At 50.1% G+C, this 71664-nt stretch overlaps 1 long non-coding RNA gene across 1 annotated transcript; it reads right to left on the bottom strand.

Annotated features, from left to right (window-relative positions):
• Positions 1-34418: 34418 nt before the first annotated feature.
• On the bottom strand, positions 34419-47058 carry LOC117203825 (uncharacterized). Its single transcript, XR_007475585.1, has 4 exons — positions 44026-47058; positions 42209-42383; positions 41472-41574; positions 34419-36652 (listed from the first exon to the last, which is right to left on the bottom strand). It is a non-coding gene; the product is annotated as an uncharacterized LOC117203825 (long non-coding RNA).
• Positions 47059-71664: the final 24606 nt, after the last annotated feature.

The following is a 71664-nucleotide window of genomic DNA, read 5'->3' as shown; positions in this document are numbered from 1 at the left end:
CCTTTTCTCTCCCCCGTAGCATCCCTGCCAAGCAATTAGCCTCGCGGCTGCCTGAGACTTGGCAGCGGGGAGGGGCGGGTCCCTGCAGGGCTGTGGTGGGGAGGCCTGAAGGGTCAGGAATGTTCTCTGGTTGTGTCTCCTCCAAAAGCAGCCGTGGCTTGTCTGGATTCCCTTTCTCCTTCCCTTTAGGGCAGGCACTGGGTTCCGGGCTATGGAATGGGGATCACGGGAGGCTCTCTGTGGTGATCCGGGATTCTGTGATGGACTGACTTGTGTGCCCCGCTAAATTCACATGTTGAAGTCCTAACCTCCAGGACCTCAGAATGTGACCATATCTGAAGGTAGAGTCTTTAAAGGAGTAATTAAGCTAAAACAAGTACAGTATACGAGGATGGGCGCTAATCCAACGTGACTGGTGTCCTTCTAAGAAGGAGAGATTAGGACCCACGTGCACAAAGAGCACGTGAAGACACGAGGGAAGACAGCCATCTCCAAGCAAGAAACCAACCCTGCCGACACCTTGACCTCAGCCTCTCCAGCCTCCAGAGCTGTGGGAAAGTACACCTGTCCTGTTTAAGCCCCCCAGTGTATGTGGCTTTGTTATGGCAGCCCGAGGGGGCTAGGACAGTGGACGGCCCACTGTAACGTGTTCTGGTTCTTCCACCGATGAGCCTTCTGATACTCCAGGGCCAGGGGAGAGGAAACCAGGCCTCCTGGCTCCGGCTCCAGGCTGTGCTCAAGAGACAGGGCTCACCCTGACACAGTGTGAGGCGCAGAGAGCTTTCTCTTCTACAATTTCCAGTAGCTCCGGCCTCTGGAGTGGGCTTCTAGAGGCAGGGACTTGGCCATGGCGTCCACCCAAGAGCTTGAAAGGGAGTCCGGGCCAGGAGCCTGTAGGCAGAGCCAGGAGCCCCGTGCCAGCTTCCCAGGGCAGGGGAGCCAACACGGAGTCAAGAGCTGGGCATCGGGGCAGCTGCAGGCTCGGGTCAGGAAGGATCTGCCAGCCTTGGGGGTCTGCCGTGCCCAGGTTAGACACATGTGGCCTGGCACAGGGTGGGTAGGCTGGTTTGTAGGTCTAGAGGACAGACAGACACCTAGAGACTTCTGGCCCACATGTCCTTCCTGCTTTCTCCTGGCTGCCTCCTCCTATCTGCCCCAGCCCTAAACAAGCCCCCTTAATCTCCTCCCTAAGAGCCTTCTGTGTCTCTGCTTTGCTCTCAGCATGGCTTTCCAGCCGGTGTCGAGTCTGGCCCCTACCTTACCCTCCAGGGTCATTTCACATACCCTTCCCTCCTGTCATGCTACAATTTTCACCATCCTTATCATAACATGTTCTTTCACACCTCATTTATCCAGCCATCCAAATATCTGCTCAGTCCCTGCCACGCAAGTACTGTGCAAGGCTCTGACAGCAATGCTAAGCTGACGTTTGTGGCCTCGCCCCTCATAAGGCTCACAGTCTAGCAGGGGGGCTAGACAGCCATCCCATCGAATGATTTACGTCTAAGATTTTAGACCGAGAAGCAGCATGGAGGGAAAGATCAGGGAGTGGTGAGCCTGCAGAACTATGGGGCTGACTGGGTGTGGAGATGGGCTCCGAGAGGAGGGGCTCTGTGAGCTGAAACCTGGACCTCGGGTGGGAGTCGACCAGGAGGAGCAACGGGAAGAGCGTTCTTGTCAAAGGCAACAGCACCGCGAAGTCCCCGAGGTGACAGGGAGCTGGAAGGAAGCCCGAGTGACGGGCACAGAGCGAGGGGAAGAGGGGCAGGGCTGAGGTTAGAGAGAGGCAGGGCTTGGTGCCGCACAGGGAGCTCCTAGAAGGTCAAGGCTTGGAGGCACACGTCCTCTTGTTCCTAGGATGCTATCTGGTTCAAGCTGGGAGCTAAGTATCTGAGAAATGCGTGAGGCTGTTACTAGTCAGCCTTTGCATGGGGAGGGCAGCTGGTGGAAGGTCTTCTATTGCACACGACCAGACCCGTCCCCTATACGCTACCTCCAAGGGGTGCCGTAAGGTCGTCGTCTGTCTCCCATGGGCTCCAGAATCCTTTCCCCCCACCTCTTCCAGCATTCGTGTTTTGATAGGTTTTCCTCCAGACGTACTGGGTGTGGGTCACTCAGAATTCTACAGGCCATCCCAGCCCAAGTAGTCACTTTGTTTCTCTGGCTCTGCTCGACATGTCAAATCATACACACAGACACATGTGCACATACAGACTCGCACACTACACGCTTCTTGGGGTCCCATAGTGTTGTCTGACGTGCTCACAAACCAGGCCAGTCTGATACCATCCAGTGTCTGTGGTGTTCTAATGCTGCCCTGGGTGAGACCTCCTCGGGGGTGGCAGTGCCTCATACCACCTCTGACACTTCCCGGTGCTAAAGGGTTGTTGAACCAGCCAGCACGAAGCTGTCACGTGGGTTTCTGCCTGGAGCAGAGAACGCGCTTGTTCTATATTCTAGATGACGGCGCCCGGTGTCCCTCTGTAGCTCTCTCCCCTTGGGGCTTAGTCTGCGGAACAGTTTACTGAAAGCAGGTGGTGCTGGGTCTCCAGGGTCCTGACCTTCTGGGGCTCACACGCTCACCGGGGCGCCTCCCTCCAGCCTTCATGCAAGCCAGCACGTGCCGATGTACCCCTGGGCTGGGCACCACCCGCCCAAGGTGACCAAGCGTGCTTAGAAATATCTGGATCCTCACACAGATATGACTCAAGTTCTGGCTTCACTCTAGTATGTAGGGTCATTTTTTTTTCATAGATCACCATCAGCGTGCATTCAATATTGAGTGGTCCCCCCCAACTCTACATGAAAAGCGTGTCCACGTTATCAGTCCTCGTAAGCATAATTCCTAACAGCTGAGAGTCCCTTCAATGGACTTCCCACTTTAACTAAGCACTCCCCTATTGCTGGACATTTAGTTTGTTTCCAGATTGTTGCTGTTATAAATGATGTGAATGGAACGTCTCCCTATATGTTGGTTGATTAGTATATATTTTCGGAAGAAGAATGACCAGGTTAGGAAGTTTGAAAGACTGATCCATGGAGATCAACTGTCATCCAACTGGCTTGTAAGGCGCTCACAGCTCCGCCCCCAGTTTACACGGGTAAGCGCCAGATCGTTAACTGGAATTGCTGGAGGGCCTACCTGGCTGGATGACTGCTGCTTAACAATGCCGGGAACGATTCTCGAAGCTCAGGGTTTTATAGAAAGAAAGAGCAATTGACCAAGGACTGAATACAGACCATAGAGTCACCTGTGTAGATTTTCTAACCAGGCATTTAAGCATAAATATGAATCAAAAATTATATAAAGCTACAGCTACTGTGGGGATCTTTTGTGTGTGTGTGTGTGTGTGTGTGTGTGTGTGGTACGTGGGCCTCTCACTGTTGTGGCCTCTCCCGTTGCGGAGCACAGGCTCCGGACGCGCAGGCTCAGCGGCCATGGCTCACGGGCCCAGCCGCTCTGCGGCATATGGGATCTTCCCGGACCGGGGCACGAACCCGTGTCCCCTGCATCGGCAGGCGGACTCTCAACCACTGCGCCACCAGGGAAGCCCTGTGGGGATCTTGTGTTAACGGCAATCTTGCTTCCCAGGTTGTGTGAGTGGGGAGGAAACCCCTTACTCAGCTAGGTTGTCTTCTGTCGTCTGGGGCGGGGGTTGTCCCCTACTTCTCTGTGCTTGCCAGGCCCCAGTTTGGACGGTCTCTACTGTTCCAGGCATTCACCTGCATCGGGGCTGGCAGAAGAGTTCTCACGCTAGAATGGTGCAAAACCCACATGTCAAGGGCAGGGCCTTCAACAGCCACATCTCCAAGGTTTTGCCTATTTTTGCTACTATTTTAACCTGCTGCAAGAGCGGAAGGTGTGACTTTCCTCCAATGTGGCACTTATGTCTCCTACATTTGCTGGTATAAAATGGCCATCTCTCTGTGCATTTTGGTGGTAGGTGGGGCTTACGAACCTTCTAGGCTTTTCACAGGAAAAGAAAATCTACTCCATATACATATACTCCTAATTTATACTTAGGCCATTTTCTAGGTTCCTTTAAGTAAGTATACCTGCCCTCTCACCCCATCCCATACGGAAGCCATGGTTGAAATTTCCACCTGTGTCCTTGTGTATGTTTGAAGAGGGATGTTTTAACTCTTTCATACAGCACGCTCACTATTTATTAAACTAAGGGGATAACTTCTGAGTTAAAGAGAGCACCCTTCCCGGGGGCTGTCGTTTTGAACGGGACAATTCTTATGATCATCTTTAAGAACAAAAAGCAAAGGGGACCTCCCTGGTGATCCAGTGGTTAGGCTCAGCCCTCCCAATGCAGGGGCCCAGGTTCGATTTCTGGTCAGGGAACTAGATCTGCAACTAAAAGATTGCCGCACTAAAAGATTCCCGCACGTGGCAACGAAGATCCCACGTGCCACAACTAAGACTTGGCCAGCCAAATAAATTTAAAAAAAAATTTTTTTTAAAGAACAAAAAAGCAAAGCTATAATGGGAGAGAATGACAGGCAGAGATAAGGGTCTAAATCACCCTATAGGGGCACCTCTCTTTGGGGCATTTTTTGGTCATCCTTGAAGGTGTTGGAAAAGATGATTTCCTATTTGGTGAGTCGTATCAGAGACCACAGCTACCTGTCAAAGACTCAGGAATAGGTGGGCATTTTATTAGTGACCATGTCTGGCTGGGGTCGGACTGCCTGAGCTCAAATCCAGACTCCTCTGAGTATGGCTGTGTGACTTTAGTAGATCACTTAACCTTTCTGGGCCTCAACTTGTCTCGCATATAGATCTGAGATAATAACAGTATTTACTTAATAATACTGTAAGAATTAAATGAGATAATTCATGTAAAGTGCCTAATGCAGTACCTGGCACATAGTGGGGGCCTAATCATTGCTTGCTGTCATTGTAATTCTCAGCTCGCATTTTCAAAATCCCCTCCCGGTGCTCCAGCAATAATTGCACACCACGTACAGTGTCTCACAGCTCCCGGGTGACTGTCATTCCATTAACCCTTTGAATTCTCACAATAACAGGGAAGGAAAGTTAATCTGCTTTTCTTGCTCTCAATATATCATCCTCATTGCTGAACTGTGAGCAATTCCACCTCCCTCTTTCCTTTACGGGGCTGCAGCGAGAATCCCACAAAAAGGTCTGTTAGAAAATGCTGTAATTGCCACCAGACCACACAAATGGAAGCTGTGTGACCATCTGCACTTGTATTCACAAAGCTAAATCTTTTATCTAACCACATAATAAGTTTCTCAGGCACACACTGCAGCCCTGTTTTGTCCACAGACTGGCACTTGAAGGCCGCGGGGCACACTGGAACAGGGAGGGGCACCGCAGTCACACAGACTTGGGTTTATTCCTCTGTGACTTTAGGCAAGTTACTAAATCTCTGAGACTCAGCTTTCTCGCTTTAAAATCAGGTGGTTCTGTCTGTCTCCCAAGCTGTAAAAATTCAGTGAAATAATTTAGATAAAACACCCATTTATTCAACAACATCGTGTCTCTGCATTACACACAACTGTAGGGCAGTAGGAATAGGTGCTGAGTAGAGACGAGAGCCCTTCCCTCTTGGACTGGTGGAAACAGACCCGAACCCTGTACAGTCGTGGTTCCAGTAACATAAAATTGGCCTCCAAACAGCTTCAACAAACCAGGTATTTAAACATCCTACATAATGTATCCCAAGACTGGACTATTCCAGGGTTGGCTAATTCACAGCTCCTGTGTAATCAAGGCTAATTCTTTCCACCTTTCTTCTCTGCTGTCCTCAGCATACTGACGTTTGTCTATAGGCCGGTGCCCTCATGGTCACAAGATAGCTGCAGAGGCTCCAGGCTGGCATCCTCACATGGCATTAAGAAAAGGCCAGGAAGGCAAAGCCTCCTCCTTGGCGTCCATGTTTTGTTTCTTCTTCTTGTGAAATTCACACAACAGAATTAACGATTTTGAATTGTACAAGTCAGTGGTATTTAGTACTTTCAACGTTGTCCGGTATCAAGTTCGAAAACGTGTTCACCATCCTAAAAGTGAACCCTTATATCCATTTTTAAGAAATGTTTCCTGGAAGCTCAAAGGACATGCCTGCAAGTCTCACCAAACCAAACTGAGTTCCGTGATCATTCTTAAACCAGGCCTTGGCAAGGAGAGTGGAATTATGATGCTTGGCCAATCAAAAGCCCCTCCAGTTCAGCAACCCCGGCAGCACAGGACCATGACCATGACCGTGAGATTCCTGAACAAGTGAATAAATGAATAAACTTGTCACAGGGTGGAGCACAGTAAGTAGATGCCCAGTGGGTGCTCCTTTCCTGTATTAATGACTGCTGGACTCATGGGCGGAGCACACCTCAGCCTTTCCAGCTTGCCAAAATAAAAACAAAACAAAACGAAACAAAAAAGCAATAGGTGTAGCCAATATGGCCCCTCCAAGGGAATGCCCGGTTAATTTTCGGTGCCTGGGGTAGGCATCTTTGCAATCCGGGAACAGCACACACTGTTTCAGAGACAGCAGAGGAATCGGCATCTGGAGCCTGGATGTCTTGCCAACCTCTCGTGAATTACCCAATTACACCGTTTTTCTGATCTTTTTCACTACCCCAAACTGACTGCTCTTCTATTCTTTTTTAAAGATGTTACTCAGGAACAGTAGACCATATTGTGCGTTTTTGAGATACCTGTTTGCAATCACATTGCCTTTTATGGAGCTATCTTGAAGCTTGTCTTCAGGAGCTACCTAGAAAGCCAGAACGGTATAGCTAACACCTGCACAGAACGTGCTCGTTGCTCCGTGCTGGAGGGTGCGCTTCCCTCTCCTCCTGGCGTTATGGTGACTTGTGAGGATGGCGGCACCCTTACCCATCTGATGGTGCCTCAGGTGTAGGGAACATCTTGCATCACCCACTTCGGCTCCCACCAGGATGAAGAGCTAACTAAACTGGCATTTTCCCTCCCTCCTGTCGTTCCTGGGGTGAGGCCACCCCTGGTTCCAGGTGACGGTGGGCCAGAGACGCCCATCACGGGCAAGCAAGGGTAGCGCCTTGGCCAGCAGGGGTTGGTGACACATCTCCCATCTCAGAGAACTGTCATTCCTTCATGTGACAAATACCGATGGAGGTCAGATATGGCTCACTGCTGTGCTAGGCAGCAGACATGCAACACTGCTGCGTGGACTCTGTCTCCTTGGAGCGTAAAGTCCATAGAATCAAATAATCTTTCAAATACATGATTACACACCATGGAAACTCTTCACGTTTGCAACATCTGACTGGCCCAGCCCATTACCAGGGAAAACCATCAGCAGTGATAATACCGTGGACAATTCCAAACACACACGGAGTCCAGACGGAGTGGAGAAAGTGGCAATTCACCTTATCTTTGGCCTTTTCACATCCCTTCGAGGCTGCCTCAATGGAAGTACAGACACTCCTTCTCAACTTATTTTGCATATTAATTTTTGCTAGTATCTGGTTTGCAAATTTTTCATAGCTGGGTGGATATGTAATAAAGTACATGCAGTAAACTGTTAGTTGTATAATCTAAGAGGTCAAACTTTCTTAAAGGGCAAGAGTAGATATTTTCCCACAACCCAGGTAGGGTCTCTTTTGTAACGACTCAGCTCTGCAGTTGTATCATGAAAGCAGCCATAGACAGTTCGTAAATGAATGGGACTGTTTCCCATAGTTTTATTTAGGGACGTGACAATCTGAATTTTCACGGGTCACAAAACGCCATTCTTTTGTTCTTTCCCTTCAGCCATTTTAAAAGCATAAAAATCGCTCTTAGCTCGGAGTCCATACGAAAAAACAGGAGACGGGCTGGATTTGGCCTGTGAGCCACAGTTCGCCCTTCCTTAATCTAGGTCCTGGGACATAAGTATTCTTTCAACTTGAGGGATATTTGAAATTTTCCACATAGAAAAGATAATTTCTCAATGTCTTAAGTCAATGGCTTGTCTTTTCATTGTGTTTCGGTGTTTTATTATTTTTTTAAAATGATCTTTGTTTTGTTGGCCGTACTGAAGACAGTTATTTGTAACTAGATTAGTCAACGTTTTTTTTGTGGATTGTGATTTTGTTCCTTGTTAAGGAATTTTTCCCTACCCCGACATCATATAGGTATTCTATATGATGATAGGTATCACAGAAGTATGTGATATAGATTAATCTGTGGTCGCCCATATTTTTTGTAAGCCAACTGGATATGCCTGTGTGTAATGAGAGCTTCCATGAGGCAGCTAAGTCCCCAGGTGCCCTTGGTTAATGGTCATCCATTCCTGATGACTGGGGGTGTTCTCGGTCACCTGCTGAGCTCCCCCTCATGGCAGGTCTGCTTCTGGCCATCCATAGCCCTTTGCCCATCCCTGAGACAGGTCTCTTTCCCTTCCCCCACCTTGTTTCCCCTCCCCCACCTTGTTTCCCCTCCCCCCACCTTTCCCACCTTCTCCTATGGTTCCCTGAGTAGTGACAACAGCCTTCCTGGCTCTGGGCAGTTGTCCCCGCAGTCCAGCTGAGATTTGTTTCGGGGAAGGCCCTGGCTACCCACACCTTTGCTGCAACATTGCTTGGACGCTTTGTGTCTGATGAAGCGTCTGTCTTCACTCCACTCTGCCTTACCTAGGACCCCTCCCCACTAGGGGCAAGAAGGAGAAAAAGAAAGGGCCCTGAAGTGGGAAAAGTGCCAGTCACTTCCCGGAAGGAAGCAAGCAGGGAGGTCCCACACCTCCTGCCGGCCTCCAGAAACCCTGGCGAAGGCCTGGCTTCCAACCTGCGTCTGCCTCTCCCCACCGAGGGCCCCGATGTCCTCCTCTGTGAGGGGGAGGGACAGGCCTGAGCTTCTTAGGGCCCACCAGCATCTGCCCCTGACTGACTGAAAATGTCCCCTTCCAGCCACCGAATTGACTCCACCGTCTCCCCAGGGTTTCTCAGACCCCACCCTCCCTCGTGAGCGCACAGAGCCGATATGACAGGCATCTCCGAGGTGATGGCCTTGTCTCTGCTTTTCTGGCCTCTCTGCCTTCCCCCTGTCCCCTTGAGTTCAAAGCCCCCTCCCTGCATCCTCCCCTCACTCCTTGATTCCTCCAGCAGCACCCACTTTTATTTTTCAACCTGCTCCCCCCATTAGAGAGCCTCAGGGGACACAGGCAGGCCCTGGCATTCAAGTGCCCTGTGACCTTGGGCAAGACCCTTTCCCTCTGTGGTTCTTGGTTTCTCTTCTGGTTAAAGAAGATTTTCACCCAGATGACGTAAGCTTCCAGGTCTCAGATGGTCCTCATTGCTCAGGTCCTACCTGAGCTTGTAGCCGCTCCCTTATATGGAACGCTTTTTACCTTCAGACAATCGGACTTCCTGCAATCATCAGATAGTGGGGAGGGGCCCAGGAGCTTCCATGGCCCCCCGAAGTAGCCTTGCCCAGCATCCTCCTAACATTGCTGTATTCCTTCTGGCTTTATCTCTAAATTAAAACAGGTGTCTCATCCCCCACAGACATTCTGGCAGAGGCCAGCTGTGGCACAATGAAGGCAGGCAGCCTCTCCTCAGCCACGGGGACCCCAGCTCTTTACTCTGTTCCCTTGGCCTTTCCATTTAATTTGGGAGTAGGGTCGCTGCCACCAACCCAGCTCTGAGTTAAGACTCATCAAAACTCTGCTTTTTTTTTTTTTTTTTTTGTGGTATGCGGGCCTCTCACTGTTGTGGTCTCTCCCGTTGCGGAGCACAGGTTCAGGACGCGCAGGCTCAGCGGCCATGGCTCACGGGCCCAGCCGCTCCGCGGCACGTGGGATCTTCCCAGACCGGGGCACGAACCCGTGTCCCCTGCATCGGCAGGCGGACTCTCAACCACTGCGCCACCAGGGAAGCCCTAAGGATGATTTTAAACAGGCTGAATTTGTCTTCCAAGGTCATCTATGGTCAATTCTCCTGTTGGGTAGAGGAAGGGGTTCAGAGTATGACTACACCAAGTTCGTTTGCCCTACGAGCAGCCAGCTGAATGCTGAACCACTGAGATATGAGGAGAGGAAGGGTTACTTGAAGAGACAGAAAAGCAAGAAGATAGAAGAGCAAATCTCAGACCCACCTCCCCCCAGGCAAGGGGTATTTATGGGACGAGGGAGCAGGACAGTCGGTCTTAGGCTTGGGGAATGTGGGGATCGCTGGGAAAGGTGACTAGAAATAAGAAAAAGGTGAGGTAATCGTAGTTCAGTGCAGGTGTAACTAAGCTACAGCCTTCTTCACCGGATGCGTGTTCAGAAGATGATGGTGAGCACGATCCGAGGGTGGAATTTTGGGTCCTCTGACGTCAAAAGGTCACCAAGTGGACACTCGCGCATACCCCGTTGGAGGGTCGGTGGTCCCACCCAATCTTAACCGGCTTGCTGTCAAACTGGACACAGCTGACTCCAAGTTCCTAAAAAAAATAACTTGGGCAAACCTCTTGTTTAGGCTACGTGCAGCTTGGAGGACATACAGGTTCTTGTAGTAACAGTTAAAGCGAGCTTGATTAGTCGAGGCAGGTTACAGGCGTAACGGATATAACTGATGATTCCCCAGGTTTCACGAATGTGGCTTCCTGTTGCGGGGCGTTTCTCATGCCTTTACCCCACGGTTGCATCGGTCAGCGCACGTAGGACGCCAGTGGCCCGGTCCAGGGGGTGTCATGTATCAGCGCCAGCCAGTACGAGACCCGGGAGGACAAGGAGGCCGGGGGTGAGTAGGGGACCACTTTGGGTACGTGTAAAGATGCTAAGAAGCCACGAAAGGCAATTGGGCAACAGGGAGACACAACGTGAACGGCAAAAACCGTGGAGTGTTTGAACCACAACCAGCTTGGAGCCTGGAAGCGAGATGTGGGAAAGTGGGGGTCAGGCCTGCTGGGGAAGACATCAGTCTGGGGGTCATGAGGCATGGGACCCCAGAGGCAGGCAGGGCCAGCCCTTGGGTAAAAAGTCCTTACTCTGTCCCAGCTCTAAGTTCTGGGCCGCTCCATGGCTCAGCGGACCCAGCTGAGTCTGTGTCTCAGAGGCAGCTCTTTCTCTAGCCCTCCAGTCCAAAGGCACTTCTGCAGGATTCATTCCTGGGGAGTCTAGCCCAGTCACTGCACTGCCCAGCTTTGACGTGAGCTTTCACAGACCAGTGGCATTCCGAAGGTAAATGTAACAGGAAGTTAGCATAAGGGGGCAGGCTGCTTGCTTTGCCAAGTAAGGGCATTTGAAAACTCAGTGATTCCCATGATTCCATAAAGTAAGGGGATTTTTTTTTTTTTTTTACCACCTGAACATTGGAAAGATACAATTCCGAAGTCAGCGTTGGCCACCCTTCTCTTGCACCCACATTCAATCTGCTAGCAGGTCCCAGCTGCTCTGCTCAGACAGGACCCAGTTCGATTAGGTGTTAAGAAAAAGAATGTCAGATTACAGATACAAAATTAGATATCAGAGTGAGAATTACTTAGAATGAGAAATCACAACCAATTACAGATCACATTTAGAAAGCTGACAGATACAAACATGACAAAATTCAGGGGAAAAACCCCACAGTACTTCATAGCTAACTGCCTGATATGCCTTAAAGATACGATTTCCTACATACTCTTCAATCCCCTCTTCACATGTCCACAGTTATGTTACTTTCTCTAGGGAGAATAAAAGGACAATTCTGTCTTCCCTTTGATATTGTCAACTGGATTTTTTATTACTGATCACTTAGAGAAATTTCTTCTAGTTTCCTAACTCATTGTTGGTAGGTCATTTAAATTTTCAGACTGTTGTCAAATTTGGGAAAACCTCTATCCAATTTCCTGCACAGATGAGCTGTCAATGTGTCGTGCGTTCGTAATTGTATACGCAGGATTATCAAGTATATTCCAGACGGGAAAGAACTTCCGTTTTGGCCAGACGTGATGAGAACCAGATTCTCTACTTCGAAGTGTACACAGCTGATGACAGGCAGAATTTTCCTTAGACTAGCTTCTGGCTCTATACATTCAAAACTTCTTTCTCCTCCACGATCCACAGACAGAATCTGGTTTTATCCAAAAGGTCCTACATCCTTATTTCTCTCACTTGGCGACAGGCTGCTGCGAAAGCACCTTCAGTGACTGGTTGGGAAACCTGGGTACCAGGTGGCATCGCTTAGATCCTGCTGGCTAATCTGGGCATGCTGGACCACCCCTCCGAGGCGATTCCCTTTCAACAAGGGAGAAAAAAAACACTTCCCTGTGGAATTCTGAGCCCAGGATAGACTGGTGGAGGGGAGAGTTCTCAGACAGAAGGATTCTGCCAGGGCCTGCCCACCAGCATCCTGGCCTGCCTATGCCTGCTGGCTCCAGCTAGAAACAGTCACAGTGATTGTCCCAAGAACAGAGACCCCTAATGAGGCAGCCATGTATCCACACCCTGATGCACCCCCTCCCCCTACCTCCCCACCCCCAAATTTTGGAGATTGATTCCTGGGCCTGTTCTCTTTGTCTAAAAAAGCAATAATAAGGCGTTCTCGCCTGGGGGGAAAGATGATTAAATTTCAAATTACTCTGCCTGCCAGATAAGATTGAAACCTCGGGATCTAGGCAGGCCGGAGACCCGCTCTGCACACAGGAAGCTCTCCCGGCAGCTTCTCTGCCACGTTGCGGGGTGACTGAAATGGAGAGGCGTGTTTAAAATGACATTAAGGGCCGCAAACATGGTAATTAGGGCATTTGTTATACTGTAAGGAGCTTTCCAGAACATGGAAATTATGAACATGGTGATTATGGTTATGAACTCGGTGAGGAAAATCAGATCCAACCCCCCCTCCCCCTGGCCCCCTTCCCCTCACATGAAAAGGCAGAGGGAGAATGGAGCAGGAACGGGTGGCCTTTCAGGGTCTCGGTGAGGGAGGAGTCGTGGAAAGTTATTAAACGCTTTAATAATGCCGAGAATTGCGGCTTCAGCTCGGGTTTGTGGAGGCTTTGATCAAATCCAGCTCATGGCAGGGCCTGCTTCCCCAGGGAGGCCCGTGGAGGAAAACCGCAGGCGGGCAGGGCGGGGAGCCCAGCCTCAGATTTCAAAGCTGCACTGAGGACGCCTGGTAAGCGGCCAGTGGGTCTCCTTTTCTTCCGAATGTTTTGCAGGCAGCACCCAGTGTCTCTTTGCTATTCAGGCTCGTCATCCACACTCAGACTGGAGGCAGGGGTGTGTGTGTGTGTGTACGTGTGTACGTGCATGCACGGTCAAAATCTAACGATGGGTGTAAACTGTGAGTTTTCTGTGCAGATAGGCTGGTGTGTGGCGTCCTTGCACAAACATGAAAACTAGGCAATGAAGGGTGGCCCCAAGCCCACTGAGCTCAGAGATGGGAAAACTGGCATCTGATCATGACAGCCACTCTGAGCTTAATACACTTAGCATCTTTGGGCCTCGGTTACCCATCTGTAAACTTATCTTCCTCCCTTAGGGAAGCCTTCCGACCACGGGCATTGAGATCTGTTTACAAGTCTGCACTTCCCTTTAAGTAGCGTCCTATCACTCACGCCCTTCCCGGCATACTGCCACCTCCCCAAGCAGCTCCAAGCTCTGCGTGGCCGGCACCCCACAGGACCAGCCCTTAGGAGGCCCTTAGGCAATGTTTGAGTGAGTCCCTGATCTCTAAAAGCGATTTTATTAAAAATTCTACTTTAAGCTGGAGTATTTCGAAATCTGGTCGTATGAATTGACACAAATAGTAAGCAATTAGTAAGTTGATAATCAGCGTGGGCACAAAGGCATCTTCTGTCATGCCCCGTCCTCTGTATCAGGACTGGAGACCCCTAATGTTTGCAGTGCCCACAGCAAGGATAGGAAAGACAGCCTCCCCTCCCCTCTCGTGTCAGCCGGCCCGGCTGCGCCCCACACCTGATAGGCCTCGCAGCCACTCCTGTGATCACTCTGCCTGCCATCTACCCTACCCCACTCTTCCCAAACAGTCGCCCCCCCAAGCCACCCCTTGGGCCCAGGGTTGCACACACTGGTAGTGTGGTCAGACCTCGGGGGAGACGGACCCCAGAAAAAAACTTCTCAGGCCCAAGAAGCACAGTCAGGACCCTTTGGTCAGGGAATTGTAGGGTCCCCGGTTCCAAAATGTGGCCTGGAAGGAGAGGGCCACTAGCATGGAGTGAGCATGGCCCCTCTGCCCTGTGGCCTCCTCGCCCCTGGGGTGGATCACGGCCAGGGCGGGTCCTGGGCCTGTTTCCCACGTCTAAGGACAGTGCAGCCTTGAGTGCAGGGAAGGACACCTCCCCATCCCACCCCTTCATCCAGAAATGGGCTGTGAGCCCAGCACTCAGCTACCGGCGGTCATCGCTTTGGGTCCACCATGGCCCCCACAAAGCCTCCCTTCTCAACATTCTCCTCCTCCTCCTCCCAGCCCATCCCCGCCTGTGCCAGGAGGACAGAGCCCCCATTCCCAACACCACAGTGGGGCAAGACCCAGGCCCATTTCCTGTTGGGCATTGAAAATGGAACTGGGGAAGATGGGAGGCAGGATAGAGGACAAAATATGCTGTATGCTGACCTTAGCTCTGAACGGTGTTTTGGAAGTGGCGTGGGAGGCCAGTGTGGTGGAGCACACTGAACAAACTGGTCATAGAATTTCAGAGCCAAAAGGGAGCTGGGCATCTTTCGGGCGAAGCAGAGCTTCAAGCCAGGCAGGAGAAGCTTAACTCAGACCTGAGGCCTGGGTTGAGTGCCTTGTCCTTGCCTCCCAGGAGGAACCTGCTGTTGAGGACGTTGTGAGGATCGTTCGGTGTTCAGCACCTGACGTGGCACAGAGAGGGGTTTCCAAAACTGCCTATTAAATAGAGAAACACGTAAACTGCGTGTGCGAGGCCTGAGGCCGACTCCCAGTGCTCTAGATCTGCAGTCCAATATGTGTTTCTCCTTCTAGATGGGGCTTGTGTTCCAAACCAGCCTGGCCGCCGCACGTGAGGGACCCTTGGTCGTAACTCAGCTTCCTGCTGTAAAGATAAAAGGCTATTAAAATTTCCTGTAAATTGCACTTAGGTCCAGATCAAAGGGCCCTGCGGGGACCACTGCTCTAAACCTCAGTCCTCTTAGTGGGGAGCTCCCGGGGCCAGGGCAGTGGATACTGACAGGGAAGCCGCAGAGCCTCCCTCTGCTGCTGGTGGTAGGCGCTGCCCGGCAGGCGCTTACACACCTGGCAGCCCTGCCCAAACCCCACCCCCCAGAGGCTGGCACTGACCTTGGCACACGTTAGGAGCTGATAAATATGTATTGATGGGTTGTGTAGCTGATTCCATGCCCTGTTTGGGTCCCATGGACTCTTTGCACGTGCCTCTAATGAGCTAGTTGAGGGCTTGTCCATCCCATGGCCCATTAGTAGTAACAGATCAGGAGGGGAGGGCTTCTGGAGGGCAGCACGCCGATGGGAGGGCGAGAAGGCGCCAGGACAGCCGGTGGCAAGGGAGGACATGGCAACATTTGCCTCAGAAACATTAGCTGCAAACCACAGAAGAGCCCTGGACCACCTGGAGAGGCAGGGCCCTTGCTGGTGGGATGGCAGGAAGCTCACAGAAGGGGAACCAGTCTGGGAAATAGAATGAAAGCCAAACCAGTGTGTCCTGGGTCCCAGGCTGCAGGAACTGTGGGCAGGGATGCTCCGGGACCTTGCCCACCTTCTCACCTGCTCCAGCAGCAAAGCCCCAGGAGGGGTGGTGGTCTGGCTCAGCTGGGGCCATGGGCCTGTTCCTAGCTGGGGGAGCTACACCTCTCCTGAGAGCCCCTCCAAGGCTGCACCCAAAAGGAGAGGCTGGGGGTACATCAGGCAAGAGGCGTGTTTGCTGGGCAGCTTGGAAATCAACAGGGGTAGGACTCAGGAAGGGGGTTGGGGGGCATTTCTCAACTGACTGCAAACTGAACAAAAGGCATAAACAGCCCCCAACTGTTTGGTTTTATGGGCAAATGATGTGTGATTTCACCAACTAGCATTTTGAGGACTGTTCAGAGGCTGCTTCCTGATAATCCAACACATCCAAGTTAGCCAGGGGTCTTCAAGATAGGTACCATTTTCATCACTTCACCTCCTCCAATTATTTATTTACTTGGCCACCTTCTCATTTCCTAGAAAATGGGAATGAATCAGGCAGGTGAGTCATGGATTTTGCCCACCCAAGCAGGCCAAGGTCAAAAAACTACAAAGGCCTTCACGCTCCAGGTACTATAGACTAACTATAGACTAACACATTGGGTTCCCTAAGTACTAGTTAGAGCAGGAAAGAATGATATTTTAGAATGATTTCCATATGAAATGGTTAATACTTTTTTTTTTTTTAATGTGGTCCTTAAAATGAGAACCTTCAATTAGCTGGAAATTGACGTTTTGGTCAATTTCCTTGCTCTCCAGGCCAATGAGTATTCATGGTGACTCTGACCAGCTGAGACCCAAAACTGAGGTTTGGTGAAGGGGGGCATGGAACTCCTCTTTGTTCTTTCCACCAAGCCAAGAGTTATCAGCAAAAGAGCACCAGACAGGCTTCCCTGGTGGCGCAGTGGTTGAGAGTCCGCCTGCCGATGCAGGGGACACGGGTTCGTGCCCCGGTCCGGGAAGATCCCACATGCCGCGGAGCGGCTGGGCCCGTGAGCCATGGCCGCTGAGCCTGTGCATCCGGAGCCTGTGCTCCGCAACGGGAGAGGCCACAACAGTGAGAGGCCCACATACCGCAAAAAAAAAAAAAAAAAAAAGTAGAGCCTTGGAGATAATGAGCATTTTAATTAGGATCAGTGCTTCAGGCTGAAAGGAGGAGGCCTTAATGGTGGGATTCCAGGCAGCAGCTGGCAGGTCCAGTTGGAGCTGGGATGCTGTCACACCACAGGGATGCAGCCAGCCCTTGCTCATCCTCACCCACCTTCCCATTCAATTAACCTCACTGGTACCTCCCCTATAGAAGGCCTTTCGGTAGGCGCTTTACACACTGTATCTCATTTAATTCTCTAAGCAGCCCAGAGCTAATGGCAAGTTATCCATCCCACTCTCAGGCTGCCCAAGGTTTGTTCAACACCTTTTACAGGTGTGGCAATTGAGGGCTAGATTGTTGAAGTTACTTCTGTGAGGTCTCAGAGCTCTTAGTGGCAGGGCTGACACTAGTTTTCAGGTCCACTTGACTGTCTGATGCTCACTTTTTTCTTTTTTTTTCAACCACTGCGCCACCAGGGATGCAAGGCTCTACTTTTGAATTTTTCTTTTTATTAGTCTGTCATTGACCCCAGAGTGTGCATGAGGAATCTGAGAGCTGCATCTCCTGGATTGAGGATAGAGAAGATGGCCTATCCCCACAACGCACCCATCTCCCCGACCCTTTCTCCATCATCCCCCATGTAAGCCCTGCTCTAGTCACATATTCTTCTCACTACCACCTGCATCCCCCACGCCCATCCCAGCTGCCAAGCCTTTGGTTTTGTCCTCCTCCCTGCCTGTGACGTCCTCCTTGCTCCTCTCTGACTCACCCTCCAAAGCCCAGCTCAGATCTCACCTCCTCTAGCTCTCACCGCTTTCTCTTTCCTCTCCTCCTCCAGGGTCACCTCAGTGTCACACACTTTAGTCTTAATGAAGGGTAAATGTGTGCCGGGATGGCGATTCTGGGAAAGGTTTGCATGTGGACAGGAATCCCACATTTCACGGGCAGCACATGCAATGGAGACAGTGCAGCATGGAAGGGAGAACGTGGTCCTTGGCGTTGGGCAGACTTGGGCTCACATCCCAGTTCCACCACCACGGGACCAAGAGTATTCGTCAACATCTCTGAGTCTCAGTGATCAGCACAAAGGATAGTGCCATGATGTATGTAAAGGTCCTGGTATATAATAGGATCCCAGACATATCAGTTGCATCCTTTGTCTTGTTCTCCCCTTTCCCATCGATTTTCTAATAACTCTGTGAGGTAGTCTAAGCATTATCACCCCCATTGGACAGATGGATGAACTGAGGCCCAGATTGGTAAGGAGACTTGTCCAAGGTCACATGGCAGTGAGGGCCATCCTGGTCCCTGGATCACCTGATTCCCAGGCTGATGCCTCGGGTAGCCCCTACCCGGCTCCTGCCATAGGGGCTTGGGCTCCTGATCTCACTCAGGAGCTGTCTGGGGCAAATCAGCCAGCTCGGAGGGATTCTGGTGACAAGAAAGGAGAAGCAGCTGCAAGGTTACAAATTCAAAGCCCCGAAGAGAAGACTCTTCTCTGGGAATTAATTAAACTGTGACTGTCATTTCTAGTAGGCATTCCATTTAGCAGGCATTTTCTAACAAGGTTCTCTGGCTCCCACGGTTTTTCCGGAGTGGAGTTAATCTCGGTTTCTTTCTGCACTTCATCTGTTGACGCTAGGCCGATGACGAAGTGGGCGGCTGTCACCTTGGAGGAGTGGGAGCTCGGGTCAGAACGAGGTCAGCCCTAGAAGGGTCTGTGCTCCTTCTATTACAGGTGGGGAAACTGAGGCTGCAGTGGACCAACCGGAAGCCTCTTGGCAAAGAGTTGCACATGCCTGCTAGCCAGGAGCCAACTCGGGCAGGGGAAAGAAAGGGCAGGGCAGAAAAGGAAGAATACACGAATGCCCGTATTCATTCCTAGGGTCCTTCATCACAGCCCCATGGCCCAACTCTCTGCTGGCCCAGGAACCTGGCTAGGGGCTCCCAGCACAGCTGGGAGGGGTCAAGGCAGCCTTTGTTAAGCAGGTGCTGTTCCTTGCTGAGTTTGGGAGGGCAAGTCCCAGGTACCTAGAAATCCTCAGCCTGGGCACCGTCACCACTGGGCTGGATACATGTCTGCTGCAGGCTGTCCTGTGCACTGCAGGTGTTTGGCGGCATCCTTGGCCTCTTCCATCTGGATGCCAGCAGCACACCTGCCCCCCCCATCAAGTGGGGACAACCACAAACGTCTCCAGACGTTACCGAATGTCCCCTGGGAAGCAAAATTGCTTCCACGGAGAAACACTAGAGGAAGAAAGGGGAGGCACCCTAGGAAGAGAGCTCCCTGAACAATGTTGGGCGTACTTGGGGAACCTCACAGTTTGCCACACACGAGTGAGATGTTCTTCAAGGAATGGGGGTAGATGAGGCTGCAGACATACTCAGGGCCCTGAAGAAAGGCTCCGTACACTCAGCTCAGGCTTTTGAAAATTGTTCTGGAAGCTACTGTTCTGCTCATCTGAGCCCTGCCATTGGCTGCAGGTTTCTTGCCTTATCCACCTGTGTTGAGACCTCAGCAAATGCCTTGGGGCAGAGCTTCTGTGGGCGCTCTGGGCTCTGTTGTCTCTTCCGGGGCTGCACGCACAGTCGGCAGGCCCACCTTCACCTTGAGAGCATCACAGATCCTCCCAAATCATACGGTGTCCCTTTCCTGACTCGGCCAGTGTAAACTTAAAAGCTGATTTATTCAAGAGATGGAGAAAGATGGAACGTGGGTCAGAAGAGGGGAAGGGTGCCCAGGCATCTCACAGCCTCCAGGCATGAGGAAGCGGATGGACTCCAGCTTCACGGGCGGATTCCCTCTTTAATCAGAGCATCCATTAGAAAGTCGCCTGTACCAAATGGATAAAGGAGACAGACATTTTTAAACCTCAACAAAAGATGAGCCCAAAGAGTTCTTTAACGGATGCCTGTCTGAGCGCATGGAGAATGATGCTCACGCTACAAGGGGCTAGTTTGCCCGAGATGTTTCCAGGCAAAGTCGTTGCATAAAGTGAGTTACCCCATGTTTATCTGTACCTAATTCCCAGCCCAAATACACTCGACTATTTTGGTCTAGACCACACTGGATCATCGCAAACAGCCACCAAATCCCTCTCTTCTCCTATTTACAGATAGAAGCAGCTGCTGTATTTGCATGCCCTACTCCCTGATATAAACACGACTCTGATTTCTTAACTTTCTTTGGGGAATTCCTCCTAGGCGCCTATGTTTATTTATGAAGCCAGTCTGAAAACACAGCAGGCATGACTCATTTCTGGGCTTTAGTGGAGATTAGCTGGGGAGAGCTGGCATTACCTGGATGAAGACCGAGTAGAAGGTGAGGCGGTGAGCCCCATCCCCAAGGCATCAAGTCTGGTCCCACCTCCAGGAAAGGATCAGGTTTCCCTTTACAAGGATCCCCCAATTACCCATTAACTTTCTTTGGTTACTTCATTTTGCTTTGGCTGCCAGGAGGCTCGGAGGTAAATCAGATCTTATTCCAGGCTCTTGAAAGGTTCTTCCTCCCAATTCTCTAAATGGCTCTGCAAACCTCTTTCTAGTTTTACTTTTGGCTACCTCATTATATGTTTTAAAATTGTAAACTGCCTTGAACACTTTCAGGAAGCAGGAGAGGTGTAAGTCGTGAGCAAATAAACCCCAAATGCACCAAAGGTTTTCTCCCACCTCCATCAAAAAGAGATCTGTGTCTCTTTTGCTGGAGGAGTCCTCTGTATATGCTGACAAAATAACCCCCAACAATGTTGGGACTGGGAGGGATGGAGCTGAAATGGACCACAGGTCTCAGAAAAAAGGAGGGAGTAACATTATTAACTACCCCAAGTCCTTTCCTGATATTTACAACCGAGGGATAAGAACACCTACACCTAGAAAAAAAGGAAAAGGGGTTTTGAGAACTCGCATCTCCCAGCCCCTCCCAGCCTGATGCTCCTTGCACGACTGGCCTGCCTGTGTCCCTGAGGCTGATGAGGCCGTGCCAATCAACGGCAGCCTTCTCAAGCCAGCATACTGCTCCAGAGGGGAGACTGGTGGGAACTCCAACAGGAAATTTGAAATTTCAGTGGCCCTGTTTGCTGTCTAGATTCCGAGTTCAGGCGACAGCCTCCACAGTGGTACCCAGCTAGCTCACACGGGTCCTGGGTTGTGATGGACAGGGCAAGCTGGGAGAGAAGAGGCCCAGGCATTTAACCCTGCAGGAGAGGGCAGCAGCTTTGAAAGGTCTGGTAAGGTCAAGAGTCAAGGCCAAAGAAGACAATCATGGCTTCTGAGGTTGAGACATCTGGCCTTACCTTCTGCATGAGGCTTGAATTTAACCCTGCAGCAACTTGGCCACATGTCTGTCCAGCCTCACCTTGTACATCTCCAGGCATGAAGGATTCATTACCTACAAAGGGTCCTGAGCTAGTGAGACAGGGAGGAATAGACAGGCGCCGAATGCCCTAACTCATGGGGTTCAGGGTCCCAGAGGTCAAAAACATATGGTGACGTAGCATATGGGTGGCGTATAATTCTACAACAGAGGCGGTTCCTTGTGTCTTCTGGGAACTTTCAGATCCCACAGGAACTGACAAGAGCTGGAAGGATGCCCAGAGGCAGGTGAATGGTCCCTCTGATGAAGGTAGCCGAGGGTACTCGGTCACCTCTCTGGGGAGTCCACCGTGCAGTGTCTGGCCTGCCTCAAGAGATGCGAGTGGGGTGCCAGGGATGTAGCCAAGAAGATCCAAGACAGTCTGGACAATAAGGCTGCTGTCTCTCCTGGACATCTTCTCTGTGAGAGAGACATCTGGAGGTAGGTTGGGCCGGTGCCCTGATTTGTAGTGTGTGCTGCTTCCCGAGGTATAAATACTCCCACCACGGTCAGTCTCCAGCTGGTCAAGCTGCCAGTGCAGGGTCATTGAATCAGGGTTGGGAGAGGCGCTAACAGTCATCTTATAAGCTGGCCTCACCTCACAGGGGGAGAGCGTGACCTGATCTCAGTTGCTGCTCGGATTCTAACCCGCCCTATAACTTCAGGCCTCAGTTTCCTCAGCTGTGTAACTGGGTGAAGAATAGGTGTCCCCACGTGGCCCTCAGGGGTCGTCAGAAAGAAACTGAGTGAAAGGGCTTTGCTGTTTTTTAGACAATTCTTTGAAAAAAGAATAAAAGAGCTTTAAATTATCACCAATTTTGACCTTCTGGGGCTAAAAAAAGAGAAAATGTACACGCACGGGACCCACATGATGGAACACAGAGGCCTGAGTTTTGAATCCAAAACCCCAGGCTTGAGTCCCAGTTTGCAGGCTGTGTAATCTCAAGTCTCGGTTTCCCCACCTGCGAAATGTGGGTCCCACTTTACACCCCAGCACCCTCCCAGGGTGTGATGAAACCCAGGGGGATTGAAAAATATACATACTTTCAGGAGCCCCACACTGGAGGAGATGGTGAATTACTATGACAGAAACGACGAAAAAGAGGGCCAGCCCAACCATCAAAGGGACAATTCGCTCTCCAAAAAACGAATCCTTAATTATCCCTTTCAGTTCTATGGAGACAGGGGCCCCGAAGAGAAGCCGGCGGCTCATCCTTCGTGTGACTATCTAAGCCCGAACCAGGAAGAGGAACAACTGTATACACAGGCTAGAATCTAAATCCCTAATTTGATGAGGCATGTAAATTGGCAGTTATTCAAATGAGTGCATTTGCATATAAAGGGTTTAAGGCTTCATCATTGCTTAATATTTCTTCCGTAGTGCAGAGTAAGGACTTTAAAATCTTTCTCCCTCTTTTCAAGGGTTTTAGGAAGGGATTGCAAAGGCAGCTAAATGGAGCCCGGGCTCTGGGTGCGTCAGGATGTGGGGGTGGGGTGAGCACCCAGGGGTGCTACGCAGCCCTCCTCTGGGGCAGACGAGGTGGTGTCACTTTCCTGGGCACCTGCTCACGGCCGTCCAGCTTGGCAGTGCCAGCCAGGGGTACCTCCTCTGCCTCTGAGGGTTGGCAGAAATTCCAGGCTGGCTGCTCTAGGTCCCAGTAGGATGGGGCACTCAAAAGTGTGAGCCCCTGACTGGCAGTATCAGCATCCCCTGGGAGCATGTTAGAAATGCAGATTCTCGGGCCCATCCCAAATCTACCGGCCAGTCAGAAACTCTAGGCGTGGAGCCCACGGTCTGTTTTTTGTTTGTTTGTTTGTATTTTAATTATTTGTTTTTATTTTTGGCTGCATTGGGTCTTTGTTGCTGCACGTGGGCTTTCTCTAGTTGCGGTGAGCGGGGGCTACCCTTCATTGCGGTGCCCGGGGTTCTCATTGCGGTGGCTTCTCTTGTTGCAGAGCACGGGCTCTAGGCACACAGGCTTCAGTAGTTGTGGCACGCAGACTCAGTAGTTGTGGCTCACAGGCTCAGTAGTTGTGGAACATGGGCTTAGCTGCTCCGCGGCATGGGGGGCCTTCCCGGGCCAGGGCTCGAACCCGTGTCCCCTGCGTTGGCAGGCGGACTCTTAACCACTGCGCCACCAGGGAAGCCCCACAGTCTGTTTTTTAACAAGCCCTCCAGGAGATCCTGATGCTCATTCAAGTTGGAGAACCGCTACCCTGGGACATCCCTGTCCAGGGAGTGTTTCACGTACGTTGGGTTTAACGTTGCATGATCCTTTGGATTTATCTCCCGAGGCCACTCCAAGTTCTAATCCGGTGCCCTTCAGGGATGGTTCTGACTTCTGGTGAAGGAGGAGGGAGGGTCTGGGTTTCCTTCAGGAAGAGGAGGAAACACAATCCCTCCAGTGTGTGGCAGCCCGGCCATCAGCAGCCAGTGGGGGGGCCTCCCAGCCCGGATTCCCGGGCTACCTTCCTCACCAGCCAGATCGCTTGAGCCCAGGCTGGGCTGCTGTCTTGGGTGGACGGAGGCACACCAGGTCGCAGCTGAGGGACCCAGAAGTTGTTGGAATTTCTCAGCCCTCTCTGCTGGATCCAGGCCCTGGCCTGTGCCCTCTATCACGCAACAAAGAGCTCCTGAAGCCCACTCTGCGCCAGGGGCTCAGCCAGATGGTGGGCGCAGGGTGTAGCCTGCAGCGTGGGCCCCCTTAAGGAGCGAGTGCCCAGCAGGGGAGGCATCTGACGATGAGAGCTTTCAACCAAGAACTGAGGGGCTTGGCAGGGGACGTATAGGGGGTCTTGGGACCAAGCAGGATGGAAATTCCACCTGGTCCAGAGGTCAGGGAAGACTTCCTGAGGATGGTGGGAGGGAGAAAGGCACTCAGGATGGACAGAGCTTGACACTTAACCAGGAGTCAAGGCCCAAGAAGCCAGTGAGCTTCTAGAGGCAACAGGGAGGCTTTGGAAGGTGCTAAGCAGAGAAGGGAGATGATGAGATTTACGTTCTGCAAAAGCCACGTGGACTGCAGAGTGGAGCTTGGGTTGGAGGCATGTTAAGGTTGCAGGGAGGGATTTCAGGGAGGGGCAGTTAGGACAATCCAGGAGAGAGAGGGCGGCAGCCCGACCAGGAAGTGGCAGTGGGACGGAGAGAAGTGATACCTTTCAGGACTGATTAGTCCTTTCAGGACTGATAGCAGTTAGATAGTTCCTGGATAGTGTGCTCCTTTGAATGGTGTGGTGAGAGGTGGAGGGTGGTGAGAGAGGAGCTTTCTCCCAGGCGTCTGGCCTGGGCATCTGGGAAGCTGCACAGTCTTTACCAGAGTTAGGAAGCCCTGGGTTAGGATCAGCTCTGGGGTCCCAAATGTGTGCTTCAGGACCAAGTCCTTGCCTAATAGCCTTAAGAACTGGATTTGTGGGTGCAGTCCTGGCTCTCAGTACAGGCAGCTGGGTGGTGTCACCCCCAACCTGAGGTGGATGCGCTAAGCAGGAAGGATGGGCTGTCATGTAGACCAGGGATGGAGACCCGAGGCAGTCAGGGAGGGGAGTGGCAGCCACAAGAGTTGACTCAACAGGATGAAAAGGGATGCTTCTGGGGTCATGTGGGTGAATCCGAGAGGAAAGATAGCACCTGGATACAGGTCAGAATGAAGGAGCTGGGACTGAGGTTCCCCAACCTATACCTGAGATAGAGCTGGTAGGCCCAGGTAGGCCAGAGCGAACCATTTGCTGACTGCTTAGGGTGGTCCTCGATTTCAGCAGGGACCCAGGCTCCTTCCAGCTCTCTAAAAGTGTGACCCCATCTTATTCACAAAATGGCTGCTGCAGCTCCAGCTATCATGCCCATGTTCCAGACAGGAAGATCCCAGGAGGAAGGAAGGAAGAAAATCACCTGCCAGTCAAGTCAGCCCCCTTTAAGGTGCTTTCCTGGAGGCCCACCCAAAGGTTTCCACTTTTAGCTCCTATAGCCACGGATAGCTGCAAGATAGCTTGGGATATGTAGCATTTTAGTTGGGCATATTGCTACCTCCAAAATACAGGGATTCTGTTATGAAAAGAGGAAAATGGATATTGGGTAGGTAACTAGAAATCTCTGTTGCAGAAGGAATAAATAGGCAAAACTAGCATCTTTTTTCCATTAGATTTTCCTTTTTAAAAATTAAAAATAAACTGTACACTTTAGTAAATGAGGTCAAGTTATCATGGAAATCGTGTGTCTTAGGTAGAAATCATTTAGTTGCAAAGAACAGAAAGCTACTTGACTGCCTCAAGTAAAACAGGGAGTTTATTACACGGATTCATGGGACTATCTCAGGGTGAAGGGCAGGAAGCTGGTGGGCCAGTGAAGGCAACTAGGCCAAGGATTTCTCTTCCTTTTCCCCTTCTGAGGGTCCTAATAGTCTCCTGTCTCCAATTCCCTCTGACCTTCTCATCTGCTTCAATTCTTTCTCTCCCTCTCTGATATTTGTCTTTCTCTTCCCCGCGTATATAGCAGAAAATGGTCACCCTGACCTACCAGTTCAAGTGCTAACATGAACTCTGCAAAGTCCCCATGACCCAATTCCAAAATCCCTGAGATGTCGAGTTAGCCCAAGCTTGGGTTAGATGCCCACCCACCCTGGTGAGCAGGTGCAGCCAGGGCAGGCCACTTGGGGCAGCACCTGAGGAGCTCGGGTGGGCAGGTAGGCATTTAGGTCATATGTCCCTACAAACACTTGAGGACAGCATTATCCTTCATGCAACCCTAGCTTTCCTTGCAGACATTGGGGAAAGCTTCCTTTCAGCTCCCTCCATTCTCTGTATGAACTGGCCTCTTTCCAGAAAGGCTCTGAGGTTCTAGGCCAGACAACATATAAACTCTCCTTGACACCTGTTTCTACATTTACTTTCCTCTCCCAAAGGCTAACTATCCTTGGCCCCAGTGGCTCAGAATCTGGGGGAGGAGGACAGACGTGTAAACCCATGACTCCCAGGTAAATCAGGCGGTGGGCTAGCCTGCTGCATCCTGTGCCCATGTAGAAGTCTGAGCACGTTGAGCACTTGGGAGAGTGACAGGAGTCCCCTTGACAACCTCTGGATGCAGAAGATAGGAACAAGAGCAAAAGTGAGAGATGCCGAGTCGGGCCACAGAGAATAGACCAGAGCTGATAAAATTCAGAAAAGTGGCTGAGACGTGGGTGGGTCCTAGCAAATGGTATGACAGGATTAATGTAAAAAAGAGCACTTGGACTTCAATTTCTCAAAATCTGAGTAAATAAGACATGACACCACCAAAGCCAAGAAGAGGCCTGAGGCCTCTATAGACAGCTGGATACACCGAGCCAAGCTCATACAGAGACTGGAGGGAGTTAAAAGGAAGCTTTCCCCACGTTTCTGCAAGGAAAGCTGGGGTTGCACGAAGGACAATGCTGTCCTCAAGTGTTTGTAGGGACATATGCCCTAAATGCCTACCTGCCCACCTGAGCTCCTCAGGTGATCAGGGAATTTTTTTTTTTTTTTTTGGCAGTACGCGGGCCTCTCACTGTCGTGTCCTCTCCCGTTGAGGAGCACAGGCTCCGGATGCACAGGGTCAGTGGCCATGGCTCATGGGCCCAGCCGCTCCGTGGCATGTGGGATCCTCCGGGACTGGGACATGAACCCGTGTCCCCTGCATCGGCAGGCGGACTCTCAACCACTGCGCCACCAGGGAAGCCCGATCAGGGAATTTTATCTCATTGAAGTGTCACCATATGCTCTTTGCCCTTAGAAGGATTTCTTAAAATTGAATTTGCATGATAGGTAATATATGCAAGTTGTTTTAAATTATTTTGAAATAGAATTTCCGGTTTATTTTTCCAAATAATTCAAATTCTTTTTTCTCTTTTTTAAATAAATTTATTTATTTATTTTTGGCTGCATTGGGTCTTCGTTGCTGCGCACAGGCTTTCTCTAGTTGCACTGAGCGGTGCACAGACTTCTCGTTGCGGTGGCTTCTCTTGTTGCGGAGCACAGGCCCTAGGCGCACGAGCTCAGTAGTTGTGGCAGGAGGACTCAGTGGTTGTGGCTTGTGGGCTCTAGAGCACAGGCTCAGTAGTCGTGGCGCACAGGCTTAGTTGTTCCACGGCATGTGGGATCTTCCCGGACCAGGGCTCGAACCCGTGTCCACAGCATAAGCAGGCGGATTCTTAACCACTGCGCCACCAGGGAAGTCCTCAGATTCTTAACAAAAGTTACAATGAGTGGAGGTATATCCCTGTTCAGCTTTTAAAGTTATTTTTCTGTATAGAAGAAAACGGTTCATCTCCCTACTTTACCCTATTGAAGCACTGCTAACAACTTCATGACCAACACCAGCAGAAACCAGGAGGCAGAGTAAGAACTCCCAGCCTCCCAACTGCCACACCAATGGTGGAAACCTTGCAAAAGGAATGGCATCCCCTTCCACACACGTTAAAATAGTAATACACAGTGCTGGTTAATTTGTGGGAAAACACACATCCTTATTCAATGGGGTAGCCCCAGCACAAATTCCTCCAAAGAGAATTTTTTTTTTTTTATGAGAAACATAAAATGTTGGGTTTTATTAAAGTAATATAAAAATATCCTTCTACAATAAACTTAGCCAAACTTTTCAAGATGAACAAATATAAGCAAAACAAACATAAATTGTATTTCATATATTTGTATAATTGTAAAAAAAAAATCAACTAAATTATTTTTTTTTATTTATTTATTTTTTTAACATCTTTATTGGGGTATAATTGCTTTACAATGGTGTGTTAGTTTCTGCTTTATAACAAAGTGAATCAGTCATACATAAAGATATGTTCCCATATGTCTTCCCTCTTGCGTCTCCCTCCCTCCCACCCTCCCTATCCCACCCCTCCAGGCTGTCACAAAGCACCAAGCCAATATCCCTGTGCCATGCGGCTGCTTCCCACTAGCTATCTACCTTACTACGTTTGTTAGTGTGTATATGTCCATGACTCTCTCTCGCCCTGTCACAGCTCACCCTTCCCCCTCCCCATAACCTCAAGTCCGTTCTCTAGGAGGTCTGCGTCTTTATTCCTGCCTTACCCCTAGGTTCTTCATGACATTTTTTTTCCCTTAAATTCCATATATATGTGTTAGCATACGGTATTTGTCTTTTTCTTTCTGACTTACTTCACTCTGTATGACAGACTCTAGGTCTATCCACCTCATTACAAATAGCTCAATTTCGTTTCTTTTTATGGCTGAGTAATATTCCATTGTATATATGTGCCACATCTTCTTTATCCATTCATCCGATGATGGGCACTTAGGTTGTTTCCATCTCCGGGCTATTGTAAATAGAGCTGCAATGAACATTTTGGTACATGACTCTTTTTGAATTTTGGTTTTCTCAGGGTATATGCCCAGTAGTGGGATTGCTGGGTCATATGGTAGTTCTATTTGTAGTTTTTTAAGGAACCTCCATACTGTCCTCCATAGTGGCTGAACCAATTCACATTCCCACCAGCAGTGCAAGAGTGTTCCCTTTTCTCCACACCCTCTCTAGCATTTATTGTTTCTAGATTTTTTGATGATGGCCATTCTGACTGGTGTGAGATGATATCTCATTGTAGTTTTGATTTGCATTTCTCTAATGATTAGTGATGTTGAGCATTCTTTCATGTGTTTGTTGGCAGTCTGTATATCTTCTTTGGAGAAATGTCTATTTAGGTCTTCTGCCCATTTTTGGATTGGGTTGTTTGTTTTTTTGTTATTAAGCTGCATGAGCTGCTTATAAATTTTGGATATTAATCCTTTGTCAGTTGTTTCATTTGCAAATATTTTCTCCCATTCTGAGGGTTGTCTTTTGGTCTTCTTTATGGTTTCCTTTGCTGCGCAAAAGCTTTTAAGTTTCATTAGGTCCCATTTGTTTACTTTTGTTTTTATTTCCATTTCTCTAGGAGGTGGGTCAAAAAGGACCTTGTTGTGTTTTATGTCATAGAGTGTCCTGCCTATGTTCTCCTCTAAGAGTTTGATAGTTTCTGGTCTTACATTTAGGTCTTTAATCCATTTTGAGCTTATTTTTGTGTATGGTGTTAGGGAGTGACCTAATGTCATACTTTTACATGTAGCTGTCCAGTTTTCCCAGCACCACTTATTGAAGAGGCTGTCCTTTCTCCACTGTACATTCCTGCCTCCTTTGTCAAAGATAAGGTGACCATATGTGCGTGGGTTTATCTCTGGGCTTTCTATCCTGTTCCATTGATCTATATTTCTGTTTTTGTGCCAGTACCATACTGTCTTGATTACTGTAGCTTTGTAGGATAGTCTGAAGTCAGGAAGCCTGATTCCTCCAGCTCCGTTTTTCGTTCTCAAGATTGCTTTGGCTATTCGGGGTCTTTTGTGTTTCCATACAAATTGTGAAATTTTTTGTTCTAGTTCTGTGAAAAATGCCAGTGGTAGTTTGATAGGGATTGCATCGAATCTGTAGATTCTCCAAAGAGAATTTTAACAGTGCACCCTGGGAACCATAAGAATGCTTTCTCTTTTCAACCCTAGGAATTTATCATAAGGAAATGATACCCTACCACCACTAAAAGAAAAAAATGAAAAGGTATCTATTATAAATAACTACATTTATTAGAGGGGAAAATTGGAAGCATGTGTTTTCTTTCTTTTCAGTTTAGGCTAAGCAGGAGGTGTTATTTCCCCTTCACAGTTGGAACCTGAGGTATAAAAGGTCACAGAACTGGTGTTAACTGAATGCCAGCCGTGTACCCAGTGCTTCACTTTCCTGAGCTCAGTGACATCCCTCCCCCCCACCTGTTAGGTGGGTAGCATTGTCCCCTTACAGACAATGGCTCACTATGCAAGTTACTGGGAGTGGCAGGATTGATTTCCAGCCCAGTGTTTTTCAAAGACCTGCAACGTACTCCAGTATTCTTGGAAACTCTGCCCTGGGCACTGAGGCATCCCACCCGGGCTTCCCCTCAGTTTTGAAAGGAGAGAATATAATATTGTTTGATAACTTTACCAAAACGTACTTTACAAAGGAAAGGAATTCCAAGTTCAAACACACGGAGTTTTTCTCTTGCTTTCCCCCTTCCTTTTATTATGCACTTTATACTCTCTAAGAAGTTGGGACTCATTAATTACAGTGGTGGTAATTATAACCCACTTGTACTTCTGCAGAGCCCTTCTGAGGAGCTGAGAGTCCTTTATAAATACGAGCTCATTAATCGTCCCAGCAACCCTGCAAGTAGAAGGCAGCTACTGTCCTAAGAGGATGGGGCTCTGAAGCTACCTGGACTGGGGCTACTGGTGCTCTGGTGCCAGGGGCCTGGGCTGCCTGGAGCCCTTTGCAGGACAGCCATTTGCCTGAGATGCCAAAGGCTAAAAACTGCCTGGTTACTGGCTTTAAGGGCATCTAACTATCTTGGAGTTCCACAACAAAAGCCCTGGGCTTAGTGATCCTCCAGGCCACGCTCACAGGGCAGGGCTAGACAGCCGAGTCTGTACACCACAGCCTGGCCCCAGTGCCATCTGATGTTTTCTGGCCTCTGCACCTTTGCCTGTGCTGTGTGCCTTGTTTGCTATGCTCTCCCTCCTCTTTTCTAAATTAGCCCGCCCTTCAGCTGAGGTTCCGCCGGTTCTACAGCATCTCTCCCTCCCTGACCTCAACCAAACCGTACGGTCTGAACCATTTATTTTTCTGGTAACTCTGAGCTGTATGGCCTCTCTTGGGTTGCTCTCTTGCATGCTATCGATTTTCTGAATCACTATTTGGCATTCCTTTGAAGCACAGTCTGGTCTTCCTCCTGACTGAGAGCCTCTGGGGGCTGGAATACGTATCTTTTCCATGTTTCTGGGACCTTTGGTGCCTAGCACAGGGTTTGGTATACAGTAGGGGGTCAAGAAATGTTGACTAATGGGCAGAAGGGGTCCTGAGTGGCTGTTCTCCAGGGAGTACTGACAGAGGAGATGGACGTCACTGCTACCTTCCCTGGCTCCATCCCACCCATTGGGCCAGAACCCTGAGCCAGAGGAGCACACATGCTGCCTCCCAGGTGCCTGATTTGCACAGCTCCCCATCTTACCTGGGCTGCTCCTTACCTCTGCTGCCAGGCCTGCCTCTGATACCCAAGTACACTCACCCTTTTAGCCTTCGCTCGAATGCCACATTTGAATGACATCTTCCTGAACCCATCCTTCCTCCATGAAAAGTCATCACCCTCTTCTCTGAGCTCCTATAACATATTGCATAAGAAATGGTCCAAACTGTGGCTCTGTCATTTCCTAGCTGCATGACATTGGACAGGTCTCCATCTCCCCAAGCCTTTGTGACCTTGTCCTCTGATGGCAACCATGTGCCAACTGGATAAGTGTGTCATGAGCATGAAAAGGGAGAGCCTGGTGCCTGCCTGGTGCTTACTGCGTCATCACTGCTCGAATTTCTGTCTTTGCTGCTGTACAGAGGGTAGTGGTGCTGCCTAATTCATTGTTGGGATGGGGTGACCCCCAAATCTCTTGTTTTTAAAAAGCTCATCAAGTGACTCTGATGTACAGCTACATTTGGGGACCACAAGCCTAAACTAGACTCTCCTGTGAGGGAGGAACCAGGTTCCAAAAAGTAGAGGCAGAGCAGGGGAGGGTGTGTCCAAGGTCAGCACCATGAATAAGAGTTGGAGCCAAGCACAGAGCCAAAGGTTGGAAGGGACCTTCCACGTCACCAAACCAACAACATACCTGATGCTCAAATCCCACCAAATATTTAATAAGCCGGAGAGCCCTTTTTATTTTTCATTCTCTAGTTCTATTCAAACAAATAAGGTCTGATCAAATCCTCATTATAGAATTATCATCCTAAAGAAAGAATCTCCCTTGATGCCCATCCTGCCTGCTCCCCATTAGCATTGGGTTTTCTGTGGATCCTTCCAGAACTTTTTCTGGATGTTCAATTATTTTTTATTTTATTCTAAGGGTACATGAAGGACTTTACAAAGATTATGCTATACAATTAATTTTATTCTCAAGTTAATATAAACCTGACTTCTCTGTCTATATCAGGTGATGAGGGAAGTCACAGACTGGGGTGGGATCCTATTCAGTCACAGCCACAGCTGTTGCCACATTGACACTCCATTTGGGAAATGTTGCTGAGTGTCTTGAGGACCAGGCATTGGGCATTAATCAAAGTTCTCTGAGTTATGCTAAACTCAGTTTCCCAAGGTTTCTGCCTGCATTTCTCGATCTCACTCATCAGGATGTCCTGAGAGTCCATGTCAATTACTTTATAGAAATTTAGATCTGTTACATTTATTGTGTTTCTCTGATCACCTTTCCAGTAACCTTGTCAAAGAGTGCTGCTTTGACATAGGCTTATTTTGATTCAGCTATTCTTTGTAAAGCCATCTTGAGCCCTGATGATCACCATGCCATTTTCCAATTCCTAATAAATCATGGTTTTAACCACTCATGCTGCAATCCCTCCCTGGACCAACAGCAGGCTCACAAATTCATGATATTTCTATTACCATTCAAGTTTCCTCATCCCCACAGTCCTCCTAAGATCACCGCTAGCTGTTCCCAGGGGATATAGCTCATCGGCCTTAGGAGACTGGACTAGGTTCAGGATTCTGACCTCCTTCCCCCATCACAGTTGCACAACCAGCTCATGGCACTCTTTCCTTTCCAGCCTGAAGCTCACTTTCCTGGCCTGAGGAGAAATCAGCATTAGAAAACATCCATTTCCTCTTTATCCCCTGACATCAATGGGAGGTATAGTGGGAAGGTCATGGGCCTTGGGAATCAGACAGAGACCTTGTTCAAATCCAAGCTCCACCACTGGCCAGCTCTATGACCTAGGATAAGTTGTTGAACCTTGCTAATCCTTGCTCTCCAGTTCTGTAAAATGGGTAGAATTGGCTTAAGATTGGGAATAATGTACTTTCTCCACAAATGATAGTTACAATTACCATTATCAGCCCAATTGGCTTGAATGACCATCTCTTGAAGCCAATAAGGAATACTTTTTTCCCAAGTTAAGCCACTCTCACCAAAGCAATCAGCCATTGCCTGCCTAGGTCCTCCCCCGGCGTGGGTCCTCTGCTGTTGTGACTGATGAACAGAGATGGAGTTCTGAGTTTCCATAATAAACACCAAGAGAAGAACAAAGTAACTCAGGACACTTTGGGGTAGAGGGCCATTCTCTTCCTGAATCGTTTTGTGGCAGCTGCTCTCCTGGTCCCTGGATAGGGGGATGCTGTGATTGGTCCAGTTTGGTCCCTGGATAGGGGGATGCTGTGATTGGTCCAGTTTGCCTTACTTGGTCCCTGGATAGGGGGATGCTGGTCCCTGGATAGGGGGATGCTGTGATTGGTCCAGTTTGCCTTACTTAACCCCATGGTCCCTGGATAGGGGGATGCTGTGATTGGTCCAGTTTGCCTTACTTAACCCCATCCTCTTTCTGTCCTTCATGGAGAAGCCCCTGGCCACAGCTCACGTCAAATACTGCTCTCCTTCATCAGGACTTGATGAGGTCTTTGCTATCATTACTTAGTCAAACTCCTTTCAAATGAGGAAACTGAGGCTCAGAGGGGGGTGACTTAATCAAGGTTCTCCAAAAGTTTAGCTGTGGAGCTGAAACTAGCACCCAGGAATTCAGGGGGGACTGTCTCTTGTTCTGGGCTCACTCCCCTCTGATCCAGCTCCTTGTAGCTGACAGGGAGCTTTCCTTAAGGCTGAAGGCTTAACGCAAACCAGTCTCCATCACTTGCCCCTGCTCCTCCTTCTTCATGCCCCAAGGGTGTGCTGGGAGATTGGCCTATGCAGCAAGAATTCTATCTCTGCTGTGTGACCTTGGGCAAGTCACTGTCCCTCTCTGGGCCTCTGTCCTCAATGAGGAAGATACCTGATCTCCAAAGTCACTTCCATTCTGATAGCCTCAGGTTCTGTGCAGGTGAGATCCACCCCCAGGTTTGGAAGATCCCCACGCTCACTTCGGCCCATAGTGACAGGTGAGCATTCCCTTCCAGTTTGCATGCAGGTTTCATATCTTAATCACTGAGCTCAAGGGATGGGGACCCCTTAATGCAATGATGTGCATACTGTGAGCTTATATTGCAGTCAACTAACCAAATCCTCCCCAATGCAGAATTTAGTTGGAAAGACTCCATTCTTACTAGAGACCCCTGAATGCACCACCCGATTCCCCCTAAAAGCAGCTGGGCTCCTTTGGGGGGCCCTCAGGAAGGCCATTCTAGAACTGGGGCTCCCTTGGCATGGCCAGCATCGGGTCATTAGCTGTTAAGAGCCAACTCTGGACGATGGCCCCAGCCCACATGCACACGCAAACCTCCCTGGGCATCGTCCACCCCCCACCCCCTACCCCACACCCCTCCTGATCAGCATTTGGAAAGGAACAGAAGCAGCTCCTACTGGGGCCCAAGTGACTCCCTGCCCAGGAAGCCATGTCCCGCCAACACCTCCCACGCTCCTCCCCGGGGCTACACCTGCAGAAGGATGATAAGGGAATCGGATTCTCAAGCAACACCAGAGGCACAGTCCAAAGATTCAGAATATTTAGCTGTGTTTACCCGCAATAATCAGCTTCTCAAAGACATGTTGCTGGGCAGCTCTTGCTACATTGATTATGCCGCCTCATATTTTTGGCCCCCGGGGGCAAACAGCTCTGATTAATATTTCACAACACAGGTTTTTTTTTTTTTTTTTTCATATTCCTTTCTTCATGTTGTTGTTTTTCTCTTTTTTAATTTTTTCTTCCTCCTGAGCCCCTGAGAGCCTGATAGAGAGACACGGAACATTTTACCGTCTCTTGTGTCTGCCTGCTCCAGTAATCAGCGGACTCGATCACGCTCGCAGTGTTTTTATGAATTAGTAACAGGCACTTTGGAGGGCTAGCGAGGGGAGGCAGGAAATGCAATCTATGGAAACTTAATGAGCGCCGTGGGGAACAGCTACCTCGCTGCCTCCAGCCCTGCCACGCTGAGCTCTAAATCACCCTTTCAGAGATTACCCACTTCCAGAACAGCCTCGACAGCTTGTGCGGGGCTCCTGAGTGCCCCTCTGTCCCCCTCCTGAGGACCCCTCCAGGTCCTCCCAGGAAGAGGGATGTGGGAGAGGCAGCTGAAGCACATCTCCATTTTAATTTGAGAAAAGGGAGAGCGGGGATCTGGCTTAGCCCGTGAAACTGTCCTGCCCTTGCAGGCTCTTTGCATCTGTTGCTTTTCGACAAGCTGGGTGAGGATGGGTGAGGGTACGGCAGGGAGGCTGGGCAGGTGGATCAGGCAGGCCCCCGTAGGGAGATCCGCAATTCAAACCAGGGTCCTTGCAGGGGGTCTTATTCTTGCAGGTCTAGAAATTTGTTCGTTAGGGCTCTCCACGACTAGATTCTAAAGGACTGACTGACGCCGTCGAAAGTCCCAAGGATTCAAGCCATATGTTGTGAGATACGACTTGAAAAAAAAATCCACTCCATCGTGGTCTGATGTTTGGTCCTACTGTGTGTGATCAAGCCCCAGTTCACACCACATGACATTCACCTCTCAAATCTGACTACCCTCAAGCCCTGTTCACGAGAGCCATCCACTGACCCTGAGCTTGGACGGTAGGGCAAAGTCCTTGGCTACAGAAGTTTCTAAATTATTTACCCTCGATCACCTTGTATTCTGGTAACAAACAGTTCACACGTAGGCTCTGATCCCCTTACCACACTTGGGGCAGTGCTCATCCAAACTTGAATGCCACATTCTTAATTTGCAAAGGGCAAAACGATCACCAAGTAAGCCAGAACCACGTGGCCAGGATCAGAGCCGCCTCTACCAGCAGGAAGGGGGGTAGTCAGCTTGTAATCAGAAAGTAGTATGGGAAGCATGACATGCGTTGATCTTTCTTTCTTTCTTTCTTCTCTCTCTCTTCTTCTTTCCTTTACTTTTTATTTTGGCAAATGTCATCTACACAAAAATAGACAGAGTAGTATAATGAGCCCTCATGCGCCCATCAATGAGCTCCAGTCATCAAGTTAAATATTTGTGACCTGAGCTTCCCTGTAAGGACAGGTCTTCCCCCGCACCAGGTGCCATGTGCCCAGGATGCTGGGAGACCAATGTGTTCCCCCAGTCCCCCTCTTCAGAGGTACCGTGCGGCTCTTCCCTTCTGGTAGCCCAGGCTTCCCCCTGGCATTAACCCCTCCCCAGTCATTCTCTCTGAAGGACGCCCCGGCCATGCAGGGGGGAGAGGTCCTTCAGTCATATGTTCACAGATAATCAGCTGGGCTCCCATGGTGGTAGATGACTGGTCTCCTTCACTACATTTTGAGTCTTCCTTATTCATCCTCATGTGGTAACTTCCAGGACCGGGGAAAACAAGAGCTTGGGAGCAGTGTACACTTCACCTGGGGCTCAGAGGTGCCTGCCGTGAGACCTGCAAACCCAGCTCCACACGGAGCTGTTACAACTGTCACATCTCTTGGTCCATGCCTGATCGGAGATGTGGAGCTCCAAACAGAGGAACACCTGCGTCTGCCCTCAGGGGCTCATCATCCAGTGCTAAAATGCCCGGGATTCCTGGCGAGTAAACACTGATCTGGTGAGTTGATATGTCACCCCTCCTCCGGGAACCAGCTACTAGAGAAGAAACACAGAGATGATGATTCGATGATGGAGAGGAAGAGGAGGGAGAGACTGGGAGAGAGGAAGAGGGAGAGATTGATAGACAGATAGAAATATATGTACACACATAAACACCACTCAACACACAGAGACAGATTAGAGCCAGAGGCTCGAGAAAACCTGCGCTAGGGGGAGGTGACAAAGCAAGGGGAGGGGAAAGTGGGGCAGGGGATGAGGGTGGGCAGGGAGATCTAGTTCACACTGGACTCTGTCAGGGTGGGAGGGTAGAGCCCAGCAAGGTCTCAAGGCCCCATCCTGCATGTACATCTTAATGGTTCTCAAGAGCACAGCTCACTAACCAAGTCCACACAAAACAACACATCCAAATGAACAGACAGCATCCCCATGCGTTAGTCACTCTCCTCCCACAAGGTAGCAGTGCCTTTGTACAGGATTCCTCCCAAACCACCAAATCCTACAGTGCTCAGGCCTTCGGCCAAAGCCAGATGTTCTTGGGAGGGTTGGATTTGCTGTTAGTTATTGTTAGTATTATTATTCTACTTGTAGTACAAATGTGGACCTCAGACTAGCAGTATCAGCATCACCTGGAAGCTTGTGCGAAATGCAGATTCTCAGGCCCCTCTCAAGCCCCCTGCGTCAGAATCTGCATTTTTAACTCCATCCCCAGGCCATTTGTGGGCACAGTCAAGGGTAAGAAGCTCTGGTCTTTCACAGTCTTGGGGATCCCTTCCTGGAACACCTACTTTTCTTTATCACTTCCCTGCCCCCTCAGCTGGTTTGCTAGTTTGCTACCAGCTTGGACAAGTCCATCTCTTCCGCCAGGCTCTCGGTGGCGCAGAGATAATGGCTTCATATTGATGTCTCCCAAATGCATTTTAGTGAAGATGTCTTAAAGATCTAAAAGCCTTTAACATCCCAGGGAATGCATTTCTAATGATACAATTTCAGGCCCCTTGACAATCCTTGACAAAAAGTATTTCTAGATAGGCAAGGAGGCCTTCCTGACATTGCTTAAATGCCATCATGTAATAATAACTGGTATTTGTATGGCGTCTTAATTTTACAACATGTGTTTATTCCTTCACTCCTTTAACGCTTCCATCACATGAGAGAGAAGCAAGGCAGCTTTTAGGATCCTTATTTTATGGTGAGAAAACTGGAGCTCAGAGAGGTTAAGAGACTTGCCTGTGGCCACCCACAGGGAAGCAGAGGCAGGCATGGACCCCCAAGTCACCTCCCCAACCCCGGGCTTCTTCTGGAAAGAGCCACAATGTACAGGACAGTCCTGCCAGAAAGGACTATGTGCAGACTTATTTTTTTTCATTAGAATTCCATCTTAAAAACGCAGGAGTCAAATGTCCAGTTCAGCAGAACTATTTCCCTTATGCACTCAGCCCTAAACTAGGAGGCAGGCAACGGGGGTGCCCGAGATCCAGCCCCTGCCTTTGGGCTTCATTTATTAAAAAACGCTCTGATGGAGCAAAAATGTGCTCTCAAATCATGGCATCACCAAAAACCAAAGCCAAATACAAACAAAAAATTTTTCTTCCATAAGGAAGCAGAAATCTCTCTCCTCTTAAAAATGAAGAACAATTCAGCTCCCAGTTCCCCCTCCCCCCACTCCCAGCCAACAGGTGTTTCCCATGATGCCTCCGGCCACGTGTTGCTTGCACAGGACACAGGCTCCTAGAGCTACGGGTCAGCGCCTTTCAGGCTCAGCTGAAGAGTTCCTGGTGCCAAATCTAACCTCTACAAAGCACGAAACCTCTTTTTTGTTTTTTTCAGCAACACATTTAAATAAGCTTTTCTCAAGTTGGATTTAAGGTGGTTTCACTTCCCTCTGTTCTTCTTCTAATTGAAACTTACCTTTGCTGTGTCCCATTTCCTCTGAGCCTTCCAGATGATTCAAAGCTAATTTTTGCAAACCACTTTGCATTTTGGAGAGTTTAATCAATATTGGTATATTTTACTCCTCCCCAAGAAAATACACCTTTCTAAACTCATCACAGCCGCAATCCAGCGTTTCACAAAATGTGTGTCTACTGAGACCTGGTAAGGGCGTGGTGAAGCTAGTGCCCTGGTCAGTGGGGTTGGGAAATCCTGGAGGCTCCAACCTGTGCCCCCACGCCCCACATTGGATCATTAGCACATTAAAGGCTCTGACAAGTCCTGCAAGGTAGAAAAGTCTACATTTCTTTAAATCAGCGTTTCCCAAACTTCTTTGGGCACAGAGACCCTTTCACACTTCACATATCCCAGGAATCTAGTGCTCTATCACCTTTGGGAAATTTTATCAAAACCCAATGGCTGACTCTCCCCAGAAGGATTTCAGGTCTGCAAATGGGTGAGGCAAGACTTCCTCTGTCCCTCAAGTCATGCTGCACCCATGCCATTCCCCTCAGACTCTCCTCAGGGTCTGTTGCCTTTGCTCCAGAAAGGCTCCAGAGCTCCTTTCTACCTTCGGCTGGCTGTGTGACGGTGGGCCAGTGACTCAGCCTCTCTCGTACTCACCTGCGAAATGGGAGGACAGTGCCTGTCTGTTGTATCTCATGGGTCTCAGAAACAAGCTGTGCTTCCGGAGCACCCCAATACACATCACCCTGGATTCCACAGGGTCCCCAAACAGCTGGTTTCTCAACCACTGGGCAGCGAGGTGTAAATGGGGCCTTTCCCCAGAGAGGCTACTGCAACTCCCCAAGCTCGGGATGACACTTATGTCCCCTTGTCTCTCCTGCAGAGGCCAATCTTAGAGCCGTAGCACCGCCCAGAATCCCACATTTTGGCCATACACCGGCGGTCGTGCCTTGCACTTGGCCTAGAAGGGGGACCGGGCCAGGCTGTGGGAGAGAAGGGTGGTGCATCCCCTCTGCCATCTTTCCACCAGCTTCTGCACAGTCATCCCACCTGTCCTTCGCTCTGTCCTCCCCCTGAGCCACACCTGTTGGCAATCTGCACTGACATGTGTCCTGCCTGTGTGCACAAAAGCCTGGCTGCCGAAATCCCGGGGGATTTACTTTTGTCACATCCATACCTCGTGTGCAGTCAGATGGGGGTGGTGTTTATGTCTCAGTTCTCTATTGCAAAGGGGGAAAAAATACAGTGGAGCTATAAATGTGTACATTTTGAACAGCCGCCCCCATGTACTGTGTATATAACTCAGCTGCAAGAAATTTAAACATAAACGAGTTTTCTGAAGTGGGATGGAGGAAAATTTGGCCACTGGCATCTCAAAATTATTTTTCTGCACCAAGTGCCAAAATCAGGCATTAAAATGCAACACTTCCACCCCCGGAAGAAAAGAAAAAAACACATACACATATACACAACCTCATTTTCTCTGGGGAGAAGGTTGCTGTTGTTGATAGGACATGTTTTTGTAGCCCAAATGTTGGCTCTGCAGCCCATTTTGCTCTTTTATATACATTCAAAATGGGAGACATCTGAGCGAACAGGCACCAGAAGTTCAGAGCACTTTCCCCCAGCCTTGCTGTGTGCTTTCCTTGCAGGAGAATCTGCTCCAGACTCCAGGGCAAGCTCTCCAGGAGTGGAGACTATACGACAGGGTTTATTAGTTGGCACAGAAGGAGAAGGATCTCATGTTCATATCAGGGTCTGAGAGCGGGCCGTCAGGAATAATTGTAAAAGATGGAGGTATGAATGGGGCAGAGGGAGAGGAGGTGACAGGGACAGTGGAGGTGAAGGAACGTTGACTGTTATATGGGCCAGTGGAGAAATCAACAAAGCTAGGATGAAGTGCATAGGGATGGGGAACTATCTTGTGGGTGCTGGAAACGGACATGGGATGGATTAGGCAAGCAGGCTTCAGACACAGATGGATCTGTGTTTGAATTCTGACCTAGGAAAGGTCCTCCCCGGGGGGCTGCCTTTCTCCTGGGAGCCTGTGAAGACGTGGAAGCAGCAGCTCAGGCCCGAGTCCGAGTGATCCCCTAATGGTGGCCCCCAAGCTTTGTTCTTGGTGCCCTCAGCGGCCAGTTTGGATTCTTCCCTCCTTCACAAATGGCTCAAAGGCCCTGGTACTCCTCGCCCCAGTCGCTCCATTCACATTCGCCCTTCGGAAAGGCTCTGTCTTCTCTACCTTCCCGGCTACACACACCGTTAGGGGCAGGGCCCTAGCAAGGCACAGTGGGGAAACAGGGCAGGGTCAGCCATGGTCCCCAACCCCAAAGAGCTGCTCCAGGGGAGGGGGCACGTAGGCAAACAAGCCACTAAGATGCAGCCCAATAGCCTATGGACCCTTCGTCTGAGAGTGAAAACGGGCTTGCATTTCTATAATCATGGATGTTGCTGGCTCTCGTGCCCTCTTCCGTGAAACAGCACAGGCACGCTCGCTGTCAAGCATTTCCAAGGAGCCCAGCACTGTTTCCCGTGCGCCTCCAAACCAGCATGGCAGAGCTCCGTGCAGTGAATGCATCCACTCCTCGCAGGCTTCATGGTATCTGCCCAGTAACACTGCCTTTGTCTTTAGTCGCTGCCAATTCCTACCCAGGCTGGCAGGCAGTTCCCTTGGGGTCCCCTGCTGTTCTTCCGTCTACCATGGCCAAGACCTGGGAAGCTCAGAAGGCTAGGCTGCTTCTATGGTGTGAAGGAGAACTCCACTTTTCATTAGTCTGGTAGAAAAGCCCAAAGCGGGGCTGCCTGCACCCACAGTCTCATGCAGTTCAGCAAAACTGCCTCTAAGCCTCAGGTCTGAGTTCTTGAGGGGCAGAGCCCAGCTAGCAGGTGGAGGGTTTTTGCTTTTAACAAGGGTGTCTTCCAGAAGCCCCTGAACTCACAAACCAACAGCTACACCTACCAATCATAAGGCCGGCCTTCTGGGTGGCGCTCCTGGGTGCCCGGCGTTCAGTAGGTTCTCCAGGATCGTGTGTCAAATGGGCAGCAGAGCATCACTATTAGATCTGAAGTAGGAGGGGAAACATGTTGAGAACGGTGATCTCTTACATGCTGTCAACTTTTATAACATACATTGTTGAAAGTTTGGAAACTCCCAAAAAGTAGGAGGAAAAGGTAAAACTTTAAAAACCCACTTAAAATCCCATTGCCCAAAGGCAACGATTGTGAGTGTTTTTCTGTATTTCCTTTCAGCCCTTGGGGAACGTTTTTTCAGGAAGATCCTTCTGCAGGGGCAGCGGGGCTTCGCTCAGAGCCCGGCAAATACATCAGAGGGAGACGGGAGGAAAAGTCTGAACAGGAATCCAACCGGCCATGGAATGGAGAGGAAGGAAGGGCTGGGTCCAGGCTGCCTCCCTCCAGCCCTCAAAGACAAGCTGAGCGAGCTTTCTGGAGGAAGACAGGTCAAGTGGGAGACGGGACGCTCTAAAGGCACCAAAGCAAGCGTACAGGATACGGGCTGTGGAAGAGCCAGGGTGGTGGCCTCCTGGGCGGGGCCGAGGAGCAGGCGGGGACGCAGATGTGGGACGGGGCCTGCACATCCCCGCCCTGCAACAGCAGGACAGCTGGCGGGGAGCATGGGAAGCGGCAAAGACGGTCTGAAAACTAACGGCAGATAAACCCTGCTTAGTGCTTGCTCACCCGTCTCTCTCCCTTATTCTCACCCTCGTGGCACCTTGCTCTCTCTGCGCAGACCCCGTCATTCACACAGGCCCCCGGGGTTCTCCGTGCTGTCTGTGTGATCGCCCAGAGTGCCCATCTCCCACTGAGGAAACTGTCAGAACTTCAGGACCACCTCCTTGGCCATTTTTGTGACCTGAGAGAAAAAACTCGCTAAAGCTTGGCCTGCACGGTGTGACTTGAGGGAGATCAAGGGTCCCTGCCCTTTCTAAAACAATTTAATTCTTATTAGAATATTGCTTTACAATGGTGTGAGTTTCTGCTGTACGGCAAAGTGAATCCGTTATACATATACATATATCCACTCTTTTTTAGATTCCCTTCCCATTTAGGTCACCAGAGAGCATTAGTAGGGTTCCCTGTGCTATACAGCAGGTTCTCATTTTACATCCATTTTACACATAGTGGGGTATATATGTCAATCCCAATCTCCCAATTCATCCCACCACCACCCCCTCCCCCCCTTGGTAACCGTAAGTTTGTTTTATACATCTGTGACTCTATTTCTGCTTTGCAAATAAGTTCATCTGTACCATTTTTCTAGATTCCACATATAAGTGATATTATACATTTGTCTTTCTCCGTCTGACTCACTTCACTTAGTATGACAATCTCCAGGTCCATCCATGTCGCTACAAATAGCATTATTTCGTTCCTTTTTATGGCTGAGTAATATTCCATTGTGTACAGGTTCCACATCTTCTTCTTCCATTCTTCTATCGATGGACATTTAGGTTGCTTCCATATCTTGGCTATTGTAAATAGTGCTGCAATGAACACTGCGGTTCATGTATCTTTTCGAATTATGGTTTTCTCCAGATATATGCCCAGGAGTGGGATTGCTAGATCATATGGTAGCTCTATTTTTAGGTATTTTAGGAACCTCCATCCTGTTCTCTATAGTGGCTGTACCAATTTACATTCCCATCAACAGTGCAAGAGGGTTCCCTTTTCTCCACACCCTCTCCAGCGTTTATTGTTTGTAGATTTTTTGATGATGGCCATTCTGACTGGTGTGAGGTGATACCTCACTGTAGTTTTGATTTGTATTTCTCTAATAATTAGTGATGCTGAGCATCTTTTCATGTGTTTTTTGGCCATCTGTACATCTTTTTTGGAGAAATGTCTGTTTAGATCTCTTGCCTGAGGGCCTGTACTGCCACCACCATCCAAGCGCTTTAAGGGGCAGTGAGATGATCTGAGCACCCAGAGGGGAGTCAGGACACAGGGTCCTTGTCAGGGTCTGTTTTTGACCCTCTGAATTATGACCTGCAGAAGTCCTTTCACAGCCTGGGTTTGCTTTTCCCATTTGGTTAAAAAAGAAAAGAAGATTGGTATGAGGCAAACCGGAAAAGCAGAATCAAAGATGCAGGCCAGGAGTCAAAGGCCATTCTGCAGGACCCAGTGGGTGGGCCAAGGCCACCTTGGAGTGAGCATCCTTCCTCCTCTCTCTTTGGGTCTGTTGAGCCACTGGGAGCTGCTGTTCTCAGACCTGAGCATGGATGAGTGTATCAGACCCTGCCTCAGAGCCAAAGAGCCTGGGGGAAGGGGAAGACAGGTGCTCATAACCAGCTGAACTCAGGAAGGGGAAAAGGAGATGGGGAAAGTGGGGTAGGGGTGCCTCAGTCCCAGGAGAGGAACCAACTCAGGCCCAGGGCTTTGCGCCAGACAGATTGCTTCAATGTCTCATTTGATCTTCAAAACAACCCTGCAAAATATTATTATCCCCATCTTACCCATGGAACCCTTCCAATGCCCAGAGAGGGGAAGTGACTTACCCAAGGTCACACAGCTGGAGGAGCCAACTCTCAAAGTCAGTTACCTGACTCCAAACTCCAGGTTCCTTCCAGATCGCTGCACTGTGGGAAGCCAGGGGTGGGGGGGAAGGTTAGGGCTCCTGGGTGCGTGCACGGCCCCACCCTCTCCCGTCCTCTCTCATGTCAGCAGCATGGTGACACCATAGCTCTCACCAACAGCTAAAACTGATCTGAAATTGCCATCTGTGGAAGGGCTCTGGGGAAATCTCTTGGCAGAGGGGACATTTTTCCTTATGCAGGAGCAAAGGAAGGAATTAGTGCTGCCTTCAATGGGGCAAAAAAAAATATCAGGCTGCTGGACGATGAGAGCCAGATGCAGTGGCCCTAGGACCTGGATGTGGTGGTCCGGTTCCCCTGTCCACAGGAAAAAGCTGAGGCTCGGGACCTCTGGCCCAGACTTAGTGTCAGGACTCCAGACCCGCCTCTTACCACCCAACCCTCCCCACACCCTCCTCTGGCTCGTAACACTCTTCAACACCCCTTTAAAAATTAAGGGTGCGGCAGAGGTGGGGCAGCTCCTGAAACAGACGAGAGGTAACTGCATGCCTTTGACTCCTCTTGATGTGAAAATGGGATTGGAATGACTCACTCTGGTTGAAAGGTTCGTTGAAGGTTATTACAGGAAAATTGTTATTCATACATTTTTTCTGTGTGGCCAGATAGCCTAAAAGATTAAATTCACAGAGTGCATAATGACCCGTCAGGGCGGACAATGGTAGGGGCGTCCCCCTGGGAGGGGAGATAACGGAACAGAGACTTCTCTGAATAATTCATGCTCCAGTAGACGCGGCACTAACAGATTACACAAGGGTTTTCATTAGAAAGGAGAGGAGAGAAAGGCGCTTTGAAAGCAGCTGGGTGTGTTTCTCGGCATGCATCACAGGCAGTGCCGGCCCAGTTTGCTGTGGCTTCAATCAATGCCGGTCCCCACATCTTGGGGGGGCCCCAAGGGGGTGACAAGCGAGATGAGGGGCATCATTGTTGTCACAAGGCAGGCGGGTGACAGACACCCCACTCCTGAGCGGGTCTGAGTTACCCGGCCTCGTCCAGAGCCTTGAAGCTCCCGAGAGGCTGAGGCCAGGTCCACCTTGTGGGGCTCTGGATGCATTTAAAGTGAAGCGATAGGTATGGAAAATAGTTTATCGAGAGTGATGTGGCAGATGTCTCCTTCCTGTCCCATGCGTACCTCTAAGCACAACCTCATCTGGAAATAGAGCCAAAAGTCAGAACGAGAGGCTCTGGGGAAATGAGGGGGCAGGGCCTGAACGTCATCCCTCGAGGAAGTCCCCAAGTCCTATCTGTGACCCTAACTGGCAGCGCAGCCTGGGCCAAGTTGAGACCCTTTCTCAGACCAATCAGAAGATAAAGTGCCGTGTCAGTGGCAGAGCTGTGCACCCCGGGGTGGCTGCAGACTCCCACTCCCTGCTTAGACCGGGGGCCCCCAGGCGGTGCACCTGACTTCCCTGGGCTCCAATGAGCCCCGTGCAAAGTCATGCAGGTAAATCGCAACCTTTTTAAAACAGGTGAATCCCATTCTCTCTCCCACGAGAAGGCTTATGTGGAAGGAACCCGGTGGCACAACTCATAGGGCTGGGGCCGGGGGCCCGTGCTTGCCTCTGTGCAGCCCGCTTTGCATGGCCCACCGCTCTCTCCTCCCCGTGGCCTCCGACGGTCCACTCCAGTGTCCCCTTGGAGGAGGCCAGGAGCCTGGGGCACAGCATTCTGAGGCCTGTCTCACCCAGACCTCCCCTCTCCTGACCCTCAGACGCAGGGCAGAGAGGATCAGTCCACTGTCACCTGCAGATCCGACCACACTCGGTGTCCCCGACCGCTCACCCAACATCACTCACCACTTGGCTCTGGTGCTGTGTCCTCACTGTCGCCACACAGGCGGGAGCAGCAGTCACACTGACCTCAGCAAACGCCCTATGGCCTTGCTTCCCCCGTCAAGGCCCCAGCATGGTGCCTTTGCCTTAGCTGGCGATGTGATCACTCAGGGCTTCCAGACCAGGGTCCTCATCCCCAACTGGGCCAAGTGGACAAGAGAGAGACCCTCCCCCCATCCCGCATAGGGCAGTGCAGAGCACCGAGACAAAGGGCAATCTGCGCGCAGGGCGGCCTAGTCTCAGCTCTACCCCTCGTAAACTGTGGCACCTCGGGCTTGTCACTTCACCCCCGCATGCCTCAGTTTCCCCATCTGTAAAAGGTGTCAAATGCCATGCTTACCTTACTGAGGGGCACGGAAAAACAAACTGTTCCAAACTAAGGATACGCTGCCGTTACTGCTTTATTTATCAGCAGCCGTGGGTCAAGCCCGGTATTAAACACTCCCCGTGGCTGAACTTTAATCCTCACAGCAGCCCCAAGAGGTGGATAGTCTTATCCTCGTTTCACACAAGAGGAAACAGAGACTCAGAGAGGTTACGGGACTTGGCCGAGAATACGAAGCTGGTAAGTGGAAGAGCCAGAATTAAAACCCAGTTGTATCTCATTCCAAAGCAGGTACCTTTCCGTCCTCCTAAGGGGGCCATGCAGCTCCCAGTCACTTCTGTTCAGCCGCTGTCCATATGGGAAGGGGCTCTCAGTGCCACATGTGCAGAAAGGATCCTGTTGATGAAACAAGGGGTTCAGAGGCAGTGAAGGCACAGACCCATCTCCCTGGGTGCGGGGATCAAGACGCTGGCTTGGGCAGATCAGGATCTGAAGTCACATGAAGTCTGGGTCCCTTCCTCTGTGGAATGGGAGGGAACTACTGCATCTGCTTCAGAGAGCTGCTGGGAGGATGGTGGTGGGTGGGAAAGGCGGAGCGCAGTGCTGCCTCTTGGCACACGGGAGCTCGAACACGTGGGCACTTGTTCCCAGGAAAAGGCAGACCTTCTGGGCTGCCTGGGGTTTTGGCTTCTTTTGCCAAGAGTTATGAGTCATCACTCGTTTGTTCCTTTGCTTGTTTGTTCATCCATTTACTCCTTCAGCCACCCTTTCCTGAGATGCCCACTCCCTGCCCACCCTCGGGTGGGCTCCGGTCACAGAGGACTCAGTCCCATGTGGGACTGTCCTCATGGAGCTGTGAGCACGAGGCAGACACAGACACATCAGCCAGCGTGGGCCTCTCCCTCCTGGATCCATAAAATCTAGAGTGGCAGGAGAGAGACCAGAAAGGGCCAAGAGAACACAGAAGAGGCTGCTTTGGGGAGCTCAGGAGCTCACGCAGCTTTGAACAAAAGGAATTAGGACAGTATTTCTTCTTTTTGAATCTCAGGCAAAACATTGAGAGCTCACTACGACCGAGTGCTGGTACCACTTTCCAGCTGGAAGAGACCTTGATCATCACTTCTCCGATGAGGCCATGGAGACCTTGGAAGGGGAACCTACTCAAGGCCACACAGCTAATAAACCAACAAGACCCAATCCCATGCCTCCCGACTCCCAGTCTTAACCTGTTTTGCTTCTGCTATATTATCCATCTCCAGCCTTGTCCAAAGGTGTGAGATATTAGCGATCTTTCACTTAAGGGTGGAGAGATGGCTCCTGCCACGTAAATATAGTTCCTTGTTCGCCTTCAGTTTATGGAAGCTTATCTTAAATAGGTGCAGTGTCTCAGATAGGTAACTATGGATCGGGAGCTGTCATCTACAGTTGGCGCTCAAGATACCACAGCTGTTGTTTAAAGCCCTAATTAAATCCTAACTCAAGCAATTAATTCAGCCTCTTAATGCTTAGGATCTGAGTATATGGATTCAGACTATCTTTTTCTCCTCCTTCCCTCCCTTCCTTCCACAGCTATATAAGATGCATTATGTCAGCCACTGTGCAGGCACATCTAGGGATCCAAAGACAATCACAGTTCTTATCCAAAACAACCATATTTCTGTGATCGGGAAGATAAGCAGGGCAGGAGCATTTTCCCTCCACGATGAGAGCAGACTTTGGAGACCCGCAGCCCTGGGCGGGATCCCGCGGCCAGCCCTTGTCAGTTGTGTGTCCTCAGCCACAGCGCAGCTTCTCCGAGCCTCTGCCTATGCTGCACCTTAGCAGGTGGGAACCGCTAAGAGACTCACGTGATATATTACCTGATTTCACGCAGGATCCCCTGAAAATCTCCCCAGAGTTGAAGAGAGGTAACATCTAGAAAATCTTGTAAAACGAAAACAAAAACGTTGGCGGGTTGATTGTCTCCAACCCACCTCTACCTTCTGCCAGATACAGCCCAAACGAGAGACAAGATCATTCATGCTTTGAGGAGACCATGCCCCTCAGCTCTTCCATCGGTTCCTCAAAATGAAGCGTGCAAAAATAAATCTCATCTATGTGCAAAGTGGGGCTCCTGGATTGTTCTGGAACAGATGAAGGCCAGTAGTGGATATGAACACACACACACACACACACTCAACCAAGTGCAAAGGCCTGCCCATTCTCCGACTCTTCTGCGTCTCCCCAGTGTGTCCCCTTCTCTTGATTTCCACAGCTTTGCCTCAGTCCTTGGCCGCATCGCGCGTCAAGTTGTGCTGCAGCTTACTAGGTGTCTCCCTTCCTCCAGCCTCCCTCCCTCCCTCGCCACCCTACACTCCGCTGCAAAGTGCAAAACACTGCCCGTGTGTCTCCAGTGCCTGCTGGGTACACCCAAAGCAGTGGCAGCTGGGAATCCAAAACTTCTTGTAATTTACAGAAATGAACAGTCTATTTATATTTAGTCCTAGAGACCGTCTCCACTCTCCCTTCCAGGTGTAATCTAATCGGATCCCAGAGGATTACAGGAAAGCATCTGAATGCAGAACCTTAGGAAACTTTTTTGCTCTCATAATGAGCACCAACATCAAGCCCAGCTCCAAGAAGTAACTACTGAGAAAAACGTATACATATTATAATCCAGTCTTCAAATGAGCGCAGGTAAAACTGGTGAAATTTGAGTAAGATCCATGGGTTGTATCAGTGTCAATTTCCTAGTGGTGACACTACACCACCGTTATACAGGATATTACCCTTGGGGAAACTGGGCGAAGGGTGTCAAGATCTCTCTCTATGATTTCTTACAATGGCCTGTGAATCCACAATTATCTCAAAGAATTTAAAAAAAAACAAAAAACAAGCAAACAAAACATCTTTCCCACTGAAACATTTTCCCTACAGTTCCCTTAGTCCCCTCCTTTCCGTCTTCCGTCATCATAACCAACCAGATCCCACGACAAAAAATGAGGATATTTTCAAGAGAGATCAGAGGAAAGAGCCTATAAAGCCACTATTAGCCTGAACCTTGGCGGTTTATTGTCAGAGACCCATTTAGTAATCCCACATGCTTATGAGCTCTTAGCATCTCCTGGCAGGATGCCAAGGGCCCATGAGCACTGGAAGCGTTGCCAGATGTATCTTTGAGGCCCCAATATCTTGGCACCAAGGCTATTTATTGGCCCTAAATGTGCCTCCTTAATGTCCAACAATAATAGACAAGATGAATACCCCTGGTGGTCAGATATCGTTTGTGTGCACACAGCCCTTTCTTTGGGGGGGACCATCCCTTTCACACACCGTGTGGTCTGGGAAGTAGCACAGTGTGGTGCCCTGGACCCTGCCCCTCCATGGAGCCAGACACTGACCCGGGCTAGCCCTGGTTGCAGTGATTGGTTCAGGGATGTGCACATGACCCAAGCTCAGCCAATCAGAGTCTTGCAAGGACTCGTCAGCTGGAGTTGCTTTTTGCCTGAGTCTTGGTGCCAGGGAGGGGTGAAGCTGAGGCTGCCAGCAGTCATCTTCTTTGAGCACAGGGAAAAACATCGATCTTAGCAGGAGTGAATGGAGCTGACACATAGAGGGTATCAGCTGAGACAAAAAGGAGGGTAAGAGAGAGCCTTAACAAGACACTCGATTTCCTCTAGACACTGACATGCCTGCCCTGACCCTCCAAAGCATTTCTCAGTTACACTGTACCATGATATGTTCCCCCCTTTTAAAAATCCAGTCTGAACTGGTTTCTATCGCACGTGACTCAGAGAGTTATGACTTCTACACTACCCTAATTAGATAATTCCTTCGTAGCAATACAAGAAAGGCAAAACAATCCAGGACTCCCAAACCTTTCGTGCCACAGGTTTATATAGATTGTCCAGAAAAGGAAATGCGGGATGTTAGAGAACCATCAAATGCCTCTCCTGGAGAATAAAGGGAAGGGTGATACAGTCTAGGAAAGGTTGCAAAGAACCACTAAATTCTCACTTCCGCTCTTTACGCTTCCTCTAAATAACTCAGCACAGTTAGCACTAAATCTCTCTCAATATTTTCTTTAGTTAAAAAATAAGTTATTCTTATTTTTTAAGTTCAAATTATTCTTATTTTTTTATTCTTAAATAAGTTACTTTTTTGGGTATCTTCCCTGTCATTGAACCCCTATCTGCCCCCAAATATACCATTTTGTTCAAAGTGATTTACCCTCTAGAGTAAACCACAACCTTCTATTTTATTTTTCTAATTTTTATAGTTCCATTACCTTCTCTGCAGCAAATTGGATGGTGTCATATAATCTCACCCATGAATTACCAGACCCTCCAGCGTCTGATAGGATTTTTGGAGATGAGGTTGCTTACACAAGGGGTAGGAACCTCACTTCAGGTAGACCAGTCAAAACCCTTGTCCGAGGCTTGGGAACTTTATCCATGAGACAGCATGAATGAGACACTCCTCATGTCGTGTGGTTGTACCTTCAACATGTGGCCTGGTTCCTGGGGTTTGGGGTTGTCCATGACCATGTGGGCCAGAGAGGAAAAGGGTCCAGCTTGAACAGCAAGAAGCAAATAAAGCCCTTATTAGGGACAAGAGATGGAGGGAGAGCAAATGACTTTTTGTTCTGACCTGTTTCCGAGGTCAGGAAGCCTGCTTTCCTTTGGATTCTGTTAGAAATCCTGTGTCCTAAAAATAAATCTCCCCTTTCCCCCTTTCAGTTAAATCCAGGTGGTTTCTACCCGCTTGCAACTGAGGAATCCTCTGTAATACATTCAGGTTCTTGCTAAAGTGTAAAAGGCTTCCTCCATCCTTCTCTTCCTTCCCCGTCCCCTTTCCCCCTTCCCAATCAAATGTGTGATTGCTGGCACATGTACATTATGCAGAATATCAAATATAGGCCAATGGATGTCACCATGGTAAAAAACAAAAGACAAAAGAAAAGCTCACCCTTCTCCAAGCTTGTTAGCAAAAGGAGACAACAATGTGGCCTTCCCCCCTGCTGCTGCTGCGGAGCGGGTCGGGAAGGTCAGCCCATGCTTTGGCATGTGAACTTCTTGTTCCCACCAAATCAGCTAAAGTGCGAATGTTTTATTTAAGCAGACATGTGTCAGCCTCCGTTTGAAACAAAGACACTGCCAGCACTGGCCATCACAAAAGCAGGGCTGTGTGAGACATCTTTACCAAGGCATTGATTTTTCTCTACTGCCAGGCACCATTTGGAAAGTTGTTGTGGGAGGTTATTCTGCACTTTAATGACATCTGAGACACATTCATGGCTAACGCTTTTGAAAAACAAAGCACTGGGAAGGTTTCGGGACTGGGGAGGTGTTGCAATCAAATGACCCACGGAGGCTAAATTCCCAGCCTCACAGAGTGTTTTCTAGAAATACCATTCTGCCTCAGCCTGGGGTCACCACTCTTTCGCTTGCTCTTCCAATTAATTATTGTGTTTTAACACTCTCTCCAAAGATAATTGCCTGTCAGTGTATCAGTATGTAACACCTCGGGGTGAAGGATGCTCTTGCACTCCGTCTGTCAGCACTAATAAACACGGGGCGGGGGAGAACCCACCTGCTTTCCTGTGATCAGCCGAGATCCGGAGCCTCTCATCCTTCTCATCAGCAAAGATGCCGCCTCCCCAGCTCATGCTTAGCGCAGCCCGATGCGGCAGAGGGGAGGAGAGACACGTGCTCCACGGCGGTAGAAGCCTACCCGATCTCCCGATCTCTTCCGTGATTCTGAGGGTGGCTTCTTTCCAGCAGATCTGTGCTTGTTAACGTCATTTTGAGGACTATGGGGTAGATAGCAAAGGAGGATTTTCATTTTTGCCACCTATCCCATCCCTACTGAGAGAAACGGTAGAGATCAATAGGCTTTGTAATTACAGAGCTGGTAAAAAAAAATTTTTTTTTCAAAATAAATCGTGGTTGGAGGGGTCTTTTGCACCCTTTAGAGCAAAACAGAAAAAAAACAGAGAACAAAATAAAGCAACACAGAAGAGTGATGAAACGCTAGGGCTGAAGCTATTCCATTTTAAAGACTGCCGCATTAAATATTTCAATAGGAGAAAGAAAAAATGCCCCCTTTAGAATTAAATTGAACCCATTCGGTGAACGTATGAGCATCATAGGGAGTAAGTGTCAATTAAAGTGATAAGTAGTGGGTCTGGCACCGCGTTCTGGATTGTTCTGAGGTCTGCTTCCCTGGTGTAGCCGTTTGGTGCTTTGGGGGAAATTGAAACTGATTCACCAAGTGCGACGTCGGATTCTTCTGAGACACAGATTCTTGTCCAATACCTCTGAGTTAATTGGCATTTTATTCTCATTTAAATCTCTGTCACAACCTTTTATTTGACGCTATTTTTTTTTTTGTATTTCAGAGGAAGCTACGATTGCAGTGCCTTCCCTGAAGCTTTCAGGGAGCTCAGAACAAATTAGGCAGTGTCATATAATCTCACCCACGGACTGCAGAGCCCTCCAGCTTCTGTCAGGATTCGGTGGGGGGATGAGGTCGCCTGCCGATTGGGCTCTCAGTTGCAGGATGGAAAGGAAATGGAATCACTAAGGGCACTGAAATTCTTCTCCCAAGCCCCGTTTGCTTCCTATCCCCTGGGTCAGTGGCTACCTTGAAACGCAAGACCTTCCCTTGAAAGGATGGGGAAGACTCACCTGAGATGGGAGAGGGAGAGTCTGGAATAAAGGATAAGGTTATGCACAATTATAAGTTCTGAGGTGGGTGCAGATTTGTAGCCTGGGCAATAGGAATGCTGACAGGGTGAGTACCCAGGATGCCCGTTGGCAAAAGAAGGCCAGTGGGCTGTTGGTTTCATCTTCTTAGGGAGCCCTCCTCAGGGAAGTCCCTGAGTTCTTGACCTGAGTTCCCTGTCCATCTCCAGAGGGCCTCAGTCCGTGGTGGCCTTCCCAGGAGGGTTCAGCCTCTCCCAGTGCCTTGGACAAGCGGTATGACAAGCCAGTTTCCACATAGGCCCCACCCACTGTGGGCATCACCAAGTACCTCCTCCTTTCATACGGACTTTCAGATTCTCAATTAACCAAAGAATGTTGCCCTAGGAACCACTGGGTTAAGACTGCTGTTTCTGCCATCCTTGGCAACTCACATGTCCACAAACACAGACATCTTCACTCACTCTTAACCCCACCTCTCATCCCCCCAAATGCTCTGGTCCTTTTGGGGTGCACAATATTCCCAGCTTCATCAGTTTGTTGGAACCAAAAGGCCTCAGTACGTAACAGCCTTAACTCAGATTGTTCTGGCTCATCGCATTCGCCTGCTGATACAGGACGCCCCCCACCACCCCCAACAGCACCCCCTCCCAGTAAAGCGCACTTCTGGGAATCCACAAGGAAGGTCTCATGTGAAGCCTCCAGAAGTCCATCCTATTCCCAGTTGAAAGGATTGTCCGTGACCACCAGGTATCAGCTCTCCCACCAAGTGCTCATTGGGAATTATATCCACAGCCTAACATCAAGTTTCCCTGCTCTCACCCACTGCTCGCAGACGGCCATCATGCTGCCCAGAGCCCTCCCAGGACCCGTGCAGGGGAGAAACGCATGCTTCCTCCACTCCGCAGCCCACTTTGTCACCTGGGCTCCCTTAACACTGCTTGAGCCCCTGGGAAAACAGTCGCATCAGTCCCCTCCCCAGCCCTCACTCCACAGCATTCAGACTTGGTCCAGGGAGAGGGATCACGCTCTCTTCCTCCATGGCCCGTCATATCTGCTCTCACCATCTATGTACAGACCTCCTGCCAACACCCTCTCCTCCGGGCAGCAAACTCTCCTCAGGATCTGGCCAGACCACCAGCTCAGCAGACACAGTGAGACACTGACTCCCCTTAGGCCCAGCTGGAATCCCTGCTCAAGGTCTGAGCCACATTCTGCAGTTCTCTTGGCCAGTCCATAGCAAAGGCTGGCACAAGTCATGCTATGATCTCACAGCCCATCCAGCGTGTAGCCTTCACTGGCTTCTCAGCAGCTTGGCTTGGTGAGAGCCATTATTTCACTGCCTTGAATTCACTCATGAAATTGTAATTTGTCTTTTTCTTGTCTCGTCTTCAAGTTACCTGAGGGCAGAGCCCACGTCTTAAATAGTTTTGTGCTCTCCCACAGCATGCAGCCCTGGTACAGAGGAGATACTCAGTGGTTATCAAGGTCAACATGGGACACTTGGAATGAGATAGGACAATCTCGAAGTCCCCAAAGGCCCTTATAAAACCAAATTTTATTAGATTCTGATTCAGGAGGTCTGGAAGAGGTGCCTGAAGGTAAGTATATTAAAATAAGCAACAAAATTCTGATCACCACCATCCTTTGGAACCACTGGCCTAGATGTGGAATGTGCGGGTCACTTGTTTGGAGTGGGGCGAGCGTGGACTCTCTTCCCGGCTGTGTCCCCCTAGAAACCCCTGGACGTCTCCTCCCCCATGGTTCCTGTTTCAACATCCCCCATAGACCACATACCATGTACCTCATCCGCTGGACACTTCCATCAAATGCCGGTGTGAGGTCTCCTTGGCTAGCTCAGTGCCTCCCCTGCCTTCCTGGCCTTGAGAGATGCCAGCTTCACCTTATCAGGGACATTATCCTGGAGCCTCGAACTATCTGTGGTCGAGCCTGGCTTTGGTTTCAAGTCTGTGTGACTCCAGAAACCCGGCTATGGAGGTTGAGAGAAAAGAGAAGGTGTTACCATCCTGCCACACCGAATCATGGTTTTCTCTCTCCAAAATGTAATTCACCACCCCAATTTGCCATCTTGCCTCTGTTTACCTTGGGCTCTGACAGGTGTCTGGCTAGTTTAATTCAGTCCAAGCGAGGGACTTAAATGTTTAAAAATACTTTAAGCTTACTTCTCCCATTCCACTTCCACCCCCTGACAGTGTCCTAGGACTTTTCAAAATTTTATAATTAACCATCCCCTGAAAGATGATGGGAGATTCCCTGGGAGATCTGTGACACAGTCACAAATGACAACTATTGTGGATTGTAGGCTAGTTTTGTGTCCTACTCGTCCATGTAATTGTTCTTTTACTATTAAAACTATTTTCAATTAGATACCAATGAGAAAAACTGATACTCCAATAAGATGCACCATATTTATTGTGTGGTGTTGTGTACTCCCTGACATATCATCAGGGAACCCCTGTCCTAGTGTGAAAAGCCTGGCCCTACACTGATAGAACTGCAAGATCTCCAGGAGACAGAAGTCAGCACAGAGTAGGGGAGATGTGCAGCCCCAGTCCCACCTAGGCTCTGGGTCCCTGAGGGCAGTGATACAAGGATGGTGATGCCCCATGGAGCAGAAAAGGAGCATCAGTAAGGGCTGTGATACCTGGGATGCTGGGCCTGTGGGCGAGAAAGCAGTGGTACCCATGAACTGGACAAGGCACCCTGGCCAATGCCTTTGGACATGGCAATGGAATAGCAACATGGCTGGGAGGGCTGGACTTATTTCTGAGCACATACGAGGCATCACCTGAGAACTCCCAGAAATACCAGATGGGAGTAGAACATTTTCAGAAGCTGGGGGTCCTGCATCATCAGCTGGGGGCAAAGAACCAGAGACATCTGAGGTATTACCATCAATATGATCTTTATTTGTCTCCTGGTAAAGTTAGGTTTGCACACTTAGCAGAAGCATTCAAGGAGAAAGGCTCAGGGCCATCTAGTCTCATGGTTTTAAACATCAACTGTCTACTGACAACTCCCACATTTATATTTCCAGCTCAGACCTTTTCTTCTGGACTTCAGTCTTACATAGCCTAAAACCCACTCAACGTCTTGACCTAGACGGCTAATGGGTACCTCAAACTCAACATATCCAAAATTCCTAATCTCCCCTACTCAAAACTGTCTCCACCTACAGCTGTCCCCAGCTGAGCTGTCACACCTCCATCCTTCCCCTGGCTTAGCCGAAACCCTGGAGACGCCTTCAATTTCTTTCTCTCTCTCACACCTCACATCGAATAGAGTAGCAAACCTGGAGTTTCTCTACCTTCAAGAAGATCCAGATTCTGACCACTTCTCCCCACTTCCCCTGACCCCATGCTGCTCAAAGCCACCATCATCTCTCCTCTACATCCTAGCAAAGCTTTCCTAAAGGGTCTCCCTGCTCTCATTCTCCCCTCCCTAACTTCTCTTCTTAACACAGAACCAGAAGATTCCTTTGAAAAGTGAGATCTTGTCTCTCCTCTGCTCAAAACCCTGCAATGTCCCTCCACATCATTCAGAGTCAAACCCCAAATCCTTACAATGGCCACTAAAGCCCTGTGTGATCTGCACTTTCCCACCTCCATCCTCATGACTTTTTCTCCTTCCTCCACCCATCATCCCGGCCCCAGCCACAGCGGCCTCCTTCCTGTCCTTGAACGTGCCAGCACGGCTTTGGAACTCTGTTCAACCACTCCTTCTGCCTAGAAAGCTCCTCTCCCATCTCTGCTTGGCCAACTCCCTTATCTTTATCACGTCTCTGCTAACATTTCACCCTGTCCCTGAGGCCACCCTCTGCAGTCCACACCTCCTGCTACACTCTCTGTCCCCCTTTCCCAGCTCTACCTCTCCTTTCCTCTTAGCACTTGCTGCTTTGAACAACTGTATAGTTTACTTATGTACCATAGTTACTCTGTCTCTCCCTCCATGAGAATGTAGTTCCACCAGGGTATAAATCTTTGCTTTGTTCACTGATGTGCCTGCCATACAGATAATGTAGGAGTAGGCACTCAATAAATATTTAATGGTAAACATCGAATGGAGAGAGTTTGGGAGCCTGTATCAGATAGCAAAGGAAGGTGCACTGCCAAAGACGAATGCAGAAACAATGACTTAACACCAGTAGTTCTTAGAGTAAAATGCACCAGTTGTTTGAAGGTGAAAAGAAGGTTCTTTGAGAAAGCCAAGATGGGTGGAATCCACTGGAGATCTCAGTGTCTTAATGCTGAATAAGGACATTAAATAATGTTAATGAAAACTCCACTTTTCTTAATATAACCTCTTTCCTAGACAGTCAGTTCATCCACCAATGATTCTACAGGATAGACTTAGTAATCCCCTTTTTTTTTTTTTTTTTTTGCAGTACGCGGGCCTCTCACTGTTGTGGCCTCTCCCGTTGCGGAGCACAGGCTCCAGACACGCAGGCTCAGTGGCCATGGCTCATGGGCCCAGCCGCTCCGCAGCATGTGGGATCCTCCCGGACCGGGGCACGAACCCGTGTCCCCTGCATCGGCAGGTGGACTTCTCAACCACTGCGCCACCAGGGAAGCCAAGTAATCCCTTTTTATAGTTAAGGAAACCAGGGTTCAGAGAGATGAGCAAACTTGCCTGGTGTTCCCTGACCAGGAAGTGGCTGAGCCAGCTAGCTCTGGCCTACTCCCAGTCTCAAGTTCCCTCACCTCCCTGCTCATTGCTATGCCAGCCAGAGAAGGAGAGAGAATGAGGGGTACCTCACTGCTGGCTGAGCAGGCAGCTATGGGGTCATCACTCTTCAGAAATGTCCAGCGAGGAAGGATTCCTTTAGAGACTGAGGTCATTCCAAGAGATGCCAACACACATTCCTCTGCACAGCTGAGCTCCCCGCTTGAACATGAAGACCTCATTCCCCGAAAATGCGCATAACAGAGTCTTCTAGCAACACTACTCTGGACCTTCCTCCTCTTCCTCCACCATCCTACCCAGAAACATTGTCCATTCCTCACACCTGGGCTAGGTGACCTGCTCCACTTCCATTTTTCCCTCCTTTTCTAAGAGGAAATAGAATCAGTGGCGATCTGGAGACCCATTCTGGCATTTTAATCAGAACGACAGAACTGGCAGCCTAAAGGGCTCTGTGTTGACCAGACAAAGGCCACATTGAGGGCTGTGGTCAGCCAGCAGAAAGGAGTCATGACTGTGTCCAGCTTTATGGCAGCCAGACATAAAGGAGGTTATTCACCCAAACTAAGTTTTGAAGATTCTACAGTGCACTATTTGGACCCTGTGGGGATTGTTTTGTCTATTTCTGTGGACGCCGACCCACCCGTCACTTGGCAGAGCTGAGAAAGCCTCCACAACTCACTTGCAGATGTCCTGCAGTGCCATCCCACTTCTGGACTTTATACTCAGTAGCAGACACAACTGGGAATTCTTGGGCTGTTGCAAAATGGGTCACTTGGACCCAAATTCCGGTCTCTGAGTATGTTCATATGGTGGGTTGTTGGAGCTCCCTTGGCCGAAGGAGCCATGGATGTTGTCATTATGCCTCCAGGGCTGTAAAGGCCCGCTAGAGACAGGTGGCATGTTCTCAGACCACTGCAGCTGGAGCAGGTCTTAGGCAATGTCTAGTCCACTCCCATGTGAGAAACCATGGCCCTAAGATGGGAGTCACAGCGCCATGACGACGGGCACACTGACAAAGCCCATCACTGAAGCCTTCTTCTTCTGTCCCTACAGAGACCGTGATTGCCTTGGCCGTGGCACTGGGCCGTTTTGTAGGCAGCAGAGGCTGTTGCAGCCCTTGACATTCTGCTTTGGTCTGGTTCTGCTTGATGCTTTTAAGTTTGTGCACTCGGCAACTTCAGTCATTCATTCCACAGACTGGTATCGAGCACCGACCGCTCCTACATTTACTGGGCACTCTCAACAGTAACGATGACTGACGCTCCCAGAGCATTCACTGTGTAACAGGCGCTGCTATAAGAGCTTTATCCACAAAAGCTAATTAATCCTCACCACAACCCTGGGAGTAGATGAGCCAGTGATAACATGTAAGAGAAGAAGTCTGAAAATCAATGAAGTCCAGATGCTGAGTTCCCTGGTTTCCCAAAGGTTGCCTCATCGACAGCCGTAAAAAGTTAACGAGGAAATTTCCATTTACAAACTCAACCTGATCACCCAGGAGACATCCGCACTCTCTTCCACTTTGCAAATCCCCCCAACCCCACTCCTCTCCCAGCCCCTGGGACCAAACAGCCTCCTAAGGGGAAAAAACATTCTCTTGCTCACAGGATTGCCGAATGTCACAAGGATCAGACTACAGAATAGGGCGGTACTGCTCTTAAATACAAGTTGCCCCCAAAGAGATCCACCTGGACATTCTGCGCAGACCTGCTGGTCCCCAGCGAACTGGAAACACCTCTCTTAGTCACCGTGTGTTCTCCTCCCCGAGTGCTGCAGGCATGGTGGCTGTTCAGCAGATGTCAGTGCTGATTCATGTGTGCATGCATGCATAAGTGAATTGGTGGATGGATGGAAGGAAGGAAGGAAGGAAGGATGGATAGATGGATGGATGGATGGATGAGTTTGTCAGATTTCAGAGACCTTGAGAAATTCCCACCCGGAAGAATCCCTAAAATGCCACCTTTCCAATATGTCTAAACTTCTACTACTGAATTTTTATCATCTTAGGCTGCGTGGGCCAATATGGTAGCCACCGGCCCCATGTGCGTGGAGATTTAAATTTAAATCTCAAATAACTAATATAAATAAAATTAAAAATTCGGTTCCTCACTTGCTCTATCTTACATTTCAAGTGCTCAACAGCTACAAGTGGTTAGTGATTCCATAGTGGGCAGAACAGATACAGAACATTTCCTTTATCAGAGAGAGTTCTCCTGGACATCACTGCTCAAAGGAACCATTTCTTAAATCTTTTTTAGTTCACAGACCAATGGCGAATCTGATAAAAGATATGGATTTTCTCCCCAACAGAAAAAGAGTGTGAGTAGTACGTGAATTGTACCCATAGCCAGACCTTCAATGAAACTAAGTTGAGAATATCTCCTCTAAGTTTAAATCTTTCTTAGAATTGAAATAATCCCTTGGAGAAATAACACATCAAGTATCAAGTTATCAGTTCTCTCTACCTGAGTGTGTGTGACTGTAGCAGATGCTCTCTGGAGCCATATCCATCTGGTTTGTACCAAGAGGAGGAGGTGAGTGTCCTAAGGATCTCAGAGGCTGGGGAGGCAGGGAGAGAAGAGACTGGAGGAAAGAGAGAGGGCACGTTGGCTGTGAAGACACTTGTGTACTGTGCAGTGGATCGGGGGACCAGTGTTTCCCATACTGCATAGTTCATCATAAGCAAGATTCTGATGACAGTCTGGCATGATGTAAGCGCACAGTAGTTGCTTAATGTAAAAAGTGGTGAATTTCTAGAAAAGGTATTGTGTAACACAAAGATGAATTAAAAATGATTACTGGGACTTCCCTGGTGGTCCAGTGGTTAAGAATCCGCCTTCCAATGCAGGGGACGCAGGTTTGATCCCTGGTCGGGGTAACTAAGATCCCACATGCCACGGGGCGACTAAGCCCACGCGCCTCAACTACTGAGCCCGTGCGCTCTGGAGCCCATGCGCCACAACTAGAGAGAAACCCGCATGCCACAACAAAGAGCCCACGTGCCGCAATGAAAGAGCCACGTGCCACAACTAAGACCCGATACAGCCAAAAATAAATAAATAAATAAATAAATAAATAAATAAATAAATAATATTTTTAAAAAGTGATTCTTGTCCTCAAAGAATTTAGTCTCCTGTGGGAGAGACAATTATATTTATAGACAATAACAACAAATGACGATGGCTGACATTAACTGAGCATATGCAATGCACCTTGTTATGTATTATATGTAGGTCATATATTTTTTCCCAGCCGATCATCCCAAAAACACTGTGGCGCAGGTGCTGTTGTTACTCCCATTTTATTGATGACAAAACTGAGCTTCAGGAGCGGAGTTACTTGTCCACCAATGGAGCTGAATTCAGATCGGGTCCCCTGACTGCAAGGCCAGCGTTTGCTTCACAGAATCAGGTTTCTACAGGTCTGGGCACACTCAGGCCCAGGTCAAGCAGCCCATATCCCAGGACAGCTGGGCATCTCTAGGTGGGGTTGTTTAAATAGGTCCGAATATGGGCTGGCCAGTGAGTAGGTGTTCAGTCTGGCCTCCACAAGACCTGGCTGTCTGCCTGTGCCCTCTGCCCGGGGAGGGAGGCCTCTCACAGCCACCTGCCAGGTGACTGTGCACTGGCAGGACCCATCTGGACATCTAGCACTGCCTGCACTGCCAGTGACCATCGGCTCCACTGAGGGAGACGACAGGCCAGCCTTCCCCAGCCAGCCGCCCACCTGCTCCTCCCCACAAGGTCCCATTGATAGGCAGGCCTCCCACACACTAGTCAGAATGGAAATAATGATCAATGTGCGAGCGAGGTTCGCCCATCCCATAACTCCCCAAGCCCAGAATCCTCGTGGTAGGGCTGGGCCCCTGCACCGCGATTGGCAGTTTTGCCGCACACACCACCTTTCGAAGCCGCACAGCCTTGTGTGGCACGGGTCTCTCACCCTGTGTTCTGCACGAGGACACCCACGCCCCCAGGCTTCATCCCCCTGCTGTGCTCAGAAGGTGGCCTGCTGGCCTGCCCTCTGCTGTGAGGTTTCCACGGTCCACCTGGTGTTTTCTAGGGCACCCTGCCCCCAGGAGGCCAGGGCCGTGGAAACAGAGGAAGGCGGTGCACAAGGCAGACATCCTGGAGATGCCCAACCCACGAAGTCGCTTCTGCTGCCCTGTCCCTGTGACTCCTCCAACTCTCACAGGGCCCAGCAGTCTCTCCCTCCCTCTCTCTCATACACACACACACACACACACACACACACACACACACACACACACACACACACACACACACATCACCATACCCCACTGTGTCACTCCAGGCCCTCCTGCCCCTCCCCTGGGGCCAGCGTGACTCAGAGGAGGACCCTCAATTGCAGCCCAGTGCAGGGTGCATCTCCCACCACACACACCGCCTCCCGCCTGGCCCTCGCTCCGGGCCGCCCACCCTTACGCACCCTGGCTGCGGGCCTCCTCCCGGCCTAACCAAAGCCTCACTGCCTCCTGGTCTGCCCCGTGGGGAAGGAAGCCCACGGGACGCTGCCCGTCTCAGGGCTGGGGAGGAATGCCGGAAGGACACAGCAGAGGGGCCGACGCCCCACCTCTCCTTCCTCACCTGGCAGCCCCTCAGGCTTCTGTGCCGAGGGTGAGGAATGGGGGCTCCCCGCGACAACACCCACCTTCTGCCAGGAAAGGAAGGCCTTGGCGCCACGCGGCCACACCTGTTCTCTCACCGGGGCAGGTCAGTGAGAGGGAGCGGGTCCGGAATGAGAGTCCACAACTTCTGGCGAGTCATCCAACCTCTCTGCGCCTCTGCCGCCCCTGGGGGGTGAGGATGATGACCCTGCTCTGGCTCACCTGGGAGCGGAGGCCTGAGGGTCACAGGAGGTAAGCCATTCAGAAGGTACTTCGGAAAGCACATTGCTGTAAATAGAAAGCTTGCTCTTTCTCAGAGAAGGATATGGAAATGCACCCATGCTCGCACACGTGCACACGCACAGACAATTTTGCTTTAAGATCTCCATCGTGTTCCCAGGATAGCACCGGGGACACTGAGAAATCTCAGGCGTGGCTTCCCCTCCAGGGAAGAATCCGGTCTTGTTGGAAGAGCAGAAGAACATTCTTCCAGAGGGTGAGGACGATTCCAGAGGCTGCTGTCACCCGGGCTGGAAGGAGGGCCTCAGAGGGACTGTCTGAGAGCAGGTGAGAACCTGGCAGCCGCCCTCCTGTCCATTTCCAAGCCAGGCAAAGGGAGGTCTCGAGGAATTCAGTGATTTGCCTGAGGATGGACAGACAGAAAGTGGCGAGACCTGACAGAACAGTGCATGTGCCTGGTGCACCTTCAAAGGCCTGCCCAGCACCTCATCCCTTGCTGTGGACGTAGAATAAGCGCACACTTGTACACATGCACGCACACGCACACACACACACATCCCTCCTTCGTTGTGAACTGAGTCTAGTGACGGTAGCCGCTTGTCGTGCGAAAGGAATGAGGTAGTGCCTGCACAATAGCTCAGGCCACTGTCATTGTGCCCCGAGAAGGAAGAGAACAGGGAAAGCCAGAGCAGTCCTCTCTGCCGGATGTGAGGACAACACAGGGCCTTGGCTTCAAGGAGAGCGCTGGGCTAAGTGCTTTCAGTACTTATTTCATTTAACAATAATCCCATGGGGTTGTCATAGTCATCCTCATCATGGGGGGAAATGGAGGCCCAGAGCGGTTAAGTAACTTGCCCCAGGTCACACAGCCAGTAAGGGGTAGCACAGTCTATCTGCGTCTAAAAAGCAAAGATCTTCTTCTGCTCTGTACTGCGTCTCCAAAAAATTTCACCTTGACTCCTGGCAGGGAGATGGTTCGTAGAACAGAGCCTGGGTCACAGACCTGCCCTCTCCAAGCAGTGTTGGGCTGAGTTTCTTGGCCTGCCTCATGGCCCAGGGGCCTGGCTCCAAGGTTGTCTCAGCCCAGCCAACAGGGGCAGTGGCCGCGCTCTGACCTGCAGGCTGGTGCGACTGTCACCTGGGGTTCCACCTCCAGGGTCGCCTGAAACTCAGACCAAGTGGGCCATGCAGAGGCTGCCCGCCGGGGTCCCTGCAGACTGTCCCAGTGTTGTCTTGTGGCCTGAGTTTAGGGACCCCAGCTTGCTGGCCCTCAACCAGTGCCAGACTGCGCTGGTCCAGCTCCAGGCTGCCCCAGTGGGGGCGGGAGTGACGGTACGTCAGGGCTCTTTAATTAGTTTGTAGGGCCTGCCTGTACTAAGGCTTCCATTTAATCCAGAAAAACAGGTTTTTGGCCTGGGAGCTGGGCGGGGGGAATATTTCAATTGTCCACATTCCTGAAGCAAACACTCCCTAGCAGTGGTGGCAGGGGCAGGGCAGGAGCAAAGACTGGGGCACCGGACAGACTGGAGCTCGGCCCCTGGCTTTGCTGCTCCCAGCAGAGCGACCTGGGCGCGTCGAGGTGAGCTTCTGGGCTTCAGTCTTACCACCTGCACAATGGGAGCGATGGGACCTGCCTCACAGGGTCCTTTCGAGAGTTCAATGAGACTCTGCGTAGGAATGTGCCCAGGACGGGGCCGGCCACAGAGTGGGGAAACGGGATCCCTGCCCTCCTTCCCTAGGATGAGTAAGGCCAGCCTTGCGGCAGGCCTTTTCTCGAGGATGTGGAGGGGGACCCATCACCGCGCTCCCTCTGCCCTGAAACGAGCCCCGCTTCCAACCCGCACCCTCCCAGCCCACCCCACCACAAACCCACAAGAACCATTCCATGGAGATTCAGAACTGAAGAATGTGTGTGTAATCTCGGCCAATGATCTAAGCCTCAATATATGTTCCCTTCCTTTTTATTTTTTTTAAACTTTAATTTCATTTAGCCTGGCTTCCATACTAAAAATACCAACCCTTGAGATAAAAGCATGTGCATTATGACTGTGCCTTATTCAACCTTCCACAATACAGAGAGCGCCTGAATAATGGAAAGGGAAAAACCAGACGCTTCATGCAACGCCCCAAGCCGGCTAGAGCTCCGTCTGCAGCAGCGAAGGGTCTTTGTGAGGAAATTGACCATTTTCTCCCAGAGCGATAGCGCTGGAATGAGGGAAGGGCTGTGGGAAGGCACGGGTCAGCTACTTGTACTCCTTCTCTGAATACGAGGAAACTTGACTCCAGATGAAATCTTGCTGTGGTCCCATAAATCATGACCCCTAATATACTTCATGCATCTGTAACAGGAAGGACCAACACTCCTGCCCCCCTGGGGGGTGTCGCCATGTGCAGAGAGTCCATAAATCCTCATCCTGCCTCCCTTCTGCTTTCGGGGGTTAGCGTCGGGGCACCCGGCCAGGGAAAAAACCAGGGGTTTCAAAGCTTCTGCTACCTTTCGTGGAACCAAAGGGCCCACTAGGGACGGTGCCTGCGGTGTAAAGGCGGCACAGGTAATGGCCGGTCTCCTGCTCTATGGCTGTCCTCTGAGGATGGTTTGGAAGTATAAGGATGAATAAAGGGAATGGACACCACTCTGCTCTCTCCCCAGATGGCAGGTAACATATTTAGGAAACAGTTTCCCTGCCTTTCTACGGGCCTGGACTCTGAGTCCCTGGAGATGATTGTTGGTGCGTGTGTGCGCGCACGAGCTCGTGCACCTGTGTGTGTGTGTGTGTGTGTGTGTGTGTGAGAGAGAGAGAGAGAGAGAGAGAGAGAGAGAGAGAGAGAGAGAGAGAGAGAGAGAGAGAGAATGGAGAGGTGGGAAGGCCTAGAGTGGAGCCTGCTTGGAAGCTCCAGGGCCCCCTTGACTCTCCTACTGTCCCCAACTTCTCCACCCAAAGTCAGTTCAGTGTCATTTTAACTCGGATCCCTTGGGCTTTGGGAAAAGGACGCTGGGGAATAATGCTGTCCCTCCCTCTGTCTGGCAGGGAAGGGGGCTTCATCTGGAAGCAAGTCCAGCCCCTATGGGTAAAAGATGGGGTTCCCTTAACTGGAGAGTCACCTCATGGAGATTTCTCAGAAGAAAGCAACACTGCTGGAAGGGAGGGGGGACGCTGGGGCTCAGGTGAATAGAAGGAGACCGAGGGGCGCCCACAGGTGCCACCCTAGCATAGAGTTCACTGTTCCACTGCTGCTGTTACTGCCTCTCGATGGGAAAAGTCCTACTTAACCTGTGCCTTCAATGTTTTCCCCTGTGTTACAATTCCTTTCAGACATCCACAACCCTTCCTTACTGTTTTGGCAGAATTAGGGGGTGGAAAGGGTGCCAGGAAGTGTGGCTCCCCTCCTCACCCCTCCATGGAGGCCACGGTGGTAGTAGCAGGACCACATGGAGGACAGAGCTTCTGGTATTGTCAGCAGTGTCTCCTTTGGACATGGAGAAGACAGCCTCCCCACGGATGACCCAAGAGCAGATCCGAGGGTGATGCCTTTCCCCAAATATGCCATAGGAAGGTGGCCTTCTGGGTGACAGTGATGTCTTTAAGTTATGTCTCCAAAGGGTTTTCAGTGGCATTTCCTTTGCAATATGCTTTCTAATTCAGTTGTTCCAGACTCTAGGCCACAGACTTCTGGAAGCCTGATTTCAAGGGTTCTCTGAAATCTTTTGGTTCTGTGTTCCTTAGGCTTGGATCCCAACTACATACAATGGAAAAACAGCAATAGCTTAAAACAAGATCAACATTTCCTACCGTCTCATATAAAAGATGTCTAGGGGGAGACAGTTTGGAGCCGAGGAGGAAGCTCTATGATTCCATCAGGAGCTGAAACTCCTATCTTTCTTCTCTGCTGTCTTCAGAATGTGGCTTCTATCTTTATGGTCCAAGATGGCTGCTGAACTTCCAGCCATCAGACCTCTGTTCCAAGCAGAAAGAAAAGAGGAAGGGAAGGCATATATCCTCCTCATTCGAGGTGATTTTCCAGAAGTGCCAGACAATGCTTTCATTGGCCAGAACCTGACCACGTGGTCCACACCTTAGCTGCAAGGGAGGCTGGGAAATAGTCTTTTATCCTGGCTGGAACATGTTCATCCAAAACTGGGGATTCTATTAACTAAGGAAGCAGGGGGAGAATGGCTACTTGGTAATCAATTAAAAATCTCTGCCATAAGCCCCAAGCATTTATTAACTTAGGGCCCTTATCACGGGGAAGTGGCAGAGAGGGAGGCAGGAACAATTTTTTACGTCATAAACAGGTCTTCCCCACAAAGGTGGAGAACCATGACGTCGTGTTAAAATATTTCTCTTAAAGGGCACCATCCAGAGCAGGAAGCAGAGGAGGGCCAACATCCTGGGAAGTGGACACTACCATTCCCTCCGTCCAGCACCTTCCCCCTCTTCTGAGAAACGCACCTTCCCTTAGTCCAACCAGGGGTCGGAAGGCGGCGCCCTGTACTCAGAGGTCCTGCCCACCCACCGCAGGTGATTGGGCCAGAGCTGGGTGCCTGGATCCTTCTGATCCAATCAGAGACCCGGCCCTCCAACCTTTCCTTTCCTCCCTCTCCTCCCAGAAGGAGGCAGCAATCCTGGGGAGGCGTGTCCCTCTGCAGGTCCAGAGTGGGGCTGGGAGGGACAGGACTGAAGCCACATCCTCCAGCCTAGTTCCTGTCAATAATAAAGCTGTTTGGAAGGACGGAGAGTTATTTCTAGGCCCCTTCAAGCCCCAATACTGTTAAGTAGCAAAGGCAAGCTGCAGAGCACTAAGTACCATGGAACTTTTATGGTGCAGAGAAAGGAAAGGACAAGAACAGCACAATCCAACAAGGCACTGGCTGCCTCCTCGCCTGCGGGACACTGTGCTAAGGGCAGCAGATCTGCTGGCGAACCAGCCCTCGAGCCGCTGAGAGTACACGTGTGGAAGATGGCATTATAACAGCAATCACAGCCCCAGGGCAGGCATTAGGGCCTGAAGGCACAGAGGATTCTAGGAGCCAGAGCAGAAGGTCTGGCCCCATCCTGGAAGGCCTTGCTGAAAGGTGAGCAGGTGTCATGCAGACAAAGGGGAGTGTGGCTGGGAGAGGGAGAAGGGGTGGAAAGAATTCCAGGGAGAGGCAAGGGTCTGTTCTAACACTCCGGGGTGAGGCGGGGCACGGCAGGTTCAGAGATGTAAGGGAAGCTCCCTAGGGTGCACCTGTGGAATGTGAGGGGGTCCAGGGCTGCAGTTGTGTCAGGCTCCAGGGATGCTGGCCTGGAAAGTGCTGCTAAAGAGGGTGGTTTATTCTGGAGTGGGAATAAAGCGGAGGACGCCATGAAGTTCTCAGCGGGGGAGTGGAATGGTCAGGCCCACATTTTAGCAGGATCATTCTTGTGCTGCTTGGGACACCATAGTGGGGGAAGCACGGGGGATGGGTGGGGGTCTGAGAAATGATGGTGACTCAGACCCAGGTGGTGGCTCAGGGGCCCGAGGTGGATGGGCAGGAGAGGTATTTAGGACGTGGAAACAGCAGGCCGTGGGGATGGGTTGGAGCTGGTCAGAGGGAGGGAAGAGTCCAGGTGACTCCCAGGTTGGACAGCTAAGTTGGGGAGGTACCACGGCTACCCTTTATCGGGTCACTTCTCCATGCACCTTCGTTTCCATAAAACAAGGGCCCTGGGTTTTCCAGGGTCCTTCACGTTACTTCCTGATGCCCCCAGAGCCCTTAGAGTTGTGAAGGAGGGCCCAGTAAGCTAGAGGAGTCGCAGAGAACTTTGGGAACAGATCAGATATGAGCAGCACCTTGGAAAGAAGGATTCAGCTGGACAGACGGGACAAGGGAGGGAAGAACAAGTGGGGCCACAGCACACGCCAATGTGGGGTGCTGGCAGGTTTCAAGACCAACCGTGAAACTCATCACACGGGACATGGAGGGTCTGTGCTGACGACCGGATGCTGATCTCTTCAGGGAGATGGGATGTAATCAGGGTTGGTCAAGAGCTATATCTGACATGTCAATGTTTGGAACAGGGCCCACGACTAGCCATCTCCCACACCCCACGCTGGGCGAAGCCTAGCCCTCCTAACCCTCCTCTGTGTGCCCAAAGTAACCCGAGCAAACTCCCATTTGCATCCATCAGATTGTCTGATGGTTGTTCAGCTCCACACCTGTGTCCCTGTAAAGAACATTAATTGTCTGAGGACAGGGGTGTGTCACAATAACGTCAGTTACAGTAATAATTCAGCTGCCACTTACTGAGCACTTACTAAGTGCCAGGCACGGTTCTATGTATTCAGCAGGCGTTCTCTCTTTATAGACATCCTATGAGGCAGGTAACACTATTATCTCCATTTCACAGATGAGGAAATCAAGGCCCAGAGAAATTACATAATAATTCGCCCAAAGTGACACACTGAAGTAAGAGAAGATCTATGTTGATTTTGTTCATCTCTGTATCATCAATGCCCGGTACACACTTGGCACACAGTGGGTTGCCATGGCCTAGTGGGTGACAAGACACATGGACAAATGCAGCCTGGTGTTCCCAGACAAATGTGTCAGGGCCGGCCTGTGGTTCATTGTAAATGTTTATGCCTTGGTTCACCCTTTGCTCAAAAATGGCCTCTCTCCTAGACCTGTCCCCGGAAAAAACACAGCAATGTGACTTTTAAACAAACAAAGAAAACCCTGTGGCGGCTGAAGCAATCCGTCGCCAATCCAGTTGAAGGGAGGGCAATGGATGTTTTCAGAGGTAAAATGGTGGGAAAACCATTCTGAAAGGAATAATAAGCAGAAGTAGCCAATGAACTGGCCCAAGAAGACCCAACCAACCAACCGACAAGCCAACCAGACCATACAAGCCATATAGACCACCTCTAACTAAGAATCCAAAGTTTCCAAAATTTACAGTGAAAATTCAAGCTTTGAAAGTTGGAATGAAACTCATTCAAATCCAGTGCGCATAAAACAAATGTTGGGATGCGCTGGGAGATTGTTTAAAGTTTTATAAATACTTCCGTTGTTTAAACAAGGTACCACGACATGGATGACCCCTACAAGCGTTATGCTAAGAAGTCAGGTGCAAAAGACCACATATCGTATGATTCCATTTATACGAAATGTCCAGAAATAGCCAACCTATAGTGGCAGAAAGGAGATTAATGACGGATGGCCTGGGGCTGAGGGTAGAAATGGGGATTGGCTGTAAACAAACACAAAGATCTTTGGGGGGTGATAAAAATGTTCTAAAACTGGATCGTGGGGCTTCCCTGGTGGCGCAGTGGTTGAGAGTCCGCCTGCCGATGCAGGGGACACGGGTTCGTGCCCCGGTCCGGGAAGATCCCACGTGCCGCGGAGCGGCTGGGGCCGTGAGCCATGGCCGCTGAGCCTGCGCGTCCGGAGCCTGTGCTCCGCAACGGGAGAGGCCACAACAGTGAGAGGCCCGCGTGCCGCAAAAAAAACAAAACAAAAACAAACAAACAAAAAAACCCTGGATTGTGGTGATGACTACACAATTCTGTACATTTACTAAAAATCATTGAATTATATACTTAAAATGGATGAATGTTATGCTATATAAATCATAGTTCAATAGTTGTTTTTTTAAAAAAAAATCAAGAATCTTTAAAACAACCAAGAAATTGACATTTCATAAAATCTCCACGTAAAAGGTCTTAGAGATTACTGAATCCAGCTTTACAGAAGGCCCAGAGAAACGGTGTGGTTGACAACGGCTTACAGAAAAAAGTGAAGAATTGGATGAGGCTGAAATCTAGATCTCTAGATGCCCAGGTAGAACCATCCTCTTGGTCCTCATAGAGTTTGCTTGGGGTGTCTAGTTGGAGGGGGGATTTTCCTTTGATTGCCCATAGGTACTCTCAGTGTGGATGCCAGCTGCTGCCTCCCTGGGTCTATGAGAGCGGAACCCCGGCAGCTCTCCCAGGGAAGCTTATAAGGACATGCTAGGAGGAAGCAAGAGGTGGGCTGGACAACACCCTACCCACCCCTCTCATCCCCAGGTGGTGGCGGGTGCATGTAGGAAGCTACTTCTGGTTTCCAGGCCCATAGGTATGTAATGCCCCAGTCTGCACCTCACCTCTCTCCAGGCTAAGGATGCCAAAATCCAGCTGCCTCTTAAATCAGGCCCCACTAAGTCTCCTGGGGAGTCAGTGTTTGCTTAAGACAGTCTGTCAGCCAAGTGGAAGGAGGTGAGAACCTCCTACAGTGTACGATTTTGATGTGGCCTTGACATCCAAAGTGAATGTAGCCTGTCATCCACGCATACACCCATACCAACACCAAGCCACTCATCCCCATCCAGTCATCTATCCACTCACCCACCTATCATTCTATCCATTCATCCACCCATCCACGCCTGCATCCACCCATCCATCCATCTCTGCACTCCTCCATCCAAAAATCCATCACCCGGCCACCCACCCAGTCATCAAGCCTATTCTCAGCCAGTCTCCAAGCCAAGCTGATCTCCAGCTCCACAGGAGATGACAACCTACAGCACACTCATTGGCACTTTTAACTTTCCAAAGCCCATGTATACTGGTAGGTCACGTACATGCTCCAAAAACTTCTTGCTCCCCAGTCTTCATCATCTCAGAAATATCTGATTTCTCACTCCTTCCCCTCCCACATCCAGTATACCAATAACTCATGTGAGCTCTCCTTCCAAGGTACATGCAGAATCCACCCTCTTGCCTCCATCTCCTTCCCCCACCACAGTTCAAGCCACCATTTACCAGCCACCTGGACTCTTACATCAGCCTCCTCACCGGCCTTCCAACTTCTACCTCTGCTTCCCTATCATCACAGTAGCCAGAGCTGATCAGATCACTTTGCTCCCCAGTGATTTTCCATCCCAGAATGAAATCTGTATTCCCCATCTTCATCCTTAAGGCCCTCCAGGCCTGCGTCTCTGTCTAGTTCTGTGCATCTCCCCATTGCTCACCTGGCTACGGCCATGGTGGCCTTGGTTCTGTACCTCAGTAGCTCAGGCTCCTTCTGTCCTCAGAGACTTTGTCCTTGCTGAGGCCTCCGCCAGGAAAGCCATCCCTCAGATCTTCCCATGGCTGGCTCCTTTCTGCCACTCAGAGAGGCCTTCTCTTCTC

The sequence above is a fragment of the Orcinus orca genome, chromosome 2 (assembly GCF_937001465.1).
Source record: "Orcinus orca chromosome 2, mOrcOrc1.1, whole genome shotgun sequence".
Taxonomy (NCBI): domain Eukaryota; kingdom Metazoa; phylum Chordata; class Mammalia; order Artiodactyla; family Delphinidae; genus Orcinus; species Orcinus orca.
The sequence above is the reverse complement of the archived record's forward strand: the minus strand, read 5'-3'. Positions and strand labels throughout refer to the sequence as shown.